Source organism: Lathyrus oleraceus, chromosome 6, assembly GCF_024323335.1.
Source record: "Lathyrus oleraceus cultivar Zhongwan6 chromosome 6, CAAS_Psat_ZW6_1.0, whole genome shotgun sequence".
Lineage (NCBI taxonomy): Eukaryota > Viridiplantae > Streptophyta > Magnoliopsida > Fabales > Fabaceae > Lathyrus > Lathyrus oleraceus.
Window position 1 is genome coordinate 70414884 of NC_066584.1, and position 72089 is coordinate 70486972.

The 72089-nt window shown below is 36.3% G+C and overlaps 2 protein-coding genes across 3 annotated transcripts; both read left to right on the forward strand.

Moving 5' to 3' along the window:
* Positions 1 to 8707: 8707 nt before the first annotated feature.
* LOC127092611 (uncharacterized) lies at positions 8708 to 18819 on the forward strand. Of its 2 annotated transcripts, XM_051031495.1 has the most exons (9): positions 8708 to 8917; positions 9398 to 10150; positions 10223 to 10528; positions 10755 to 10954; positions 11103 to 11453; positions 11552 to 11752; positions 11910 to 11980; positions 17804 to 17943; positions 18167 to 18819. In XM_051031495.1, the coding sequence occupies exons 3-9, from the start codon at positions 10270 to 10272 to the stop codon at positions 18511 to 18513; spliced, it is 1569 nt and encodes a 522-aa protein (XP_050887452.1). In that variant the 5' UTR covers positions 8708 to 8917; positions 9398 to 10150; positions 10223 to 10269; the 3' UTR covers positions 18514 to 18819. The 2 variants fall into 2 exon arrangements, with proteins under 2 accessions (XP_050887452.1, XP_050887451.1); XM_051031494.1 differs by lacking the exon at positions 9398 to 10150 and having other exon boundaries at positions 8712 to 8917.
* Positions 18820 to 29094: 10275 nt separating this feature from the next.
* Positions 29095 to 30366, forward strand: LOC127094076 (uncharacterized). Its single transcript, XM_051032946.1, has one exon. It carries the CDS (start codon positions 29095 to 29097, stop codon positions 30364 to 30366), a length of 1272 nt encoding a protein of 423 aa, XP_050888903.1.
* The last annotated feature ends 41723 nt before the right edge of the window (positions 30367 to 72089 follow it).

Consider the following 72089-nt stretch of genomic DNA (forward strand, 5'->3'; position numbering starts at 1 on the left):
GTATTCATGTTATTTTTGCAGGTATTTAAATCTCCACGCATTAAAGAGCAAAATGAAGAAAAGGAAGAAAAAGAAGAAGAAACAGGTGAAAAAGCACAGAAAAAGCAGAAAAGCAAATTATGCAGATTTTGCTGATGTGACGCCCGTCACAGATTCATGACACTCGTCACGACCCAGACTGTAACGACCGTCACAGGCCCATGAAAAGCGTCACGCGGCCACAATATGCGCTTTGAAACAGTCAGCCACAGACACCCAAACGTGCCTAAATCTCCTCCAACAAACTGATTCCCACAAATTCCTCATTCAAAACCAAGTCTCCCTTGATTTTCTCAACCACCAAGACCTAAAGGACACTATATAAAGGACCAGAATGGAAAAAATTGGGGACGCCTACTTCTACACTTACGCTCTGGAATTCAGTTTTACAGCTTTCTAGCTTTTAGCATTTTTTTCTTTCCAACAACCTTGTTTCCGTTGCCTTATTTTATTTTCCATTCTTTTTAGAGTTTCCCTTTTTCCTTTCGGTTTTCCAGTTAGCCATAGTAGTAGTTTCCTACACTGGGGAACTACTACACTTTATTTAATTTTAGTAGTAATTTGTATTGAAGAAGCAAAGTCTACCGACTTGTGGAGGACTGCTCAAGTACTCCAAGAATCGCTATACTCTATTACTTCGATCTCCAGGTTTTTATTGAATTATTATCATTATTGCCCATTTATTATTATAAGCATGTTTGCCACAATGTTGGTCTGTTTATGCCTTGTGTTTGCCTTATTTAATATGTCCGACAAAACTACCGGTATCGATATGTAGCAACTTAATTTGATGGGATTTAATAATAACAGGTGAAAACCCTTTTTCTCAAACAATCTTTTAGGCTGAAGTTTTTAATTTAAATTTAATTAACTTTATCATAAAAGCGTGAAAAGATATTTAATACGGTTTTGCCACGAGAGTGGGAAATTAACTAAGGTGAGAATCAACAATCGCGAGAGCGTGAGGTTCGAGCTGGATAGTAAAAATTAAGCATTGAGTTTAAAATCAGCGAGAGCACTTTAAAAGCAATTAAAACTTATTTATTTTCAAAAAGTAATTTTGACTTCAAATGGGACAGCGAGAGCGTACATTCTGACTTAAAGTTATAGGCCGAATCAACAACCACGAGAGTGTGAGATAAAGCCTTTTAAATAAATATTTTCTACTGAGAGATATTTGACATTTAAACTATTCACCGGTGACTTATCGAATCCCTAACAATTAATGCACTGCATACTGATTCCTTCCATTAATTCTTTCTTAAAACCAAAATTTCCCCTTAGATTTACTATATTACCCCCGAACTTCTACTAATCAATTCCCTTAGCTAAACATAGTGACGTTAGTAGCACTAGTTTGACCATAGGTCCCTGTGGGATCGATATCTTTTAAAACTAAAGCGACTAGACTGTGCACTTGCAGTCAAGTACCCGACAGACTATATTTTATATATAGCCAGATCAAGCATCATATCTCTATGTACCTTTTCTTTCTTCTCTTATCTCATTTAATTTTTTGTATTCATCATTATATCTATTGCATTATTGTATCGTTTGCATCTTATTTAGGTTAGATATTTTTCTTATATCGATTTAATGTGTAAGCTTAGGTATGCGATGCATCAAACCTATTGGATCATCATAAATCCAATTATGTCTTGAATGAATTTCTATGTAAGTTTTTTTGAATCGCCTTGTTTAAAGCAACTTTGGTTTACTTGCAATTTATTCGCATTAGAAAGAAGCACACCTTTAGTGATGTCTTGTAATGATTTTATTGGATTAATTTATTGAGAGGCTTCCAAGCTCTCCTAGTGTTGTAGTTTGCTTTTGCATATTCTAAAATCTATGATTTCGTTTATGAGACCTAAAATATCTTCAAAATTGTCTATTTGGGGATAGGTCTATTCAACCCCCCTCCCCTTTCTAGACCTCTTTTGTATCCATATTCTTCTCCAACAATTGGTATCAGATTGAGGCTTTTGAATAAAGTCTTGCGACTTTAAAAGTTGAGGATATGGTTATTTTATAATCCTAGACGAGTTTTTCTATTTGTTTGGAAGCTTATGCAATTCAAGAAATTCCAATAATATTATATTGACTTCCTAATATATGATCATTCATTGCATGTATTACATAAACTAATTTAAAATAAAACCTTGCTACTATATTCTTCAATCATCAATTGTATTTAAGATATTCCTTAAGTTTTTATTCATCCAGGATTGAGAAAATTTTGAGATATGTGTAGTGTAACCGAAAATCTGACATTAAGTCTTTAACTTTAAGTTTGTTCTTGATTAATCCTACTTAAAGATATACATGCATTCATATGTGAACATGCTTGAAATTTTTAAGAGATTAATACAAATTTATATTTATAATATTATTTAGTATAATTAATTATTAATAAATAAGTTATATTTGTGAAATAATTGATGAGGCCACGTGTTTCAATAATAATAATTTGCAAAATAACTATTTTGTATCCAATCGAGTTTAAACCCACACCCTAAGATTTTGTTTGGAAGTTTGGAAGGGAGGAGAATAGAGTGTTTCAAAAAACAATTTTAAAAAAAAATAGAGAAAGTCTTTGACATTTTTTTATTTTTGTTTGTTTAGAATGATAAAAGAGTGCTTATTATCAACCTATTTTTTTTAATTTGTGTGATACTATAACAACATAAGTCATATTTAAACAATTTGTCTAAATTCTAAAAGCTCCTTATTCATTACAAATTTTTAGTTCTCCCAAATTAAGGAGATTTTGATTTTTGAATAAAAATAAATTCACAAAACCTTCCCCACCAAAATTATTCTATTCTTTTCACTCAATAGTTATCTTTTTTTCAAAGCCCTCACTTTTTTTCCCTTCAAACCACAAACAAAGGCTAAGGGAAAATTAAGCAAGTCTTTGCCATCATGAGGCATTTATGGCAAATGCTTGCTCTATTTTCTCTTGCGTGAGTTTGAATCCCAGTTACTATTAAATAGTTATTTTATAAAATATTATTATTTAGACATATGATCCAATCAATTATTTCATAAATATTATTTTATTTATTAATTATTAATTATATTATATTATGAATTTAATTTTTTATTTTAACAATATGATTTGACAAAATTGAGTGACATGGTACCACATAGTCCTTGCCACCTCTACAAATTTAAAATAAAAAAAATAAAAAATATTAAATAAAGAGATAAATTTTTTTTTTAAAGAAACTAAAAAATATCAAAGATAAAGGATCAAAATGCATTTAAACCAATAAAAAAAAGTAGAGGATTTCTATATTTACATCAAAAATATAACATCGTATTTTAAAACCATATCAAATACAATATGACCCATGTGTTTGTGATTTTTTTTTAATATAACCACCTATTTCAATTTAATTTCTTAAATAACCATAATTTTAAATTATTTATCAATATAACCATGTTTCATACACACGATTAAAGTATGCGCCAGTTGGATTCGCGCATGCATTTTATCATTGAGGAGAGGCGTCAATAGCATTAGTGTATACATGCTTTGAAGCCAATGCAATTGTCGCATGCTTACTATATATCATGTGCATGCGTCATGACATGTGGCGTAAACTCACTCACTCTCTCTCTCTCTCTCTCTCTCTCTCTCTCTCTCTCTCTCTCTCTATATATATATATATATATATATATATATATATATATATATATATATATATATATATATATATATATATATTAAATTTTAGACTTATAAATAAATAAAATAAATAGATAAATGAAAAATAATTATTAATATTATGATATAAAGTTAAAATACATAACAATTAACAAGAAAATCAATTACTCACCCTATTGATATGCCCCATGTTCCACATCTCAGTGGGTTAGCATGCCTTCGAGGTCTCCCACGAATTTCCTAGGGTGTTTGGGGTCTTTGCGTACTGACATGATGCAATGGTGGCTGGTGTGAGGGTATGGTGGAAGGTCCAACGGTATTTGATAAATTTGTCATCATTTCTCCCTAATAGCTAGGGGTGTTACCACCAACGGCACTGCCGTAATTGAGTTTGGTGTCCATGTTGTCGTAGTTGGGTCGTTGTGGTTGGGTTCCCATGTCAGCATCTTACCGGAAGATGAGTGATTCTTGGGAGATAACTTCTACGGGTCCAGTTCACACATGCTCAATCACAAACCAAATGCAAGACCATCGCAAACTCAACTCTCAGTTAATATGCGATGAAATTTTGTTTGTCATTAGCCACAATCCGTCGTTAAAGATGAGTAGTGCAATAATATCACATATTATTACACAATATAACTATACCCCATCATACAGGAAGACATGAATAACTAGGACTAAGGCAGTTGAAAAAGTGTTTGACAATTGGGAGGAGTCATACAAAGAACTTCCAAAATACTTGGTGGTACTTAAGCATTATGCTCCAGGACTATTGTCATTTTGGAAGCGTTGTCAGCGTATACCCCAAACGAGGCTTGTGTTAGTGATAATGACATATTTCACCGGCTCTTCTGGGCGTATCAACCATGCATCAAATATTTTGTTTTCTGTAAACCTATTACACAAATTGATGGTACATGGTTGTACAGGAAATATAAAGGAACACTACTGATGACAGTGACACAAGATGACAACAACAACATTTTTCCAATCGCCTTTGGACTAGTTGAAGGGGATAATGTTGTGGGATGGAGTTCTTTCCTAAAAAATCTCCGATTGCACGTTACTCCTCAACTTAACTTATGTTTGATATAAGAAAAACACCCTTCAATTGTGAGTGCCTATAAAAATATTGATAATGGCTGGCAGGATCCTCCTGTTGGTGTAAGCCCTAAAGGCCAATACTTTTGGTACTTGTATCGAATTATTTATTAATAATAAAAGGTTTTTTCTTTATTACGTTTGTTTAATAAAGTCCCTAGAATAGCTAGTCCGTTTAATGTATCAAGTGTGACTTGATCATGAGATCACATTAAACATAAGGACACTATTCTTAAAGTATCCGTAGTCGAGCTTTATTGTGAAGTAGGATAACATTAAAGCATTAAGACTATTATGTATATAGACTGATTATCATATCTCATGGATCATGGATAAGGAGTTATCAAGTCTTAAACATAGGTATGAATATTAAGAGTAATATATATACTGGATTGACCCGCTATGAGAATACTATATAGAATGTTATGCAAAATGTCATAAGTTATTCTTATGGTGATAATGGTGTATACCACCCTTCGACCTGAAACCACTATGGACCCTAGATGTAGAGTCGAGTGCTTTATTGCTGATCAAACATTGTACGTAACTGGATGACCATAAAGATAGTTGATGGGTACTCCACGAAGCATGCTAAGGGACATGAGTGACCTAGATGGAATTTGCTCATCCTACGTAACATGATAAATGTCTATGGGCCCAATATTGAACTGGATAAGGATGACACGGTCTATGCCTTGTGTTCAATATAGACATAAGGGCAAAAAAGTAATTATGCACATAAGTATTATCATAGAAGGATTTGTCAGATCACATGACATTTTCGTGTCTTGGGTAGCAGTGATGTGTTGCTAGATACCGCTCACTGTTTATTATGTTAAATACGTGATTTAATATAATTGCCAATGCCGCGAAAACCTACAGGGTCACACACAATGGACGAATTGATGAGAGATAAAGTAACTAAGAAACACCGTAAGGTACGGTGCACTTAAGTGAATCGTAGAACATCGTAAGGTACGATGTACTTAAGTAGAATACGAAATATGGTAAGGTACCACGCGCTTAAGTGAATTTGGCATATTATAAGATATGGGCCACATACACTTAAGTGAGCTTTTTAGCTTGAAGCACACACAAGTGGTTCTATAAATAGAACCCTTGTGCATAAGCATAAAGTGCTGCAGTTGCAATTTCGTTTTCTCTCTCTCTTTCTCTCACTCAAAGCCTTCATTTGTAGCAGCTAGCACTGAGATTGAAGAAATCCGTTCGTGTGGACTGAGTAGAGGCGTTGTCATTGTTCAACGTTTGTGATCGCTCCGTAGATCTGCATCAAAGGTTTCAATTGTCACAAGAGGTAACGATTCTATCACTGATCATGCCCATTCGTAAGGATCACTAAAGGAGAAAATTTTAAATTCCGTTGCGTTTTGGATCGCCCTTCTCCTTCACCTCCTTCAACACATGTCTACTGCATTAGACATATTGCTCAAAATTTCATGTGGGAGATCAAAGACAAAACATTATGGCAGAAGGTTGTCAATGCATGATATGTATTAACAAAACCCTCCTTCAAACACTACTGTGAAGATATCAGTTTGTCAAACACATATGCAGTAAGGTGGATCGACAATATTCTAGTGGAGAAGTGGACTAGGGCATATATGATAACAGTCAATGATGGGGCCACATGACAAAAAATCTTGTGGAATCAATGAACTCTGTCTTCAAAGGCATCAGAAACCTACCAATAACCGCTTTAGTGCAAGCAACCTATTTTAGGCTAGGGCGCTGTTTGAGATCAGACGTTCCAAATGGAGTTCAGTGTTACAATCTAGGCAGTTGTTCAGTGAAGCTTCAATGAAATTTATTAAAGAGGAAGCTGCCAAAGCTAACAGACATGTGTTGCTGAGTCAATGGATCACAATGAAGGCATGCTAAGGGAACACTATCGAGTGGAACTAGATAGACAATGGTGCGATTGTGGAAAGTTCCAACCCCTTTGTATGTCATGTTCCTATGTCATAGCGACATGTTTAAAGGTTCGACATGATCCTTCCAACTTACTATCTGACGTTTACAAAGTCATAAACCTTTGCAATGTTTATAAAATTAGCTTTTCGGTGGTAGAAAAAGAAGATTACTGACTTGCATATCAAAGAGACATTCTCTGGCATAATAAAATATTACGAAGAAAGAAAAAGGGTCGCCCAAACAACACCCGTATTCGAACCGAAATGGATACGACGAATAAAATGGTTAGATTATGTAGTTCATGTTGTCAGTCCGATCATAATCGTACTAACTATCCAGTGTTGGAACAAGCACAACAAGATAATTTTAATTGTAACTCTTTTGTTTTATATTAAAAACAAAACTCATTTCATATGATAAGCAGAATAAATACAATAATTAAACAACAACATAAGAAACTACAACAAATAAAATAACATCACAAACAAAAACAACACATAAACAACACATAAACAACATAACTATACGATTACAGTCATCAAAACAATTTTGTGAGAAGTATACATCATCCTGTGAACGTCTCTGTCAGTTTTAATATTGACCCAGAAATGAACTTCTCCATTTTGATTGAACGTCGTATCAAGTCATTGAATTCTTCTGATCCTTTCACCATCTGCAATGTCTCAATCTAACCAACGGTTCAAGGTCCTGTTAAGATGTTCGAACGTATCTACATTCTAAAGTCGGATCTTCATCGGAGACTGCACTGCTGAAAAGATTAAATCGACATTTCTCTTGTGAATATAAGGACACAACTATAAATATGCATAAATTTTAAAGAAAATTGAAGGAAAATGAAAGGAGAGGGTAAGAAGTTGTGTGGAAAGTTATGGGAGGGTGATGCTGTATTTATAGATGGAGTGGTGGAACAGTTGTTGGTTCATCAACAATCTCTAGCCTTCCTATGAGAGAGTTACTTGCAGGACCAACTACAATGTCCCGGACTTAGTGTTTGAGTGTATGATGTTTTGGTAAGCAATGTCTTTGAAATGTTCAAAAGAAATAAATATAACTCTAGACGAATTAGAAAGATAGTAAAAAGTAATGACAGACGAAAATATATTGAAAGTAACGCAATAAAGTAAAGACAATTTGGTAAGTTTAAATGACTGATGAATGTAAATGGAGGCAAAGGTACATTTTTTGTAGGGAGATAACTCTTTTCTCATAAACGCTTTGGTACTTCAAGTGTACTCCTACTACAAATGCTAAAAATGTCACCTCTAAAATGATCCCTAACACTTGCTTAAATACTAATAAAAAGTAACCGTTAGGGTTACAAACCTATCTTGAGATGACATGTGTCGGTCCACGTCTCCCATGTACGTAGATAACTGCCCACGTTCTTTGACCGTCCACGACCACTCTCGCCATGGAGACCCTTCGACTTTGACTGAAACTCTAGGTGTCGATCCATTAATTGTCCAGCTTCTTGTCGACCTCATATTCCGACGAGCTTCCTAGTCGAGTGAGTTTGCCTTCTTTGATCGATATTTGTCAGCTAAAACAGTAGCCACATGTATTGACACACACATAAAATGCATTATGCATGCGCTATTGTATGTGGAGCCTATACATGCAATCACCATTGCATGTGGCGCCTTCACATGCATGCGCTGCACCAATGAATAACATTTTCATTGGATGCGCCAATACAACTGATGTCTAAGTTAGATGTTTTTTGAAAAGTGATTATTTTGAAATTTTAATTGAAAAAATGATTATTTAAAAAAAATTATGTGTTTAATTTTATTAGAATAAGAAAAAAATAAAGATCAAACATTTGAAAAAAACAAAACCCTATAATAATAGGTGTAGGTGTTATTCACTCTCAAAAATAAATAAATTAAGTAGTATCTATGAAGTATCACACATAAATCCATGTAAAAAGGAATCTGGTAATTTTGTAATAGTAAGAAAAATATAGTTTACCCTTAATAGTTTATTGTTCCTTTTGCAAAATCGTGTGAAAGAAATGTAAAGAAGAAGATGCCAAGTATTTATTCCTCCCTGAGGCGGTGACATGTTTCTGCAACTCAAAGAATAATCTTTTCCTTCAGTTCCTCTTCTCAATGAACACTCGATACGTCAAGCAACTCCTCCGCAATATCTGTAACTTCTTTTCCTCCTCCTTTCACTTCAATATTTCATTATTTTCAATTTGTTCGCTATTTCTTTGTAATTTCATCAATATATTTTTGCAATGCTGCATCTAATGAATTGTCCCAGTTAGAGACTATGCATTTCATGTAAAAAGATAATTGCATGTAGATTTATGTAACAATTACAGTAATCCGTTTATGAAAAATTCAAAATCACTGATCCAGTTTTGTTGTATTACCCTAATTGCAGATAATTAGAAAACAAAAAAATTATGAATTACTGATTATAATTTGTGAAGTTGGATTATTGAAACCACATCAAGGAGAGTAGATGTAGGGTAGTCCAAGAGGATTTTGATTTAAATGATTTTTCATTTTATGTGATTTAGAAGAAGTTATTATGACATTGTTTCATCTTGTAACTAACCTAACCAAATGAAAAAAAAGTGCTTTTGTTGTTGTAATAAGTGTTATCGATTGCGGATGGCAGACCAGGGCGGAGAGCGGAAAATACACCACGGCGGTGCCATTGTTCATTGTAATCCGCCATCCTTCACAAATTGGCTATGATGGTTGTCAAAAAACATTTGCCCTTGTGAGTTGCCATAGCGATGCCATGGCTGATATTTGAGAGCACCGGTTGTAATCCTTGCGACATATTTTGACACATCTTACAAATAATCATTTTGCATAGTCATTGGGAAGCCCTCAAGATCAGTGTAGTCAAGATCGAGTGCTGGATTGTAAGATCGTAAAGGCTTACTTGCTAAGGATCCCTGAGAGTGCTGCGATCAGAGAAAAATCATTTTCGATGCCGGCATGGTCAGGATCAAGCTTTTTGAAGCAAAGTCGTATTATAATTTTGATGTTTTTGTGTATGTGTGCGTATATGTATGTATGAAATTACTATTTATCTCTTCGGTGGGATCTTACGTGCTGTGCTAACGATCCGAGTTTTACGATCCTACTTAAGATCTCGTGTTTGACTACATTGCTCAAGACCCCACAGGAACAGAGAAGGGAATTGGGAAAGAAATAGAGACAGAGTTGTGGGGTTTGAACCCACTCAATCTATTAAATGGGTTTGTTTCCTCAAGAGGTCTATGCAAGGAAACTGATGAATGATGCTCCATGACCTGTCTCCAACAGGAGATTTTTTGCTATAAATCTAGTCATGGTTGATGCTGTATATCTTACTCCAAGGTTCATGAATAACTGATATCACGAAATGTCCAACAGAATGGTATATAATTGTTTTGCTATTGCTAATAAATACTATCTGGATATTTATGTATTTTCTTCATTCTATATGCAGATTGTACCAAATATTTTCTCAACAAAGAAGAACCATATCGGAACTACATGCACAGTGTTTTTAACCGACTTCAATTGCAAAGGTCAAGAGCAGACAAGGTAGAAAAAGATAAACTAAAAGAAGAGCAAAAAGGTTGTCAGTTTTCATTGAAGTCTAAAGTTAAGAAGGTAGATGACAATAACGGGATTAGCAAATACAGTTCTGATGAGGAAGATTCATCAGATAGTAAATGGAAGTTAGAGCTGGCTTGGCTCACTAAGGCAGTTGAACCAGCTCTGCAATTTTGTAGGTGGGCTCTGCCAACAGGTCTGTTAAGTGTTAACTTTATAACATGTTTCATCTGATGGGGTTAGACATCGCCAGCATGACTGCAAATTGCAAGTACCTTTCTATAAAGCATGTTAGAAAGAAGCTGTACAAAACATTTATTTAGATCATTAGCAAGTATTTTCCCTAAAAAAAATGGATCATATAAGCGTTTCAGTTTTCTATATAATAACAAAAGGCTGTCTCTATTTTCCATGTTATGCAGGAGATGGAATTGGAAACAAACCTCCGCCAAATAATCGATCCCTTATGGAAATAGTTTCCTTCATCAAACGAAGCAAGATTGGAATCCAGGATTGGAGTTTGAGTGACCTTACAATTGGCTTGTATCTGATCTATCTTCGTCAAGCTTCCACACATCCATTTGAAGATATCAAAGGCATCCAGATATCGTCAGAATCAATAGTAACTTCTGAAACTGTACTTTTTTTTAAAGGCTTAAGGCACATAATCTCATGCGATATTGAAATCTCATCTGTTATGTAATGTTGGTATATCTCTACAAATTATTGTGTTCCACTATTCTTATCAATTATATCGTACTGGATTTCAGGTTCAAGATCTCATTTATCATATTGAGTTGGCTAAAGGTGCTTATAAGGATAATCCTGCGGTTCTTGCAAGGAACAGCATGCTCCGAGAAAGTAATATCATAAAATTTGTTAATAACTCCAGTGTAATGAGGCCTGCATATTACCTAGGAGTTGACACCCGTAAAAAGCTTGTAATTTTGGGCATTCGTGGCACACATGCTTTGTATGATCTTATAACTGATATTGTTTCTTCAAGTGATGGTGAAGTAACCTTTGAAGGCTATTCAACCCACTTCGGCACTGCTGAATGTGCTCGTTGGTTTCTTCACCATGAGATTGGAAACATAAGAAGATATTTAGCAAAACATGAGGTGGAGATTGTTTTAATTTATCTAATATGAAATGATTTTCATTTTAGTTTAGCTGTTTTATTATCCAATACTGTGAGGTGTTGCTAACCCATTAACAGGGATATAGGTTAAGACTTGTGGGACATTCTCTGGGAGGTGCAATAGCTTCTTTACTGGCAATAATGATCCATAGAAAATCAGCAAAGGAGCTGGGATTTAGCCCTGACATTGTATCTGCTGTTGCATATGGAACCCCACCTTGTGTTTCCAAAGAACTTACCGAAAGCTGCGCTGGATATGTAACAACAGTTGTGATGCAGGTGAGTGACTGCATTTCACAATGCTTGTATGACTTGATCAGGAAAAAGGAATTATAGCTATGCACGTCCTCTGATGTGTGTGATTCTTTTTCCCTAACTTTGTATTTATCTATTATCTGTTATGCAACGTGCTTCCCTTTTGACTTCTTGTACACAGGATGATATTATACCTAGATTAAGTGTAGCTTCACTAACAAGGCTAAGAAATGAAATTCTTCAAACTGATTGGTGAGTAACATTTCGTTTACTTTCTTGAACTGAGAATCTTCCTTATTGTTCCTTAAGAAAATAGATCGTGACGGAAAAAACTAACAAATCAGTTGCAGTTCTTATTAGAAAAAATTGGTAAAAGCTGTTATATTTTATTCATCAGCCTTAGCTGGTTTATATAGTGAAGATACAATAATTACAATTTATTTTATCCTTAATTGAGAATAAAGAAAAATAAAGGTAGTATTAAAGACAATAATAAAATCGGAAATAATATATTTTCCAACACCCCCCTCAAGTTGGTGCATAGATATCTATCATGTCCAACTTGTCTATCAAATACTCAAAAGTAGGCCTTGCCAAGCTTTTTGTCAGGGTATCCGCAGTTTGTTGACTTGAAGTCACGAAGGGTAGACATATGATTCCCGCATCTAACTTCTCCTTTATGAAGTGTCGATCAATCTCGATATGCTTGGTTCTGTCATGTTGAACTGGATTATGAGCTATGCTAATAGCAGCTTTACTGTCAGAGTACAATTTCAATGGAAACTCAATTTTCATCTTAAGTTCTTCTAGGACTCTAAGGATCCATAATCCTTCACAAATACCTTGAGACATATCTCTAAACTCGGCCTCTGCACTACTCCTTGCTACAACTCCTTGTTTCTTGCTCCTCCATGTCACAAGATTACCCCAAACATAGGTACAATATCCAGATGTTGATCTTCTATCTGTGACTGAACCTGTCCAATCGGCATCGGTGAAGATAGACACATTTTTTTCACTAGTCTTCTTAAAAAATAATCCTTTTCCAGGATTTCCCTTCAAATATCTCAGTATCCTATATACTGACTCACTACACTAACTGAGAAAGCAATATCAGGTCGGGTGTGTGACAAATAAATCAATTTCCCAACCAATCTCTGATATCTCCCAGTATCAACAGAAACATTACCTTCTCCCCAAAGTTTAGCATTAGGATCCATAGGGGTATCTGCAGGACGACATCCACTCATTCCTGTTTCTTTCAACAAGTCTATAATGTATTTTTGCTGTGAAACCACAATACCATTTTTTGATCGAGCAACCTCCATATCTAGAAAATATCTCATGAATTCCAGATCCTTGATTTCAAAGTCTACTGCCAATTTCTCTTTTACTCTTGTCATTTCCACTGTATCGTCTCCAGTAAGGACAATATCATCAACATAAACAATCAGGACAACAACTTTCCCATCGTGGGAGAATTTTGTGAACAAGGTGTGGTCAGCCTGTCCTTGGATGTACCCTTGTTTCTTCATGGACTGAGTGAATTTTTCAAACCAAGCTCTAGGGGACTGCTTTAATCCATACAAAGACTTATTTAGTTTGCACACATTTGATCCAAATTTGTTTTCAAAGCCAGGAGGAATGTCCATATATATTTCTTCTTCTAGATCGCCATTAAGAAAGGCATTCTTAACATCTAACTGGTGCAAAGGCCAATCCAGATTAGCAGCAAGAGACAAAAGAATTCTGACAGTGTTCAATTTTGCAACAGGAGCAAATGTCTCTGAGTAATCTATACCATAGGTCTGAGTAAAGCCTTTAGCCACCAAGCGAGCCTTGTACCTTTCAATTGACCCATCTGAATTATACTTCACAGTAAACACCCATTTGCATCCAACTGTCTTCTTGCCATCTGGTAGTGGCGTAACACTCCAAGTTTTGTTCTTTTCTAGAGCTTTCATCTCCTCAAGTACAGCTTCCCTCCACTTTGGAATTTCTAGAGCAACCTGTACACTTTTTGGAATTTCTACACTAGACAATTTTGAAGTGAAGGCAGACATAGATGAAGACAAATTTGAATATGATATAAAATTGGACATGGGATGTTTAGTGCAAGATCTGACAGGTTTTCTAATGGCAACAGGATCATCTATATCAGGATACAAAATACGACTCTCAGAAACAGAGATAGACTTACCTTTTCTTTTGTTAGGAAATTGATCATTCCCCGGTTCAGATTCCTGGCAGTGTTGAGATGTGGACTTGTCCTTTCCTTTATGGTGCTTTTTCACAAAAACCTTTCCTTTCCAAGTCCCATTTCCTAATTCAAATTTGTTTTGTTGAAGTGACTCATTATTTTGTGGCATTTCAATTAGATCATCATTATCATCGTTTTCAGGATTCTCATTATTTTCTACAAGAGAAAATGTAGGCTCGGATTCACAAGGTTCCTTACTCATGACAGGAGTAGGATCAGATAAAGAATCGCGGCCATTTTCTGTTGGTGCAGGTGTAAAAAACTTAGAATTTTGTGATATTGGTAAAGATAAGTTATTTAAAAAACTCATGTCTTCAATTTGAAACGAGTCTTCGTTTATCTCCCCCCTTGAAGATGAGTGTCATGAAAAAAAGGTTTATTTTCAAAGAATGTAACATCCATAGTGACAAACATTTTCTTATTTTTTGGATCAAAACATTTATATCCTTTTTGGGTTGGGGAGTATCCAACAAAGACACATTTTATAGCACGTGGCTCAAGTTTTCCAACATTTTTATGTTCATGAACAAAGGCTGTGCAACCAAAGATTTTTAAAGTCAAATCAGTTAAAATACGAGTACTAGGAAAACATTCTTTGAAGACGTTAATAGGAGTTTGAAAATTGAGAATTTTGGAGGGCATTCTGTTAATTAAATACGCAGCTGTTAAAACAGCTTCGCCCCACAAATAATTTGGTACTTTATTTGAAAAAAGTAGAGCTCTAGCAACCTCTAGTAAATGTCTATTTTTCCTTTCGGCCACTCCATTTTGTTGAGGAGTATTAGGACATGAACTTTGATGAACAATCCCATTTTTTAGAAAAAAATCACCCAGGATAGTGTTAAAATATTCTTTGCCATTATCACTTCTAAAGATTTGGATATTTGTTTGAAATTGGTTTTGCACCATTAAAACAAAATTCTTTACAGCCTGACAAACATCTGATTTTCCCTTTAACAAGTACACCCAACATACTCTTGTATGGTCGTCTATAAATGTGATAAACCATTTTTTGAGAGAGAGTGTACTTGTACGGTTAGGGCCCCAAACATCACTGTGTATAATAGAAAAAGGCTTTGATGGTTTATAAGGTTGTATTGAAAACTGGGAACGACAATGCTTTGCAAATTCACATGCTTCACATTTAAACGAAGAAAAGTTTTTATTGTGAAATATCTTAGGGAACAAGTGTTTTAAGTAACGAAAACTAGGATGACCTAATCTTAAATGCCATACCATAATGTTGTCATCTTTATTATTCAAAACGGAAAAAGACTCAAAGCAGGAACTTATTGTTTTTGAAGGTAGTTGTGATGCAGATCCAATTTCAAGGTAGTAGAGTCCTCCACTCTCCTTAGCACTGCCAATCATCTTCCCCGAGTTCAAATCCTGAAAGACACAGTGAGATCGGAAAAAATTAGTTTGACAATTTATATCTTGGGCTAATTTACTCACGGATATTAAATTACAAGATAAATTTGTAACATGAAGGACATTTTTAAGAGTTAACATTTGAGACAACACAACTGACCCTTTACCTGCAATGGCTGAAAAAGAGCCATCTGCAATTTTTATTTTTTGATTACCTGCACATGGACTATATGAAGAGAACAAAGTAGATTCACCTGTCATGTGATCGGAGGCTCCTGAATCTACTATCCAAGTATGACTGGGACTGACACTAAGAAATGCAGAATTACCTTTTGTTGCTATAGAGCAAGAAGGGGTTGGAGACTCAAGGAGTTTGTACAGTCTGTCTAGTTGCTCCGTAGTGAATGGGAACTGAGACGGAAGAGATTGCTTCCCTTGATCAGAATTACTAGCCTGAAATGCACGACCACTTTTCTTCTTCCAGTTAGGAGGTTTGCCTTTGAGCTTCCAACAAGTTTCATGTGTATGCCATTCGCGCTTGCAGTGATCACACCAAGGAACTTTGTCTGACCTTCTTCCCTCGTCAAGGTTCCTAGTAGCCAGAGCTGAACCTTCAGATTCAGAATTTCGTTGTGTCTTACCCATCATAATTCCTTGTCGTGCCTCTTCCCTTCTTATTTCTGCAAAAATTTCACGAAGAGTTGGCAATGGTACTTTTCCTAAAACTCTACCTCTTACCTCATCAAGGTCTTTATTGAGCCCAGCGAGAAACATAAATACACGATCATTTTCTTGCCTCTTGAGAAACAAAACACTGTCTTCTGTACACCTCCACTTGTCATCATAACAGAGATCTAACTCTTGCCACAGTGTTAGCAGTTCATTGTAATAAGCAGTTACACTCCTGTCACCTTGTTTCGCATGCCATAACTTTGATTTTAAACCAAAAATTTGAGAGGAGTTTTGAATATCAGAGTATGTTTCCTTAACAGCTTCCCAAACATCCTTTGCAGAAGGTAAAAACATGTAAGACTTACCTATTCCAGTTTCCATAGAGCTGACCAGCCACGCAATAATCAAGGAGTTTTCCGACTTCCATTGTTTGTAACGAGGGTCTCCTGTTGCCGGTTCAGCTACTGCTCCTGTTAAGAAATCAATTTTTCCTTTGCTATCCAATACCAATCGAACGGTTTGAGCCCATTCATTGTAGTTATTCCCATTCATTTTAGGGATATTGACCTTGAGGGAGTATGAGGAACCCTCTCGATCATTACCGTCTATGTTGGAATAACCGTCACCAAAAACAATGTTGTTCCTGTTTCCATTGTTGTCGTCATTACTGCCACTGTTTATGACCACCGACGGTTCCTCATGTACACCGTTTCCGCGGCCACCGCCGTTTCCACGGCTGAAGCCCGAATCAGATTGTTGTTGGTCGCCATGGTTGGATCCAGTGTAGGCTTGTGATAGGGGAGGCCACATGTTGTTGTCATTCGCCATAGGAGGTTAATAGAGTATGTGAATTGGGTCAAAAAATACGTACAGAGGAAAGCTTTTACGGTAACCCCTAACCCAGTGCTCTTGATACCATATTAGAAAAAATTGGTAAAAGCTGTTATATTTTATTCATCAGCCTTAGCTGGTTTATATAGTGAAGATACAATAATTACAATTTATTTTATCCTTAATTGAGAATAAAGAAAAATAAAGGTAGTATTAAAGACAATAATAAAATCGAAAATAATATATTTTCCAACTGTTCTGTTATAAAAAGTATTCATATTATTTATTATGAGAAAGGATCAAGTTATTTCAGAACTAACTCTAAGCAGAGTTTATTCACTTAATAACTCAATCTAAACAATGAATATTTACAATCCAACTGTTTAATGCTATGTTACATTAACATTCAAGCACACAAAGTTTCATAAAGACCTGGAATTTGTAGCTATTTAATCTGACAGTCAACATTTTCTTATATTTTAGAAAACTTTCATTTGAAGTTATTTGGTGAAGTACCAAATAGTTTTAAAATTTGTAATTTTATGAAAATAGCCAGAGTTTATCTACTCGATAAGAACATTTAGTTCGATGGTTAGATTGATGAAAATTTATATTATAATGAGTTGTTAAGCAGACGAACTCTGCTGAGTTACGCCACTTGATCCCTCCCTTCACAATTATCTTCATCACACGCGTGAGTTTTGTTTAGTGTAATGAATGGGAAACTCCATTTTCTGGAGGGTGATATTTGCCAAGAGAAATATGAAGGTGAAAATGTGTGAATTGTTACTGAATATTCGAAATAGAGTTTGTACGAACAGTAAAAGCTTAAATATCTAAAATCTAGTAGGTACCAAGGGATTCGAGTCTTCTAAAGCTTTTTATGTATTTGGCAGTTAGCTAGCAAAAGGTTTGACCAAATGATATGATATTTCCTTCAGGACGAGTGTCATTGAGAAAGAAGACTGGAAAAGATTCCTAGATTTAGTTACAAATGCCAAGCAGGCGGTGTCTTCTGTGCAAGATGTAGCTCATAAACTTGCTGATTATGCCAATTTCAGGGGAAACAAAACCCCATCTGGTAAACATTTCTTTTCTGGTCCAGAACATAATTTTCTCTGTAAGATTGATAGTAAATTCTTATTATACAGTGCCACCATCTGCATATAAAAAAATAAACTGTTAATGTTTAATGCTTATTTGTGAATTTAGTTTCCTTTATCTTGCGATCTTTCTATCATGAACTGTTTTGGTGTGTGTCAATAGTTGATCTAATTGGTAACTGTTTTGGTGTGTGTTAATAGTTGATCCAATTGGTAAGGAGTTGCTAGATACAGTAGAAGCACCGTTGCCCCCTAAAGCAGCAAAGGAGAATTCAGTTGTCGTGAAAGTTGAGGAAACTAAACCGGCAGTATCTGAAGAGTTATTTATACCTGGGACTGTTTACTATCTTAAGAGGGACTTGGTATCTCAAAATGATGTTGAAGAGGAAGTTTACACCCTTTTGAAGAGGCAATCAGGTGAGCATTTCCAGAGGATAATCCTTTCAGGCAATTTCCTCACAGACCACAGATGTGATAGTCACTATTTTGCTTTGAGAGATGTTCTCAAAGGTTTGCCATGGAATGGCGAAGAAGGTATTTTCCGGTAACATATTTTAGTTATTAATTTTTTTAACGGTTCTATTTAACTGCAACGAAACAGTACTCTTAATAAATAGTTTTCTGCACTAAGAGGGGGTCTTACAGGTCTTTAGTCTGTTGGAGATGTCAGGAACAGTAGCATAATAGATTAGTAGTCAGGCAATTTATGTAAAATAGAATAGTTGTTCCTATCCTAAAATAGATACTGAATTAATTCTGAAGCCAATACTCAATCATTGTTGGGTTTGTTTTGTATTCTTATATACTCATGTTTTAGATCTCAACGAGTGATTTTTCTGGCTTGTGAGTTTGAATTTGAATTCCTTCATCCTTGTATTTTTATCTAGATTTGTGTGTTAAGTGTTTCATTTTGTTTTAATTTGCTGAACTATTTATACCCGTCCAAGTAAGAGGCATTTTCAGCCTGTAAAAGTAGCTCAAAGAAATGAGAGAAAAATTTAACCTAGATTGTAGTAAATGTTGTGTGCGACTGTTTCTATATTTGATGAGACACGTGTAGCATGGGATACACCAGCAGTTAGTTAGGGATACGTGTTTTGGGGAGTCTAATGAAACATTTGGCTTACCTTCACTTTTTAGAATAGTTGTAATGTGTTTTCAAGTCTTCAAATGGAGGAATGTTCCGGATGTTCAGAACAGCAAATTACCCTTGTCATACAAATATATGAATGTTACGTTGTGGGTGAGGTATGGAACCCTCAATCTCTTTATCATTGGTACTCAACTCCTCCATTACAATGCTGTACAACAATAAATTAAGTTTAATGTTGCGAATATAAGAATGTTATGAAGGATGTGTTAATAAATGGTGAAACCTATCTGGTGATAGGATCCATTATCTATGAGCATGGTACCAACCTATATGCTTCCAATGTGGTATATTTTACTTAACCTCTGAAAGATGTTTACATAAGTATTGGCTGTGCATGTGATGTCAAAGCTTCTATGGTGAAAATAGTTATTTTGCTTTGCTTTATTTTGAGTTTTAGTGGCCATCAAAATCATGTTATATGGTAGCATAGAAAACATGCATATTTCCATTGCTGAACTTAAATAAAAGAGGTAAGAAATTAGAAAACCCTCCATTTTTCTAGAATTCTATGGAACACATGTCTTAATATTATTTTGAAATATCTGTTTAAAATGTCAATTTAAAATAGTAATGGAAATTATCTATCAAAATTTCAATTCAGAATAGTAATGTTCTATTTAAAATGTTAGCTTAGATTACTAATGTTAATGTAAATTATTACATTCATGTTATAATAGCAATTCTAGTCATATAAATACTCAGATTTGGTTTAAGTAAATGTACACATTATTTTAAAAAATATAAGAGATATTATTCCTCTCTTTATTTTCTTAGATTGATATATCCTAATATTTTATATTTTGTAGTATTATATAATTAGAGTAGTATTTTTATATTATCCTATTAGTTCACAAATATTGTAAAAAGAAATATTTAGATATCTATTTTTCTCATTAAGCACGATCGTTAATGAGAAAATTTGATATTAGAATATTTCTTTTAATGATATCTATGAACTAATATGATATATAAGTTACTATTCTAATTATATAATATTATAAAATATATAATATTAAGATATATCAAGCTAAGAAAATAAAGAGAGAGGTACGGTGATATCTCTTATATTTTTCAAAATGGTGTACACTTACATGAATCAATGAGTGAATTAATATTATTACATGAATGTACGTTGAAGTTTTTGATAGATAATTTATATTATTATTTTAAATAGATATTTTAAAATAATAGTAAGACATGTGTTTCATATGATTTTAAAAAATTGAGGGTTTTTTAATTTCAAATAACACCTCCCCATTAAAATATTTGTTAGGATGCTTCATTGAATTCTTATCGAGGAAATCTAATGATAACATATTTTGTTTTAACAAATGGATGATGCATTGACAGAGTAAATTATTTTTATGTTATTAATCAATGACGACCATGTATCCTGTCACATCACGTTTATATTTTAAAAATCTTTTAATAATATGAGAGACTATTGGTTTTTTATTGGATGATAGTATAAAATTATTTTACATTGTTAGTGCATATCCATTAAACTCTTGTTAAAATTTTTTTTATTGAGATAATCAGTTTAATAAGAAAAAAGAGAGTGAGAGTACATCATTATGCTCTCCTTCAACCAAACACATTTAGTTATTCTTTAAAAATCTCAAAGGTGACGCATACTAATACTTAGTACGCGATTCTTGAAAATTGATGTAACAAGTGCCTTTATGAAGAGATATGCCACATTATCACTCGAACAAATATATTGAATATCAACCTCTTTGTTTCTTTCGAGTTCTTGTGTGAATGAGAAGAATATTGGAGGGATATACTTCGTTATATCACTTTTGATGTAACATTCTTTCATCTGGGTAACACATACAATATTGTCTTCATACAAAATTGTTTGATTCTTATTAGTTGGTAAACCAGATGTTCCTTGGATATGTCGAGTCATCGATCTTAAACATCTACACTCTTTATTTGTTTTCTGAAGGGTAATTACTTCAGCATAATTTGAAGAAGTTGTTACAAGTGTTTGCTTTTGAGATCACCATGATGTTGCGGTGTCACCATATGTAAACACATGTCGAGTTTGTGATTTAATATTATGTGGATCTGACAAATATCCTACATCTACATAACCAAGTAAAATTGATTTTGTATTGTTATAATAAAACAAATCAAGATCAGACATACCTCTGAGATATTGAAATATCTATTTTATTTCTTTCCAAACTCTGTATAGGACATGAACTGAATCTTGCTAGTAAATTCACTGAAAAATATTTATTAGGTCTTGTATAGTTAGCAAGGTACATGAGTGTCGTACCTCGAAAAGTGAGAACACGACACTCGCGAAGCCGAATCACACGCTCGCGGAATTTACTTAACAGAGTCGCCACCAAACTTTATTTATTCCCAAAAGGAAAAGGAAAAATATCGATAAAACACCTAAAAGAACGACTAAGATTATGATCGTCACAACCAAATCAGGATTCAGGATTCGATTACGCAAGGGGAAGGTATTAGCACTCCTCACGTCCGTTGTACTCAACGGGAACCGTTTAGTTAGTTGTGCGCGTTAGTGTTTGCTTAGAAATGTTAGGCTCCTTTAGTTATTAAAAAGAAAAGAAGAATATGACAAAAAAATATTTTTTTATTAGGGTGTCTGACGAGACTTTGGATCTCGCTCCTATGTATCTCTGGGTGCGATGGAGAACTCAAGGATACGTAGTTATGAGTAGAAAATGTTTGTTTGTAAGTCGATTTTAGCGAAAGCTATTTTGTTACAATCGACGAAAAACATTATTTACCCAAAACAAGTGAGTAGCGAACGTTTGCATCACATTGAATGGATTTACAAATCAACATTAACGGGAAAATATCACTTATCTCAACTCACACGATTGTGGACGAAGCATTGCCTGACATCGTCTCGAGATGAAATATCTTTCGTTTGTGAAAAGCTTTTTGAGGATCGCACGACGGCGAGAAAGAAAAGTTTCATTGATTGGATATATTTTTGGGTTGAAAGTAGAGTGTTTATGACTTGCAAGCTCTTACAACTTGGGTCCAATACTCAGGAGTATGACTGAACCTTTCACCCAGGTAGTCTTTTCCTTTCTTCAAGTATGAAAATTTGGCATGAGCACCTATGGTGCTCTCACACTGCATCAGGGCATCCATCAGATCAACTTCCAAATAAATGATCATCTTCTCCTAGGCTTCATCGCATTTGATCAGGGAATGATCAAGTAACTTTCCTCTGATGGGAAGGTGTAGAAGGCAAGCAATATCATCTAGTGTAATCTTCATCTCGCCAATGAGGAAGTGGAAATATGATGTTTCTTTATTTCATCTCTCAACAAAAGCTCCATGTATGCCATGACTAATGGTCTTATACCCGAGTAACACAGGTCGACAAGATCGGAGCATCGGATGACACTTTGGAACCAATTATCCTCGGGTTGATAAAGCTGCAAAATCTTTCTGTTATGGTTAATAGACTTCAAACATTCGCGTTAATATTAAAAAACATAACAATATCAATCGCATGGAATTTGTTTAAAACATATTAATAACAACCGTTAACAAATATACCTCTCCGACCCAGACATGCCCAACAATATGATCTGTATAGCATATTAGTAAGGAGGTGTCAGTGGACCCTCTTGGATAAGGGTCTGCAGGTGCAGGGACACCATCATATGCAACATGAGCTTTCCCCCGATCATCGTGAGCAAGGGAGACATACCGTTGGGATGAGGATCCCTGTGACAAGAAGCTCGTAGAAGTCGATTCTTCCCCGTCAAGAGGCTTATGGACGGTTCCACGCCTAGCCCTATCCTTCTCATTCCGAAGTCTAGCCATCTCACGTCGAACAGACGCGTGCTGAATTTCACGATCGAGTCTCAATCTGTCAATGTTGTTTGTAGCCATTTTCCTATAAAAAAACGAGAACATGACATATTAGAACATTTTCGAATATACATATACGAAAACTAGTAAGGAAACAATTTGGAGATGCATCTCCGAATAAGCTCGTATTTTTCAACAATGGCAGAAACTCAGACAAGTCTTGCCCTAACAACCCAAAATGCAACCAAATAAAAGTGCATGTCTCTAACAGCTACCTATTTTGAATGTGACTATTATATAATGCATTTAAAATAACCTATTTTACCTAATGCATTAATCAAAACTCAAAAAATATTAAACGAGAAACTTACTCAAAAAAATGTTTAAGGATGAAAATGTTGAATGGAGTAAGTGGAGTGAGTTGAGATTGCAAAGCTTGAAGTAGAGGTAATGTCGATTCTTGAAAACTCCTCTGGAAGAATGTTGCTCACGAGCTCTAATAGGGTAAAAAAAAAATTAGAAAATGAAGAAGGAGAAGAGGAGGGTATGTCGCGCACGTTATATAATAATTAAACATGTTCGGAGATGCATCTCTGAAAAAACACCTGGATTTAAAAACAGATTAATCCGGAGATGCATCTGCAGACAACCCTTAAAACACATTCGAAGACGCATCTCCGAATTTAATTTTGTTAAAGTGAGGGACGCTCATCAATTTGCGCTTATTTTGTGATAAAATAGTGCGTTCAGATATGTATCTCCAAAAATAAATGGTATTTTTTACTTTTCGCCAAGAGTTAGAAGAATTTTTAGAGTTGAAAAAGTAAATTTCCAAGGCAGAGAGTACTGATCTCATGTAAAAAAAAAAATTGAGATTTCATCTTTGATATATGAAGAATTTTATTCTTCTAAATCTTCTTAGAAATAAATTTTGTGTTTTTGCTAGTGATTTTGATCATTGTTAAGATTTAAAATAATTAAAAAGTAAATATTACGTAAAATTTAAAATGATTCAAAATTAAAAAATAATGTCATTATAATATCATAATAAACATTAAAATAATAAAAAACAAAAAGTTCTCAATTAGTATTTTTCATTAGATTTAAAGCAAAAGAATTTCCATACGATAAAGTTGAAATATGATTTTTTTTACAAAATAAAATAGAAGTGTCTATATATTAGGAAACAAAAATGGTAGTATTAATCTTGAAAGATATTTTGTTTGTCTTTGAAACGTTACAGTAATAGTACATTGTACAAAACCTATGCTAGACCTGATCTATTACTCACTGGTGTCTATATTATAAAATATATTTTTCATATTTATTTACTATTTATTGAAATTATATATGGATGAAATATATTAATTTGTTCACAAATTTCAAAAAATAAGCTTTCTACATATGATAGAGATAAAAAAAAAATATTATCATGTAAATTTCCAAGTTTATTACTAGCCAGGACTCTTAGAGAATTTGTATGTGATATTTTTTGAGGGTCTCAATATCATATATCAAAATATTAAAATATTTTTGCTTAGATGATTTATAAGTTGTGATTTAACGATAAATTTTGAGATATTCGGGTGTATATATACAAATTTCTATGCATACATAAACATACGCAAAAAATAAAATAAAATAAAATATTTAAAAATAAAATTTATAAATTGATTATTCAATTTCTAATCTTTTTTAACAGAATTATAAACTCTCCTTAAATTATAATTTTTAATAAATTATAAATTTTTAATAGAAAAATTACAAAATCTCTCTCGATTATAATTTTTAAACAGAAAAATTATAAAATTTATCTCAATTATAATTCACACAGGTCGACAAGATCGGAGCATCGGATGACACTTTGGAACCAATTATCCTCAGGTTGATAAAGCTGCAAAATCTTTCTGTTAAGGTTAATAGACTTCAAACATTCACGTTAATATTGAAAAAAAAAACAATATCAATCGCATGGAATTTGTTTAAAACATATTAATAACAACAGTTAACAAATATACCTCTCTGACCCAGACATGTCCAACAATATGATCTCTATAGCATATTAGTAAGGAGATATCAGTGGATCCTCTTTGACAAGGGTCTGCAAGTGCAGGGACACCATCATATGCAACATGAGCTTTCCCCCGATCTTTGTGAGCAAGGGAGACATACCGTTGGGATGAGGATCCCTGTGACAAGAAGCTCGTAGAAGTCGATATTTCCCCATCAAGAGGCATATGGACGGTTCCACACCTAGCCCTATCCTTCTCATTTTGAAGTCTAGCCCTCTCGCGTCGAACAAACGCGTGCTGAATTTCACGACCGAGTTTCAATCTGTCAATGTTGTTTGTAGCCATTTTTCCTATAAAAAAACAAGAACATGACATATTAGAACATTTTCAGATATGCATATCCGAAAACTAGTAAGGAAACAATTTGGATATGCATCTCCGAATAAACTCGTGTTTTTCAACAATGGCAGAAACTCAGACAAGTCTTGCCCTAACAACCCAAAATGCAACCAAATAAAAGTGCATGTCTCTAAGAGCTACCTATTTTGAATGTGACTATTACATAATGCATTTAAAATAATCTATTTTACCTAATGTATTAATCAAAACTCAAAAAATATTAAATGAGAAACTTACTCAACAAAATGTTTAAGGATGAAAATGTTGAATGTAGTAAGTGGAGTGAGTTGAGATTGTAAAGCTTGAAGTAGAGGTAATGTTGATTCTTGAAAACTCCTATGGAAGAATGTTGCTCACGAGCTCTGATACAGTATCTAATTTTTTTTAGAAAATAAAGGAAAAATATGAAATTCTCTCTACAAATTATTTTTGAACGAAAAATAAAAAACCATCTCTAAACACACAACTATCCAAATTCTCAATACACCCAAAAAATTATATTTTTTATTGTGTGTAAAACTAAAACTACTATCTATATTTATATTAATACTCAAATTATATTTTACTTAATATTCAACGTAAAACTTAAAATATATATATATATATATATATATATATATATATATATATATTATATATATATATATTATATATATATATATATATAATATATATATATATATATATATATATATATATATATATATATATATATATATATATATATATTAGGATTATTCTTTTTTTTTTCCAGTCGTACATCATCCCCATTTACTTTTATTTTCTAAGAATTTTTTTTAAATTTGAATAGGAAAAAAACAAGGGATATAAATGATGAGGAATCTCTCTCTCTCTCCATATATATATATATATATATATATATATATATATATATATATATATATATATATATATATATATATATATATATATATATATATATATATTAAAAGAATATTGACTTGATACATGTTTTAGTATTTTAATTTAATTTAGTCTTCCACTTTAGTCTTTTAACAAAAAAACATTACACGTTAGTCCCTTAGCTTCATTTTTGTTATCCTATTTGGTCCTTTCCGTCAATTTTTGACAAAAAATGTTAAATTTTAGTGACGTGGTGTGACAGTAAGGTCATTAATATGAGTCCGTATATGTAGTTAAAAACTGATACGTTGTTAAAGTGTGAGGGTTTTGTTTTAACCTCTGAAAGCAAAACCATCGTAGTTTAAACAATGTATCGGTTTTTAAACAATAATGACAGTATCACTTCGACTCTGATACGTTGTTTTAACTTCGACTCTGGTTCGGAGGATTCCTTAGACATTTTAGTCGGAGTAGTATTCGTAATGCCCAGAGTCGATCGGATCACTGAAGTCGATGATAATGCCAGTATCATCGAGAAGGAAATGGCCGCTCACAAGCCGGTCTGTTACTATGTAATGAACAATGGCTATGTCGAGGAGCAAAATACTTTTTTCGAGAGACCCAGTGAAACCATGAAGAGCTACCTGAAACCCCTCTTCATCACTGGAAAAGTCAAAAACATCCCAGTTAACAAAATACTGGTAGATTGTGGAGCGACTGTGAATTTGATGCCCCATCGCATGTTGGCGAAAATTGGCAAATATGATACTGATGCCAAACCTCATAATATGGTGTTAACCAATTATGAAGGCAAAGTAGGTTCCACCCTGGGGGCTATCCAAGTCGAATTGACTGTGGGAACGGTCACTAGGTCCACAATTATCATGATTGTGAAAACGAAAGCAAACTACAATTTGTTGCTGGGAAGAGAATGGATCCATGGAGTTGGAGCCGTCCCATCTTCGATGCACCAGAGGATTATAATTTGTCACCCAGATGGCATCGTCAAAAATATAGAAGCGGATCAGGGGTACTCTAAAACCCCTATCAATCATGTCAACAGGCGCCAATTTGACAAGCACTTACCCACTATAGCTCCTTGTGATTTGGCTGAGTTTGCGTTTACTCCTGACGACAACGCCTATTGTTCCTTGTCACTACACCCTCACTTTGGTTTCCGGTGGGACAAAGAGGTAGTGGGCGAAGACAACTTCGGATATTTAGGAGTATCTGGAATTGACCCCACAGGGTGGGGAAGTGAATTCAGTGATGATGACTGAGTTTGCAGCTTTAAAGAGGATTTCGACTTACATAGCCGAAAGCAAGCAACAATTGGCCTTAGAGGCCGAAGTAAGAAGTATGACTGTTGAAACCAGTGAAGTTTCTCCATCAATAGGTCCTTGGAAAGACTTTGACCCGAGGCCACTTGATGAAGGTCAAGACCAGAGGCTTGATGCGATCTACGACGACGAGCCTTTAGGTTTTGAGAAGGATCCACTAGAAACAAACATTAAGATGCTGGCTCAGGATCCCCTCGAAGAAGTAGACTTGGGAGAAGGGGTACTAAAAAGGCCAACTTACATCAGCACCAACCTTCATCCTTAACTCAAGATCGAAGTGGTCTAGTTGCTAAAAGAGTTTAAAGACTATTTCACATGAGACTATGAAGAAATGCCTGGTTTAAACAGAGAGCTAGTCGAATTGAAACTACCGATCAAACCTGGAAAAAAGCCGGTGAAGCAGAATCCCAGACGATTTTCTCCAGCAATACTGTCGAAGATCAAGGAGGAGGTTGAAAGGATCCTCCGTTGTAAAAAAGAATGGTACTTTGAGGGTTTGCATAGATTTTAGATATTTGAATACTGCAACCCCAAAAGATGAATATTTGATGCCAGTGGCGGAAATGTTGGTCGATTCTGCCGCATGCTATGAATATCTAAGCATGCATGACGGGTATTTTGGGTATAATCAAATATTCATTGCTGAAGAGGGTGTCCCAAAAACGGTATTTCGTTTCCCCGGAGCCTTAGGCACCTACGAATGGGTAGTGATGCCTTTCGGTTTGAAGAATACTGGGGCGACCTACCAAAGGGCGATGAATTCGATCTTCCATGATTTCACAGAAATTTTTATACAAATCTATATAGATGACATTGTTGTTAAGTCTATTTCAGGAAAAAATCATATAGACCACCTTTGAATATCTTTCGAGAGAATGAGAAAATATGGTCTAAAAATGAACCCCTTAAAATGTGCTTTTTGTGTGCAGGCTGGGGATTTTCTAGGTTTTGTGGTCCATAAAAAAGGGATCGAAATAAACCAGAATAAGACCAAAGCCATCATGGAAGCGAAAGCTCCATCAACGAAGAAAGGCTTGTAGTCGCTGCTGGGCAAGATCAACTTCTTAAGGAGATTCATCTCTAACCTTAGTGGGAATACGCAAGCATTTTCACCTTTGCTTCGACTCGATAAGGAAGTGTTCGAATGGGGGCAAGCTCAGCAAGAGGCGTTCGATAAGATTAAAGTGTACTTGATCCACCCACCAATCTTAGCGCCACCTTGCAGAAATAAAAGTATGAGAGTGTACATATCTGCATCTGACAAAATCTTAGGGAACATGTTAGCACAGGAGGATGATAATGGTGTCGAAAGAGTCATTTACTACCTCAGTATGGTTTAAACGATGCAGAAACTAGGTATAGCATGATCGAAAAATTATGTTTATGCTTATATTTCTCCTGTACAAAATTGAAGCATTATATCGAACCTGTTGACGTGTATGTTTCATCTCATTATGATATTATTAAACATATGTTATCTAAACGAATTTGCATAGTCGAATTGGGAAATGGGCATTAGCATTAACTGAGTTTTCTTTAAGATACATGCCATTAAAAGCTGTTAAAGGACAAGTGGTAGCAAACTTCATAGTCGACCACTCCATTGACGCCAACGCATTGAACTACGTTGAATTAGGGTCGTGGAAGTTGTACTTCGACGGATCTAGTCATAAAAATGGCACAAGTGTCGGGATTGTAATTATTTCTCCTAATAAAATTCCAACAAAATTCCAGTACAAAGTAGAAGGGACTTGTTCAAATAAAGAGGCTAAATATGAAGCCCTCATAACAGGACTTGAAATGTTGTTGGAATTGGGGGCAACTCGAGTTGAGATAATGGGAGACTCAGAGTTAGTCATAAAACAGATCACAAAAGAATATAGATGTGTTAAGGAGAATTTGATCATGTATTTCATAATCGCCAGTCGATTGTTAAAAAAGTTCGAAATGGTTTACATTCGACATATACCACGAATAGAAAACATGATAGCTAATAATTTAGCTCAAATTGCATCTGGGTACAAAATTTCAAAGGAAAAGTTGCACGAAGCCATAGAAGTCAGAGGAAAGGTAGTGGCAACCAGATTAATTCCTTTAGATTTGGAAAAGACTAAGTTAGGATGTGCTGATGAAGGAAATTTTGAAATATTGGAGATAGACAGTTTGACGAATGGAGACTGGAGAAGGCCAATAGTGGTATACCTGCAGAATCCCACAACGTCTACCGATCAAAAAACCAGGTATCGAGCATTAAGTTATGTTCTTTTGGGTTCAAAGTTGTTTAAGAAATCTCCTGAGGGAATTCTACTGAAATGCCTTAGTGAGTCAGAGGTGTACTTTGCCCTTTCGACTGTGCATAGTGGAGCGTGTGGAGCACACCAAGTCGGTCATAAGATGAAATGGCTCTTATTCCGTCAAGGGGTGTATTGGCCCAGCATGTTGAAAGACTGTGTTGAATTCGGAAAGGGTTGCCAAGAGTGTCAGGTGCATGCAGGCATACAACATGTCCCTGCAAGTGAATTACATTCTACCATAAAACCTTGGCCATTTAGAGGTTCGGCTTTAGACTTGATTGGAGAGATTCGACCTCCATCATCCAAAAGTCAAAGATATATATTGGTAGGAGTCGATTATTTTACAAAGTGGATTGAAGCCATACCCTTACCAAATGTGAGCCAAGAGGATGTGATCGGATTTATCCAAAAATATATTATCTATAGATTTGGAATTCCAGAGACAATCACAACAGATCAAGGATCAATATTCACTGGTCGGAAAATGCAGGAATTCTCCAAGAAATGGGTTTCAAATTACTAACGTCAACACCCTATTATGCTCAGGCCAATGGACAAGTTGAAGCTTCCAATAAGGTGATCATTGGTTTGATTAAAAAACATGTAGGGAAGAAGCCTAGGAATTGGCACAAAACTCTGGACCAAATTTTATGGGCATGTCGTACGTCCCCTAAAGAGGCTACTAAGTCGACCCCTTTTCGCCTAACCTTTGGCCATGATGTTATTTTGCCAGCAGAAATTCACTTTAAATCCCTAAGGATTCAAAGGCAACATGAACTCCCAACGGAATCATATTGGAGCATGATGTTGGATGAATTGGTTGATCTAGACAAGGAAAGGTTAAATTCCTTAGAATTACTAAGGCAATAAAAGAAGAGGATAGATGTCTCATATAATAAGAAAGTGAAAGGTAAAAGTTTTACATCCGAAGATTTATTATGGAAAGTGATCCTTCCAATGGATCAAAAAGATAGAGCCTTGGGGAAATGGTCCGCAAAATGGGAAGGCCCTTTCCGAATTCTGCAGATATTTTCTAATGGTGCTTATGAAATCGAAGAGCTTAGTGAAGATAGAAGGATCCTAAGAGTAAACGGGAAATATTTGAAAAAATATAAACCGACAATCCAAGAAGTAAAAATAAGAGATGAATAATCACATGAATTAAGCAAAGCCAAAATGGTAAGAATGCCAAAATGGTAACATTGAAGTCATAGGGCCAGAAGACAAATATTCATTACAGAGAGAAGTTTCGTTACATCGCCAAACGTATAAAGATAACACTAAAAGGGAAGGTTAACCTTAATATGAAGATACTTGACTTTAAGAAGCTCCAGCCGCTTTTCGCACAAAGATCTCTTTGATCGTAGGAGTTTAACATCCGACTCAAGTTGTCGAGCTTTTTCGACAAATTCCATGCCGAATGATAGCTCCTGAGCCATCGAAGCTTCGTCAAACTCCAATAGTTGATGTTTGTCTTTTTCGACATCAGAGATCTTTTCCTGAAGTTCTGCTATTTGTTGTCTCTAAGAAGCGATGTTGCGTTCGTGAGCTTCAACCTTTTCCTTATTCTTCTGTTTGGTATGTTCCAACTACATTGCCTTATTGGTGGATTCGGTAGCAGCATCCCAGCCTGCAGCCTCAGAACCAGAGTTTTTCTCTATTTCCCCTGTAAGTTGAGGCAGCAACTTATGATCTGCAATAGCTTGGTCGATCGTGGTTCCTATCTCCAAAATAACGTTGGCCACTTCGGGGGAAGCCTCTAGGAGGCCTACTTGGCTGAGAAGAGCTTTCAGAGTCAAAGGGGCAGAAGGATCAGCCAGTAGCAACAGAAAAAAGTCACCCTTAAAAACTTTGTCCTTGATCTTAGAGAGGATTTCACCGCCAGGGGTGCTCGAAGGTTGATCTTCAGACACTGAAGTATTGTGGCTTTGGTCAGAAGAACTCTCTCTGCATTTTAGCATAGCCTTCAAATACTGAAGTGGATGACTTAGCTTCAAGATAGCCAGTTGTTCTGCGGAAAAGTAACCAATGCTACTCGACGAAACTCCAATCGTTCGGATTGTCAGCCGTAATAGGGGTTTGAGTTCGAGCATGTTCTTCACCTGCACTGACCTTTCCTTCTTTTTGGCCTTCAACGTTATCAGGGTTAGTGGCAAGATCTCCTTCATCTGCTTCCTCTACAACCATGTCTTCGACGCCCTATCCTTCTCCCTGGGGATCATTCATTCCTTCAGCCATATGTAAATCATCCTTAGGGGTTTCCTCACCTCCAACTAGCTCATCCTCTTCCATAGGGTCTAGATCACCTTTTGCCCCATCTTCTTCGCTCGAATCGGTTTCATGACCAGAGTCACTAGTATGAGAATGTTGAGTAGCAGTTTTTGGTAGCAAAGCATCGAGGTAACCAGGTGGAGGTTGATTAACTTCACTTATAGACCCCTTTTCAGAGGATGGTCGATAAGTAGGTTCGCCAGCACTATTCAAAACGTCAGGCGCAAAGACAGACATGGAGGAAGCCGTTTTCTTGGGCAGAATGACAGTGCTCACGTCACCCTAAAATCAATACAATCAGAAGGTATTAATGGGTAAATGGATAAAAGAGGCAAACAAGTTAAAATAAAGTAAGGAGAAATGTGTCATACCTTACCACCTTCGACCCCAGGGCTAGAATTATCGCTCTCACTTTGGGCCGCTGCTACTCTTGCCATTCCCTTAGGAGTAGGTTCTTGGATAATAAGTACGACGGGTCTTTTCCTTGGAAGTTTGATCGGTGGTTGATCCGAAACATAGGTGGCCTTCAACTGTGACTTCCTTTTCCTAGAAGTGAGGTCGAGAACAGGCGACATGTCATCTTCGTCAGAGTCTACGATGATGGGGGAAGTGACAGGTTTTTGGATTCTTATGGGACTCACCAGAGGTTTTCGAGCAACCTGAGCCAAAAATGAAATATTATACCATCAATGTATAACACAGATAAAAGAACAAGAAAAAAAAGAGGTACCTTTGCAGGATTGCTGCTTCCTTCAGCCTTCGATTCGATGGGTCTTTTGCTGGTGTGTTTCTTGGGGGGATCTTGATAGCTAAACAAGAACAATATGAAAACGATCAGTGTTAGATAAAAGAAAATAGCCTGTCAAAGGGAATATACTTCGAGGGAAGCCCTCTGTGTCACACCTTCATATATGTCCGATTCAATTTGGACATCTTCGATTCCTATATGAAGATGCTCTTTGAAACTTCCTAAAGTGTGGTTAGTTGCAACCACCCACTGAGCCTTTTTCTGAGATTGTTGTCGGAGTATTTTAATAGAGTCTCCACAAATGAACCAATCTGGAAATGGGGGGGCAAGAGCCACTCCGAAGTCAGTATTTGGCAGTGGAGGAAACTTTGGGGGAAATAGTTCAAGAGCCATTTCATAGCGTTTCTCGTGAGGAACGTATGAGGGAATATTTAAGGTTTCTATTTTCTTTGAAAATTTCTCTTTGAGCGTAACAGCTGCTTCGCGGATGGTTCGACTGAGATCATCAGGTCGATAGGTAGTTTCAAAGTAGTTTTGAAAAGCTTGAATTTCTTTTATAAGCGTATAAGTACCTTTCCCGGTCTTTTCCTGCACAAGAAGAAAAGCTTTGTCAAACAGTTGAATAAAGGAAGTGACGTTGCAAAATTCCTCGATGTCATACTTAGCCCACTACTTCCAAAATTCTCGACTGCAAAGGAAGCTGGGCTCGAAATTGAACGGAGTCAACTGGGTTCTGCCAGTATACCTGGATATTTGTTTGAGAGCGGAGGTTTCAGTATGGATTGCATTATGAAGGATGAGGTTACTCTTCTTGTCATATAGGCGCTTTGGGAGGACCTGAGCCAACCCAAATTGTCAAGCAACGAGATTGTGCTGGTAAGTTATCAACGTAACCTGGACCTTCGAAGGGTTAAATCAAAGAGTTATAATCCCGGGTGTCAAGAAGGCTTCCTAAATTAGCAAAGATTTTGTCTCCTGTTTTTTAGATGGAGAGGGGAAGGTCCTAGTAAACCACTTAGGACCAACTTTCCTGAAAGAGAATGGAGCCATACTCGAAGTAAAGGTATGACGCTTAGAAAACATCATGATATAACTCATGAAAGTTGGTTGAAGAGCTTGACCTTCGTCCCTAGGAGTTAGTTGAGCTAAAATTGGTCTTTCGACCCTCTTATGCCGGATTCCTTCAGCATCCTCGTCGACGAGACCCTTGTTTGGCAGGTTGGCCTCGAAGGTGGCGTTAAGCCAAAGTTGTAATAACCAAAAGGGGCCAGACAACAGAAGGTTCCCTTTGTCCCCCAAATTCTTCAGTTGAGCCACTCCGCCGCTCAATGATTCATAAAGGCTTGCCAAAATCATCTCACTTAGGCAGACATCGTGCCCCGCGCGCAGTTGGTTGGCCAGGGTAAGATATTTCTTGGCAACTTGTAGGGATTTTGAGCAGAATACGGAGTGTGACAGCCACAAAGCCAAAAAAGCTATTTGCTCCACGTCGGAGGCAGTTTTAGTGTCTTTATCATGGTAGTGTGCTATGTGTGTTGAATACACCGCTCTGGTAGTCCAAAAAGGAAATAGTATCCATAGAATTAATATCAGGATCATAGGTATATCCGGTAGGTTTCAGCCCAGTGATAATGGCCATGTCGAAGAGAGTTGGTGTGACCATTCCGCAAGGAAGATGGAAGGTATAGTGTGTGTTGTCCCAGAAGTACAGTGAAGAAATTAACATAGGGTTGTTGTAATCTAAATCCAATTTCAACAGCATAATGAGGTCATATATCCCTATATCTTTCCAAGCCCGGGCTTTTGTTTCTCTATCTTGGTTAACCAATTTGAGTAATCAGTGGGGTCTTTAAAAGTTGGGGTGGCACGGAAGGCTCTAAAACCATTGTTCATAAACCTCAAATCTATAGTATCCCCAGCCTGAGTGTCTTCGGTAGAAGTAGTCCTAGGGTTTCTAGCTTGCCCTATGGGTTTGCATTTATGGTAAGAAGGAAAAAATTCTCTAAGTTTGCCGGTATCAGCGTCTAACTCAGCTAAAGGTCCAGATAAGGCATGCGCTTTATCAGAAACAGAAACATGAATGAGTACCTGAGAAGCGTAAATCCTGCGTTGTTCCTCTGTCTGAGGTTCTGGGACGTGCTGGCGATTGCCGACTGCGAGTGGAGCAGGTAGCGTAGAAAATGGAGAAAGTTTAGAGATCTTCTTCGGAGCTTTAGACCTGTTGGCGGTGGTTTTGAAAGAGACTCTTTTTCCCTTGAGAGCCTTGTTTGAAGCGTCCATTGTTAGGGTTTGAAGACAAAATTTGGGTTCAGTTTGAAGATATTTGAAGAGATGAGAGTTTGAATGCTTGAAGAGGGTAAGTAAGTGGGTTTTTATAGGCCTGCGTGGAAGACGTTTCAAATCAACATTAATGGGGGACAAGTTAAAGGGACACATGTATCCCTTGGGCAGTTTAGTAAAGACGACATTTAATGTTGTAGCCCATGATTTCCTAGAAGCTAGGAAACGTGATGAGCAAAAAAGATTCTGTTGTGGGCTGAAAAGACGTGGATAGGAAAAGCAATGATGACCCTGACGTCACCAGTTAAGTGGAAAAAACTGAATAGTTTTTGCCAACATTGAGACACCTGGCACAATGTCAGTCATTAAGGCGTCGAAGTAAGGTCTCAAAAAATGTCTTTTTCTCTTGTGTGTCGAAAATGACATTTTCTGAGGGAAATTTGTTAGCTCATATTTTCGACGCCCACCTTAAATTACCAAAATTGAAAAATATGCACAACTGGTTTCGACTAAAAAGGGATATTCGACCAGTTGGAGGTGAATCGGCTTGGATAGTTGGATAAAGATCAAACTCATAGCTGAAATTTCGGAGCAGTTTTTTAGAGAAGCGGTTAAAAAGCGGTTTTCGATCAAAGATTCAAAATTTAAATAAAGGAGGGAATTTCACCTTCGTTAGAAACCGCAAGAGCACACGTGGAGCAGGATGAACAAATGCGCGCATGCAGGGCGCCATGTGTATCGACGTGATTGAAGGACCATCAAAGCGGTTATTTCGATCTAGTATAAATATAGGATCTTAGTGTTAGAAAAATGTGTGTCAAATTGTGTACAAAATCTGCAAATTTACTAAGTCTACACCATTGTTATTTATTTCAAAGCAATCTAAATTTGTCTTTACTTTCTTTCCAGAAACATTCTTCCTTGCTTCTTCCTTTCAAACACTTTATTTTTACTTTGTCATTTGCAATTTTAAGATCCTTTTGTTCTTTTCCCTACATTCAATGTTTACTTTACAATCTTAAGATTCCAGTACTTGCAAACTTTACTTTACCATTTTAAATCCTTTATAATTCCTGTCGCTTACTTCATTTTTCTTTACTAGTCATAAATGCCAGTTCAAGACCTTTCTTTCCGGTTAAGTCACCCTTCATCCTTAATTTTCTTTAAAACTCTGATCTGATGTCCTAAGATCAATCTGATCGATTCCGCGAGTAACCAAATTTAGAAATTTGGAAGATTAGCGATTGTTTACCAATTTTCAAGGTAAACACATTCATAATCAGACTTTAATAGTAATTGTTATTAATATCAATTGTTGTGAAAATAACAAAAAATAATTTTATACGCACGCGGAATCATACCTTAACTTTTCCGCTTTAATCTCTTAACAAAAAATAATTTTATACGCATGCGGAATCATAATTTTTCCGCTTTAATCTCTTAACAAAAAAACATTACACGTTAGTCCCTTAACTTGACTTTTGTTATCCTATTTGGTCTCATCCATCAATTCTTGGAAAAAAATATTAAGTTCTTGTGACGTGGTATGTCAGCAAGGTCATTAGTACAAATGTGAGTCTGCATATGTAGTTAAAAACTGATACATTGTTAAATTGTGAGGGTTTTGTTTTAACCTCCAAAAGCAAAACCATCGTAGTTTAAACAGTGTATCAGTTTTTAACTACATATGTTGATTCCGATTTGTACCAATTGTCTTGCAGTCATGCCACAAAATCAGAACTTAACGTTTTTTTCTTCTAAAAAATGACGGAAGAGACCAAATAGAGTAACAAAAATGAAGTTAAGAGACTGATTTGTAACATTTTTTAATTAAGGAACTAAAACGGAATATTAAATTAAATTAAGGGACTTATTGATTAATTATACCAAAAATATTTTATAGAAAATAATAAATAAATATTTATTAGTAATTTTAAAAGTATTATAACAAGATAATTAAATTAATTAATTTTGAAGAATTTATGTAAAATTTTCAAAAAGTTTTTTAATACAGTCACCAATTTTTTTTCAAAATAAAGATATAATTAAGGAGGGTTTAAATAAAAATTTCAATTTTAACTATTTTAAAAATTAAAAATATATTAATATTTATTTATTTATTATTTTCTAAAAATTTATTTTTTTAGAAAATAATAAATTTATCTACTTTTTCTTTGTTTCTTCAAATCTATCTATTTCTTTCTTCTCCTAAATAGATACAAGTCTAAAACTATATTTGTATTAATATCAGAAGAAATAAAATAATAAATAAATAAATTTTATCATTTGAATTTGTATATTATAAATGAAGTGAAACAATTTAACCGATTCCATTTTTTGTTTTTTTTTGTTTTCTTATTCTACTTAATTTAAAATGTATGTAATGGAAAAATATAATTAAATTATTTAAACAAATAACATTGAATGTATGTTATATTCTGCTTTATTCTATTTCATCTCTTTTTGTTTGATATTATGGGGGAGGAAAAGTATAAGACTTTGGAGTTAAAAAAATTTAAGGATGTAAGTATTCCTCAATTCATGATTGTTATACATAAAATAAACACAATGATTTAGTCCATAGTCATAGATAATTAGACTATGAATCATCGAAAATTTTATCGAATATCATAATTATTAGAGAATTTTTTCTTTCCACCCTTATGTGTACCACACCCCTAAAAACTTAAAAATATCCTACATACTCTCGAAGATACATCTCCGAACGCATTAAAAATCACATCATCATTCGTTTTTATGAAATCCACCCCATCTTATAAAAAATATTGTCTGAAAATGTATCTTCGTATAATATGATGTTTCATCCACCATTCCTTGCATTAATTTGATGTTTAAGCTGAAAAAAAGAATGTTGAGTCCGAATATGTATCTTTGGAAAAAGGTTGGTGTGATTCAGAGATGCATATCTAGATTTGTCTGATACTTGAGTTTTATAGTTGTTTTCTGTTTTTGGTGTCATTAGATATGGTGCATCCGAATATATTTCCCAAAGCTATTGTGAGTGTGGATGTTAAATCGGTTGAAGTGAAACATGGTGTTAAACTGGATGAAGCTAATGATGATGTTAAACAGGGTTCTCGACCGGTTGTTAAGGTAGATGTTTGTGAATAATTTACGACTAAACAAAAGTTTATTGTTCATGAACATATGCTACAATGAGTCCGCATGGACGCTGGGAAATTGGGGTTCAAAGTTGTAATCGAAAGGTCCGACAATGGTTTGGATCAAAAACAAACATTTGTAACAATGAGGTGTGAAAGAAATGACATGTACTAACCGCAAATTAGGAGAGGACGACTACCAGTTTGTCTGCCGTCATTTTATACAAGAGATGAAGATGCATTTGGAGTCATACACAAAGTTATATGGGAACAAAGAAAATTATGATACAATTCTCAATGCTCTTGTTCCTTGTCTTAGTGGTCTGACACCGTTTAAAAAATGGATGCGCTTTCCAGAAATGAGACACCTGATAGAAATTGCTTATGATAAGGTATGTATTGATTTACTACGATATGATTTCTCGAAAACATTCTTTCCACTTCAGAGTAAGCCACCTGAAAGTCCATTGGAATGAATCATATGTATTGGTTAGCTATCAAAAGAACAACATTTTGTTCAGGTTTATTTAAAAATGGGATGTCCTATACCAAAGACATCACCGTAGTGGACGATACATTTCATACAAGACGCCGAATCTTGGTCGGATGACTTTCTAGAAAGGATGGAATAGTTCACCAAGTTGAGCGACATTGAAAGAGACAGGACCGACCCAATCATCTCGGAGGCCCCGTTCTAATTTTAAAAATGGATCCAAATTTTTTAAAAAATACAATTATAATAATTTAAAAAAAGATCAAAAATACAATTTTGTATTAATAAAAAAATAATTTAATTATAACTATTTTGAATTTTGATCAACCTTAATTTTTATATGTATTGAGTTTTTATCATAATTTATTTTAATTATTGAATCTTTTAAATAACATTTTATTTATTTTTATTAATATTTATAAAAAAAAATTAATTTTAAATTTTGGAGGCCCCTTAAAACTTGGGCCCCTGTGCTGCAGCACTTGCTGCACTTGCACAGGGCCGGGCCTGGAAAGAGATACAAATAAATAAAGGTCAAAGAAGGAATCACCCGTAGATTTAGGTAGTGACATATCTTTTAATGCATTTTATTTTTAATCTAACAATGTAACTCATTTTTTGTATGTAACACACCATATAATGTTATAAAATTAGGTGATACTTTTTGGATAATTTTAGTGTTTCTGAAATTATGTACCACATAATACACTTGTTTTGTATGAACAATGGTTTGAGTGTATTCGGAGAGGCATCCACGGACACACCTTTTACTTATAAAAAAAACAATACAATGGCGTATCCAGAGATGCATCTCGAGACACACCTTTAAATTATTAAAAAACAAATAAGGGTCTATACGGATGTGCATATTTGTAAAACCCCCCTGATGATATGATGGAGTTTGCAAGGTCCTTATTGATCTACAAGTTCTATAAATAAGGTCTTTCAATTTTCTTTACACAAACATGAATGACTATATAACCCAATATTTCATTTGTATATTTCAATGGTACAAAACCCCCACTTCAATTTCGGTTATGCGAGGACATACTTCTCGTCGATCTGAAAACTAAAATGAATACTCTCTTGTGATATCCAGACAATCGTAGAGTTGTCAAGCTCAAGTACCGTTCACCCTCGATTGATAACAAAGAGAAGATACACTTCACCATGCTTAAACTGAATACGTATGATGGTTTAAAGGTTATGTGGAGTACCTTTTCCCATTACTCAACAAATGATATGATTGAAGTGGATGATGCGATTACAAGATTGACTAAAGATATTCTAAGGATGTTGCAATGTCCTAAACCACCAGTTTATAAATAAATGTAATGTTAAAGTCATGTTAACGTTAACTTTTATCTATGTAATGTTTATTTTGAAGTTAAGTTATGTCGTTTTTACATTATGCTGCCTTTGTTCTTGGTTGTTTCTGGTTTGAAATAACAAAGCATTTTCCGGAGATGCATCTCCAAAAATCTCACTAAAATGGAGATGCATCTCCGAATAAACCCTTTATGCATACAAGGATGCATCTCCGGACCAATTTTTATCAGAATAAGGGTTTCTCACCAAAGTTAGTTGAGGTGTGTGTGAAAAGGTGCGTCCAGGGATGCATCTCCGGACGCTAGGGGAATTTCTGAGTTTTCACGGTGGTATGGGAACACCTATAAGAATCGAAAAAACATTTCCCTAATTACTAAACTTGACATCCCTCAATGGCCTACAATTTTATTAAACTATTTCTAAATCAATAAAATCAACATTTTTTACACTTATAAAAATAATTTAGTTTTTGTTCGGATATTTGGTTCAACATACCAAATTTTTACAAAATTTCTTGTTTGTTGGTCTTTTTTTTGAATTTTTATCGGATTTTTATCTAATATACTATTTTTTGGATAATTCATGATGTTTTATCGAATTTACTAAAATGCGGTACCAAAATTATGTGTTTTTATCAATTTTTAAAGAAAAACCTAGTATAAACTAAGTGTTTGAAACTTTTTACCAGAATTTTTAGAAGTTCGATATAGAGATGTACTAGGTATTTAAGAAATCTGGTAATACTTCCAATTTGGGTACCAAATATATTAAAATGTTCGGTATGCGCAAGTTTTTACCGAGTTTTTAAAAAATAATCTGGTAGGCAGTAAAGTGTTTTTTGTGTGTGTCTTTTTTAACTATGTTTTTGACATTACTAACATAATAATACTAAAATATAAACACAAATTAACATAACTTATCATGAACCCAAGTTTCATAGCATGACTTAACATACAAAAGTGTCGGTATGTGATAATTTATCGGCAAGTGTACTGATAGTATCGTAGTAATATAATACTGAATCCACATGGACTGCTGTTTAACAAGACAAAAAATGTGCAATGCGTAGAAAATAGTAAATGAGGGGGTGGGGTGGGGTGGGGTGAGGGGGTTCAGATTTCAAAGTGAAAATAAACAAAGTGTTCAGACAAAATTATGGAAGTGGTCAAGTTGTGTATAGAATCCCCTATTTCTCTATTATAGATGTTTGATGTCTTACATGAATAATCTCATCACTATAATACCACAACGAATTAACAATGGTCAATATTCCCTATGTGCCCAAAATTAGATTAAAAGAGTATCTTACATAAAAAAATTATGAAAAAGAAACAATTAAATAGAATTATAGATCAAAGAATTCATGCAAATTCAAATCAGCATATTGCCCAACAATATTGAAATAGGTTCATCAAAACACAACCTAACTTAGAGAAATTTAGCTACTCATAATTCAAAATACAATACCAAAAACAATTAAGAATAATTACATATGAGACTCCTTGAAGGATTGACCTCCAATGACTTCAAATGCTCTAAAAATCACATATGATGTTGTAAAAATCGTACTTTAGGTGCCAATTTCCGTAACCCTTGAAAAAGTGACAATATCCTCTTTAAAAAGCCTTCAGAATGGACTAAAACGCATCAGAAAAGTCCAGAAAAAGGGGTCATCGCGCCCGTGAAGAACCGCATCGCGCGCGCGATGCAGTTGATATATCCTATTGTGCGTGTGATGTTGGACTTAATTTTTCCAGTAGCTGCACAGTTTCGCTCTCTCTTTTCACTTGATTTTTCACTAAGTCTTATTTCTTCATACTTAGTTATTTTTTCCTCATTCTTTGGTCTTTCATCTTCATTTTTGCTTCTCCTTAACTTGTTTTGATCAGTTTCTTCAACCAAATCCATGCAATGATGGACTGTCATCACAACCTCAAACTTGAATTGTTGATTGTCCTCAAGTAATTCGCCTGCAACTGCACATTTCAATAGAAAATAAGTTGCACAATAAAAATTAAACATCACCATATAATTTTTTTCTTTACCTGACCATCATTCTCGCTTCCAACTTCCATCCGGAAAATCCGGAAAATAACCTTAAACTTTGATGAATACTCAACTTGTCTGTCATCTCACCTTGACTCACTCAATGGATAAGGTAATCTCTCAATCACATGCAAAATAGTTAATGCTTAGCTTGATCATATTCTAATATAATTCATCAAAGAAATAAAAACACACACATTTGTGGACTTTTTAGGTTGTATCTTGGCTTATGTTCGGGTAGGATATTGTTGGGAAATTAGCTTTAAACCTTTGTAGTTAGGTGACTAGTTTTCCTTCTACCATCATACCCATTTATTCCTTCTTGATGGTACTCGAGATGTTTCGATTATGGTCCTTATTATGCTTAGCATTCTTTTACATTTTTTTTAATAAGTGTCTTTGCCAACTTCTTATTGTCTCACAATTTTTGAATTTTGACCAATTTTCTCTAGTACCCCAACCCCAAACTTAAAAATTTGTTCACTTCCAAGAGCAACTTCAAACTTAATGTTTTTCATAACTTAATAACTACAATTCTACCTAACTCCAAAGAGAGGGTGAAAATTTCAAGTCATACGGCTAAAATTAAGGCTAAGTCACCGATAGAAAGGCCAAACTCAAAATGGTTAGTAACAAATATATCTATTACTACATAGTGGTTTAAAAAGGCTCAAAATCATAGACAAACAACTGTCTCGGTGTGTGTTAATCAATCAAGACAAATTTAATTAGAAATATTCAAACCAGATAAAACAATAATGCTTGGATACACTTAATAAGAAATAATAGTGAAAATGGAATTTATTTGGATCAAACCTTAGTAGTTGAGGTATCTGAAGATTGAGGACAAGTCCTTTGATTTTTTCTCATCCTTTTCCTTCAAGTTGTAAGTTTCTTTCTTGATGATCAAGTTGTAAGTTTCTTTCTTGATATAGCAGCAATAACTTGTTTATTAAAGACAAACATAAATTTATTGGTACAAAAGGGAACCAAGTATTGTAGGTAATACTCTAGATTGACTTGAGATATTGACTTGTTGGACGTAAAAGGGAATCCCATAAATTAATACAAATTCAAAAAATTCCAAATTAACATATCATTGGAGTAGACAAAGTCTTGCACATCTTGCATGGTGTTGTTGAAGTCTTGGTTCTGTTTGATCCACTCTTCCCTCGTCTGATTGATGATGATGCTTAAGAGGAACAACTTCGCTTTGGACCCGTTGCCCGAAACAACAACAACAACATTAGAAAGTGAAAAGAGATTAAAAATTAATAATAGGATTATCGAGAGTTTTTAGTCTCTCTTTCTTCTTTCAATCCCTTTCTCAAGTCTTTGTCCTACTGCTCCTAAATGTGACATGCTACAAAACAAAAACAATTAATTGAAATTAACTGAAATTTAAATTTTGCAAATTAAATAAAAACTTATCTGATGGGTTGCCTCCCATTAAGCGCTTCTTTAAGGTCATAAACTTGATTTTTGTGTTAGGGCGACATATATGACACGAAAAACACATCATCATTCTTCTTCCTTTTGTTTGGTAGGAATTCTATCACTTTCAGAAATTGAAGGTTTTTCTTCCATATTATCTTCATTTTGATAGTATTGAACAAGACATAAATCTCATCCAATACTTCATCTATTTCTCCTCTTTTATCAGCCTTGTTGGTAGGTGTAAGACTATTCTTACGTCTAAACAAATTATTGAAATTGAAGTTTCACCCAAAAGGAGACCACTTTCATCTTGCATTATGGATCTTTTCCCACATATATTTTTCACCTTTGTTGCTCCTATTCTTGCTTCTATTTATTTATTAGGTGTTATGCATTTTTCTTCTTCTTTCTCTTTTTCAACTTCTCCTTCATCGACTACCTCACATTCATGTTTGAATTATCACTCAGTTTCCTTATCTCTAGGACTATCTAAATTATTTCCATTGAAATCCCCACTATAACTCAAGTTTAATGCTAATTGGCTAGATACTAGACCAAGTTGCATAGCTAATCGAAGGATTATTCCATGTCTCTTTGTAAGGCTTCTTATTTCCTATTGATTTTATGGAAATTAAGTTGAGTAATCTTTATGAACTGGGTCAAGGTTTCTTCAATTGAGATGATGACTCCTCCTCCCATAATTGCTCAGTGTTGATGTAAGGTTCTAGTTCGGAATAATTTCCCGCAAGCTTTTGAATTAGGGTTTATGCTCCACGTTCCTTTGTATAAGCTACAAACTTTCCTAAAGAAGTAGCTATGTCCTCTTGCATGATTGTCTTGACCTTGCATCCAAACAAAAAGAAAAAAATCTTAGTAGTACTACATTAGATAAAAAAATAAAACTAAAAAGAGACAAAATAGGAAATAAAATTTAAGAAGAAACAAAAATATTAATTAGAAAAAAAAATAATTTACAAATGAAAACAAATATACCAACAAAAAAACAAAATTAAACGTTACACAAGCGTCCCCTTGTTGAAATATCAACAATCCTCGGCAATAGAGCCAAAAACTTAATGACTTCTCGGAAAGTGTACCAATAATGTGGTAGTAATAAAATATCGAATCCAAAGGGATTATTTTTTGACCATACACAAAGTGTGAAATGCATAAAAAATAGTAAATGCATGTGTGTGTGTGTGTGTGGGGGGGGGGGGGGTCAGATTTCAAAGCAAAGATAAACAAAATGTTCAGACAGAGTTATGGAAGCGGCCAGGTTGTGTATAGAATCCCCTATTTCTCTATTGTTGATATTTGATACCTTACATGAATAATCTCATCACTATAATCCCACAATGAATTAACAAAATCCCTATAATCAATCCCTTGCGATATAGTTACTAATCACTACTCAGAGCTTCATATCCATAATCCACTAGCATAAGCAGGATTAGGCGATGCAATAAAGCGTTAATTAACTAGCCACTACTCTGGGTTTCCTATCCCTAGTCAACCAGCGTAAGCATGACAATTACCCTAGGTCCAACATATAAACTAATGGTTAGTATTCCTTATGTGCCCAAAGTCAGATTAAAAGAGTATCTCACATAAAAACATTATGAACAAGAAACAATTGAATAAAATTATAGATCAAAGAATTCATGCAAAGTCAAATCAACATATTGCCCAACAATATTGAAACAGGTTCATCAAAACACAATCTAACCTAGAAGAGTTTAGCTACTCATAATTCAAAATACAATACCAAAAACAATTAAGAAGAATTGCATATGAGACTCCTTGAGGGATTGACCTCATATGGCTTCAAATGCTCTCAAAATCACATCTGATGCTGTAGAAATCGTACTTCTGGTGCCAATTTTCGTAACCCTTGAAAAAGTGACAAAATCCCCTTTAAAAAGCCTTCAAAATGGACCTGAACGCGCCAGAAAATCCCCCAAAAAAGGGTCATCGCGCGCGTGATGACCAATATAGCGCGTGTGAAACAGTTAATACATCCTTGTCGCACGCGCGATACTGCGTGATGTTGAACGTAATTATTCCAGTATCTGCACGCTTTTTCTCCCATTTTCACCTGTTTTTTCACTAAGTCATATTTCTTCATACTTAGCTATTTTTTCCTCATTCTTTGGTCTTTCTTCTTCATTTTTGGTTCTCTTTAAATTTTTTTGATCTGTTTCTTCGACCGAATTCATGCACTAAGGGACTGTCATCAGTACGATTATAACATGCCAAAATATATACATATAATCGCAACTATACAACAATATCAATACAAAAAAATATATTGACTTCCTAACTTCTTCTTTCAAATGCTTTATATGTCTTGCATATGCTCTTGCACATTCACTATAGTTTTGTCTCCAATGGTTAGTGACGGGAGGCAATGGACAATCAGGTTTCAACTTTATATGAACCCAATGACTGTTAACAAAACCAATTGCAATCATTTTGTGTCTACTCTTAGACATATATGGAGAAACCAATGATGTTAAGGTTACTAGACAACGAGACCAATATCACACTATATCTAGAAGTAATAGGGAAACCCATATCATAAATCGTCATTCATTTATAATGATCTTGAACTCTCAATCTAGACATTCATAATGAACTGCTAACTTTTGAGATTTTATCATAGAACACACTAGAATACAACTGACTGTATAGATAAACTTCGCCATCTGACTGCGTCTGAACCAATGACCATAACTCTTCACCCATCCAAGTAAAGCTTCAATAACACAGAAATCACAATTTACATCAGACTCCACATCTATAATATCTTCAATGTTGCCATGTAGGAAAATAGGAAACTGAAACAAATAAAAATGTATTGAAAACTTGCTAGACGGTTGATTAATTGAGCTTTACTAGATGATCTCTTCGACACCTGACTTCCCTATAAGGCATCAACATACTCCCAATATGAAGGATTGTGATGCACATCACTCTCTTGCCCTTTTTTACTCTTCTTAACTCCTTTTTTAGCTCATACTTCACTGGTTGTAGACACATGGAAGTTGTGCATGGATATGTAAGTTCACACACTTTTTTCTTCATCGTCATTTGACCAACAATATCTAAGGTGCTAAAATACCTCGTCAAATCTTCAAATTCTTCTTCTAAGTCCAATTGTGTCACATTATATTCTTTAGTAACATTATGTTTTTTAATGTTTAATTTATTCCAAAACACATGAATCGATTCTAATGGAACATGGTAACCTTGTATTTGAAGATATGCAAGTTCACACGCACAAGGTAACCCATGTATTTTCCTAATGAAGCAACCACATGCCAATTTATCATAACCAACTATTTTTACCCTTTCCAACTTCTTTGAAATGTGTTGTATACACTGTCTTGATACAAATCCGTGCAATCTCGAGTAAAAGGGAGTGTTATACTGATGCTCAATGTTGACAACACTTTTTTAAACGATTTTTCGATTGCACCTACTTGCAACTTCAAAATGGTGTTCACAGCTTCCCAACATCTGCACAAATCTCCTCAACTAGTACTCAATATGTTTTTGAGTCTCCAATGAACAAACTTAACCCTATAAAATATATAATAGAGAAAGATGTAATAAATAAATTGATAACTAATCGCATAATAAATTCAAACTTACAAGGACATACATGTTTGTTTTTGTGTTCCCTAAATGAGTGACTCGATTAATCTATGTAGCAACAAACTTTTCTTTATAGGGTGTCAACCATGTTTGGTGCATATACTCAACAAATGAAGGGATATCAACATATACTGCCTCAAAATGGTGGATGTGTTTTTCAAACTCAGACTCACTGTTTGAATACATGACTTTATTCCATATATCCATAGCATGCTATTGTCTATTAAATTCGACGTACTCCTTGGACTTCGAACTAACATTTTTTGAAATATAGAACACACAAAACAAATGAAATGATGATGGGAATACAACTTCCATGGCATTCATCATAGAAAGTTCCCGATTTGTCGCCATGACCTTGAGAAACATCTTTTCGGATGTGAACAACTCCTTCAGCTTCTCAAGTGCCTATATGAACTTTTTCTCCCTTTCATGTTCCAAGTAGGAAAACCCAACCGAAAAAGTCAACTTCGTTGACGTAACACTGACGATATTATTTAGTGGGAGCCGATACTTGTTTGCTTTATATGTACAGTCACAGATCAACACCAAATAAAACATGTTCAACAACTTCACAAACTCAGGACGTGTCTAGAGTATATCAACAATAACATTTGTTTCCTCCCTATTTCTGATCCAACATATGTACTTCTCATCCTGAATTAGGATAAACAAATGTTGTATTTTTCATGTATGTACTCAAACTCACACTCAATGAATGATTTGTGTCAGAGATACCATAACTTAATTAAAAATTTCAAAAGATAAAAAAAATATAAGTAAAACAATCAAAGAAAATTGTGAAGAATTGAGTAAAATCTGCAGAAGAACCATCCACCTCATGCGCACATAAGAAAAACATGTTGAATTGAACTATCTATTTATTTTTTATAGAGGTGGGCTAAAAAAAACCTGTATATCATATTTTCAAAATACCTAGAAAATCTTTGGATGCTTTATAATATCCGGGACTTTTCCATTTTTCTGATGTTTTAAAAAATTCGGTAAAAAATCATACCGATATTTTACAAATTCGATAAAAAGTTGTTAAATTTTTAAAAATTCAGTAAAAATGCAAAGTTAATAAAAAAATATATCGAATTTTTAAAATAGACTATTGAATTTTTTATTTTTTTACTAGTTCTTTGATAGTGCTTTTTTCTTTCTTTCTGCCAACCTTATATCTGAGATGGATAAATAATGGAAATGACATTTTTTCAATAAAATGAGGGTAGCAAGATTAAATATTAAGGTGCCAAGTTAAATGCTATAAAACATCAACGATACAATGTTAAACATTAATAACACTTTAAGGTGCCAAGTTAAATGCTATAAAACATCAACAATACAATGTTAAACATTAATAACACTTTACATTGGACATGTCTAACACTTTTTCAAAGATAAAATCCCTAAATTTTTTACCTCACCCTCGTGAAGAGAATTATACTTAACATCCTTACCTTTATACTTGACACTCCTACATTTTATATAGGATTATATATTTTCTTAAAAATTATAATTTTACACAGGATTATTTTTAAAACAATATGATATAAAATGCATTTTTTTTAAAAAAAATTTTAATTTTTTTTTTACTTAAAGAGCAAAATAAGAATTCAGATAAATTGTAGGAGTATCATATTCAAGTACAGAATGCCAGGTAAAATCCTCTCTCATAAAGAGTGGCCTAAAGAGACTTCATATTCTTTTAAAACTTTGTCAACATTCGAAGTAGTTATTTTTCTTATCACACAAATATCTATACTCATCCCCCTAATCACCAAGAGAAATACTTCATTTTATTTCCTCTTATTTTGTTTCGGTTCAATTAATTTTCTCTATTTCTATAATAATTTCCTATAAATATTCTCCACTAAAGATAACCTTTTCAATTTTTCCTCTCTTTCCTACCATTACGAAACAAGACACTACTATGTGTTAGCATGCTTAATGCACATACATTCCTTCATATATTATCAAAACGTTGTTGTTTTCAACACGGTTGCGGCTGTATGTTGGGTTTGTCTTGAAATAAGGACATGGTTTAGTTTATTAATGTGAAAGTCTTTGCTTATGAAACTTTATAACATAAAAATAAACTATAAAAAGACATGAAACTATATGAACGAATAATAACGTTCGTGCATGAGTAGGCTCCACGTGTCATTGAACTCGAGGATGAAAAGCTTGGGAAAGGCATGTAGTAGTAGTTAGGTGAGGTGGAAGGTTAAAAGGCAATAAAGTAACAAGGCAAAATTGGGATTAGGGACATAATTTGATGTGACATTTTTGGCCTATTCATATTTCATAGGTGGTAACTAACACTTCACTCCCTACCGTTTTTAATATTGCCACCACGTTACTAAATCAAGGAAATATTGTCTTCCATCTTTAACAAGATTAAGTTTAAAATCTAAATAATAATTACTTTATTTGAATTGTAGGTGGTCGACACCAATAGTTTAGATACGTAACTTGTTTGCAACCGGGCCTAAAATTTGTTGGACGGTTGGTTTTTTATCATGCCCTACTCACTCATGTCTTCTGTTTTTTCCTTTATATATATATATATATATATATATATATATATATATATATATATATATATATATATATATATATATATATATATATATATATATATATATATATATATATATATATATATATATATATTAAGACTTGAAGAATGAAAATATAATATTCTTGGAAAAGAAAGTTTAATGAATTATAATTTTTAGTATCACTCATATTTATTAATAGTTTTTCAAATTTAAAAACTAAATAAATTTTAAAAAAGATTTAAATTATCACCAAGTATACAAGTAGAAATACAATTCTCGAACATAATAATTTTAAAAATAATATTTCAAAAAATATAATTTTAAACCTTAAAATAAACACACCATTATAAAAACAAACAAATTGAGATTTGTTATAAAGAAAACAATAATGTTCAATAGTGTCTTGACTTAAACTACCTTATGTAATTCGTTTTTTACATATAGACAATGCTTAAGACCAACTACATTCACATTAAATTTATATGAATTACAAACCGCCATGCCCGGTCTAAAATAATAAGCGTGTAATATTTAAGATTTTAAATTGAATATTTTATTTAAATATTCTAGTTTATCAAAAAATTCTCAAAATAACTCACTTTTCAGATTAATTTCCAAACTATCCCACTTTAAAGAACTGATGTCAGATGAATTGACGTTTGCTCGCTAAGTTAAAGAGGTGACACCAATTGGATTGATTTATGCACTTAGTACTGTCAATCCAATTGGCTCCTGTGTGTTAGGTTTAAGAGGAGACGCCAATTGGTCTGACACCTATGTGTGTTGTGTAATTTTTTATAAAAACAACCTACATTTTAGATAAAAGTCGAAATCTGACCAATTGTTATTAGTATTAATATGTGTTTACATACAAATACCAAAAAGACTAATGTCGTTGACGGGGACGACCTAATCGACCTCCGATACCAGATCTCCTAGCTACCCAAACGTGTGGCCTTAATCCACGTTGATGATTCACCCTATGTGTTTGAGGATTTAAGGGCCTATGAACATCTCACCATCACCTGCAGGAGATTGCCTAAGATATTCAGACAAATCTGCATAGTCTTGTGTATGCAATGAAGCGTTACCGCCATAGCTGAGTTCGTAATCCATGCCAGAGCAGTTGGGTTGTATTTGGGTTATTGGAGGGCGACCAGGACAATTGAAGGGCGACATTGGTGTGACTGATGCGTCGAGGAAAGGTTGAAATGATTGATGTGGTGTTTGGTAGCCATATGGTTGTTACATGTTTTGGTTTTGTGATATTTGGGCTTCTTGGCTATAGTAGGAGGAGGGACAATTGGTGTTAAATGATCGCTGAGTGTTTTGGCTAAGAAGGCTATGGTAGGATGATATGTTGGGTGCATAACGATGTTGGATGTCTTGATGATGATATTCTTGTTGGTGGTGGTACAAAATTCCAAAGCAGATGCCAAATGGATTGACGCTAGGTCTTGCATGCATGGTCATGTCACGCTCTTCTACTAATACTCTTCCTCATACCAACACAAATTCATACTCTTACTCAAATCAACATAACTTTATTGTCAAACCTACACAACTTCATTGTCATACTATGTCATCTGCACCCGAATATATTGTCCGCCTCAACATATGACAAACATGGACTTGCATGACGATGACACATCCGACAGTGTTTTTTACAACCCGTATCCACGATTAGAGGGTGAGTTAAAAGTGAGAGACATGTTCCGCACTAAAGAAGAATGTATGCGAGCTATCAAAAAATTTCACATGGATAACTCTACTGATTTCACCGTGAAACACACTGATTCGAGAAGGTATGTTCTCTAATGTCGTAACATCCTTTTCAAGTTTTGGTTGGCTGCGTCTCACAGGAAGATAAGTGATTCTTTGGAGATAGATTCTATAGACCCACGTCACAATTGCATTGCCACTAATGTTATACACGATCACCGAAAATTAAGCGCTGAATTGATATGTCAAGACATTTTGCCACTTGTTAACAAAAACCCATAAGTGAATGTGAGTATAATAATATCTCATATCTTCACACGATATAATTATACTCCCTCTTACAATAAAGTGTGGATTGCAAGGACAAAGACTGTTGAACAGGTATTCGACAACTGGGAGGATTCATACAAAGAATTGCCACAGTTTTTATAGGCACTTAAAATATACGCACCGGGGCCGTTGTAATTATGGAGACATTACCAGCATTTACGCCAGAAGGAAATTGTGTTGGTGGAAATAGAAATTTTCATCGCCTTTTTTGGGCATTTCAACCATGCATCAAAGGGTTTGCATTTTGCAAACCTATTATTTAAATTGATGGAACATGGTTATACGGAAAATATAAGGGCACTTTGCTTATGGCTGTTACAGATGATGACAACAATAATGTCTTTCCCATTTCCTTTGCTCTGGTTGAAGGTGAAACCGATGGTGGTTAGGGTTTCTTCCTTAGTTATCTCAGAACACATGTCGCTCCACAAGTCAATCTCTGTTTGATTTTAGATAGACATGCTGCTATTGAGAGTGCTTATAATAACCATGATAACAGATGGCATAATCCTCCTTTTACCCATGTCTATTGCATTAGACATATCGCACAAGATTTCATGCGTGCAATCAAAGACAAGAAACTTCACAAAAAAAGGGTGAATGCAGGGTATGCTCTAACTCAACCGTCATTTCAATATTACCGTGACAAAATTAGATTGTCAAATGCAGATGCAGGAAGGTGGGTGAATAACATACCATTAAAGCAGTGGACAAGGGCATTTGACAGAGGATGTCAATGGGGCCAGATGACAACAAACCTTGTGGAATGCATGGACAACATCTTCAAATGCATTAGAAATCTATCAATAACCGCATTGGTCATAATAACATATTTTAGGTTGGCATCGACCTTCTCAACCAGAGGCGAAAGATGCAGTGCAATGTTAATTTCAGGTCAACTATTCAGTGAATGTTGTATGAAAGTGATGAAAGAGGAAACTATTAAAGCTAGTACGCATGCGGTTATAATCTTTGACCGTCATAGGAAAAATTTCAGTGTACAGGAAACAATGGGCCACAATGAGGGGAGGCAAAATTTATCCTATGATGTTAGACTAAACAGAAGTTGGTGCGATTGTGGCAAGTTTTAGGCCTTTTGTATTCCTGCTCCCATGTCATTACAGCATGCGCACATACTCACCGAGACACTTACAATCATCTATCTGATGTTTATAAGGCTCTTACCGTCATGAATGTCTATAACGAAAGCTTCTCAGTGCTAGCAATGGAGGAATATTTGCCTCCATATCAAGGGGACATAGTTTGGCACAACGATGAAATACAAAAAATAAAAAAGGACGACCAAACAACACGCGTATTAGAACAAAAATGGATAGGCTGATAAAATGATAAGATTATATAGTATATATCGTCAACCCGGACACAATAAGAAAAAATGTCCCAATCTCGGAGCAACCCCTGCATCATAATTTAGTACCTCCTTTCAATTTTTGTAACCTTTGATTTTGATATATTAATAACTTTTTGTTACAATAAGGTTAACAACAAACATCACTCCAACTTAAACACACTTAAAACTGGACAGGTCTGAATAAACAACACAAACAACATATATCAAAACAAATAAAAATACTTAACCATAACATTTAAAAACAACATTTCTAACTGATTACAACAATCAAACTAATATCATTTGGTCCAAACATCACTTCCCTAGCATCCTTATCATTTTTTACTCGCAGCCATCCACGTACGGCATCGAGTCTTTAATACTTCTAATTTTTTCACCTTCAGGTATGTTTCCGTCAAACCAACAAACCAACTTCCTCTGTAGTTGCTCAAAATGATAAATGTACCAGAAGAGCATCTCCATCGGAGGCTTGTCTCTCGAATAAATCATTTTTCCATAGCGGTGACGAAGACGAACCATGTTTGCAATATAATAAAAAGAGATGTGGAAAAATGATAAAACAGGTTGTGGTCCTTATTGTAATTAATCAGTCTTTAATTGCCTTGTCAGGTAGTGGATAATAGGGATGATAAAACAGGTTGTGGTCCGTAGAGTCGGCCCACAACGTACCAAAAAATGACAGGTTGGGTTGAGATTTTGTGTCTGCCTATCCGATTAGTCTGCCACGTCTTAAGCCCGTCCCACCAAAAAAAGAAACTGATTGCCTCTCTAATCCGCCAGCCTAGTTATCAAACACTCAAAATATTTATTTTGGTTGGTTGAAGGTTAACTCTTATTGATGGTTCTATTTTATACATTTATTTGTGAATATATGCAATATTTTTAAAATAAAATTTGTCAAAAGAATGCTTTTTAATTTTAAAAAAAAGTGAAAAATCTAATTGAAATGTAAAAATAAGTCTATTAGTCTATTAGAAAAATGAAAATAAATAAATAAATAAAAAGACAGGCAAGCCCACCGTGCGTCAACCTATCACCTTGATAGAGCGAGCTTGATTTTTAATCAAGCTTCACTTGACAGACCTGCTCACCCCACCCTTTTTTTCGTGGGAATGCTCGTCGCACCTCCTTTTTGGCGGGTTTAAGACGGGACGGAGAAGGGCAGGGAAGACACCCCTAGTGTGTAACATAAAGGAATGTGTACAACCCATATCTAATCACAAACAACCTTCTCGCGCTTAAAGTGAATTTTCATTTAAAAGTATTTGGTAACACTAAAAAAAACTTTTAGCTTGTAGCTCATATTAATAAAAAAGTCTTTATTTGCTAAGTGTCATTTCGTTTTTAATTTGTACTTTTTTCTAATAGCTTTTGGTTTTTTCTCAAAAGCTATTTAAAGTAGCTTTTGAACTTGTAACTTTTTCTTTCATTTATTCTCTTATTATTTAAATAAAAAATTATTCTTACCATTCAATGTCATATATATATATATATATATATATATATATATATATATATATATATATATATATATATATATATATATATATATATATATATATATATATATATATATATATATATATATATATATATATATATATATATATTGTGAATTTTGAATCGGATAATTATATTCGTGTCAACTCATAAGATGCAATGTTTAATTTTTTGAGCAACATTTAATTTATATAATGAATTTCGAAATACTATTGATAATTCTCAAGTTAGTAAAATGGCAAAGAAAAATCACTGAGATCAACCAAGACGAAGAAAATTTAAAATATTATTTCAATTTTATGGTACAATATTAGAAAATAAACTTATTTTTATTATTATTATTTTATATTAATATAATTGAATTCAAAATTATAATCCTATTATTTTATGTATCTTGTTAGATTTAATTAATATATAAAATAATAGTGTTATATTTGCCCATGGATTATTTTCTTTTTTTTATTTTCCAACTCCTATATTGTAGTGTTATATTTGCAAACAACCTTGCCCCTAGGGTGATAACTTGAGACCGTCCTAGGAAACGGCGACGACACGAGCTCGCCTGAAGGGAGGTATCGTCTCGCCCTTAAGGTTTCCTCGCCTCTGAGAGGAAAAACATGGGATAATATGTGTCTTGAATAAAGATAAACTCACATTCGTTATTGACCCACGTCTCCCTAGGTAATAGGGATTCAACTGTCCACCTTTTCACTAGTTGGGCAATGATCTTTTACAAGAAAATTCTAGGTATCGGGAACTCCTATAAATACGTTACCCCTTAAAGGAAAAGAGGAAATATTCTCAAGTCATACACACTTACTACTACCCAATACTACTTAGAGAGCACTCACCCCATGTAGTCTTAACAACATTAATCTAATTGTCCGCCTGCAACCTAGCAACACCGACCACCAACAAGGTCTCTCACCTAACGCGAGTTGGTCCCTCAAATAGCCTCAAAAACCATCATAAATGGATACTCTCCACCGTGAGCTAGTCCTCACCATCCCAACTTGTAATATACCTACAAGGGCTTTTGAGTTCATGCCCTCTCAGGGGGAACACACACACACTCATGTACTTTTTGGACAATATAGTGGCGCCCACTAAAACTAACATGGGCCACACCTTTCACTCTAACCCTATCATCCTTTTTTTTACTTCTGAGGAGATGACTGACATGGTCTTGTATTATGCAACAAGCACCATTGCTAAAGGTATCTCTGGGAGGGGCCTCTCTAGGGCCGCTCAACGAAGATACGTGAGGGAAGTGCTCACTACAAACATAATATCCTCAAGTATTCATAAAGACACCACATGAGCAACCTAGGTCAACATCATTTTCTCATAAGAAGGTGATCTGGGCATCAAACCTCATGACATTGATCAATTAGTCATCACCGTCCAACATGGAAACCGTGATATCAAGCGCGTTCTGATAGACCCCAGTAGCTCAATAAATGTCTTATTCTGGGATGTTTTCCAGAAGTTACAACTGAATCTGGGTGATGTACAGGGTTTCACAAGCTTGCTGATAAGATTATCGGGGTAACAGATATAGATGATAGGCTATGTGACCCTGGAAACCACCTGCGGCGAGGGTGCTTATGCCAAAACCATCAATTTTAGCTACCTCATCGTGGACACCAGGTCACCTTACAACATTATCCTAGTGAGCCCAACCATCAATTTTATAGGAGTGGTAGTATCCATTAAATATCTAACCTTGAAATATCCGCTCCTAGATGGATGAGTGGGCACCGTCTGAGGAGATCAACAAGTGGCTCGTGAATGTTATATGAGAAGCCTGGAGATAGCCAGAGAAGAGCTTTCCCTTGTTGATCCCATCCTTCTAAAGTTCCAAATACTGAACTTAAGGGTTAGGATCCCAGATTAGGCGCAGAGGAAGAATGATTCATGCCCATAGAAGACCTGTAGGAAGTCCAAATAGGACCTCACGCCCATCAAGTCACAAAGATAGGCACCTTCTTTTCTGCAGGGGAGGAGCGAAAGCTAGTCAACCGACTCAGAATAAACGTCAACCTATTTTCTTGAGCCCCCTCATACATTCCATATATAGACACCAAATTCGTGAGCCATCGCCTTGCCATCCATCCATCCGCCAGACTAGTGGTGCAAAGTAAGCGGAAGGTGGGTAAATAGAAGAGGGTTGCCATTAATGAAGAGGTGGAAAAGTTATCCAGCATCGAATTCATCACTGAGACGTAGTACCCCACCTTGTTGGCCAATGTTTTCTTGGTACAGAAGAACAACAACAAATGGTGCATGTGCATAAACTTCATGAATCTCAATTCCACATGCCCCTAGGACCCATACTCGTTATCGGATATCAACCACCTAATCAAAGAATCCTCATGATATTGTATGTTGAGTTTCATGGACGCCTACTAAGGATACAACCAAATTAAGATGGATCCCCTGGATGCCCCCAAAACTGCCTTTATGTCAAACCAGGGCAACTACTACTACAATGTCATGCCCTTCAGCCTCAAAAATTTCAGCGCCACATACCAGTGACTCATGAACGCTGTCTTTACCCATCAGATTGGGTGAAACCTTGAGGTATATGTCAACAACATGATTATCAAGACGACATATGGGCACAGCCATGCTGACGCCCTGGAGAACATCCTGTAATTAGAAATTATGACATGCGCCTAAATCCTGCCAAATGCTCATTTGGAGTACAAGCGGGTAAATTCATGAGATTCATGTTGACAAGGAGGGGGATCGAATCTGATTCATACAAATTTCAGGCGGTCATCAATATGAGGAGCCCGACTAATGTGAAGGAAGTTCAACAACTTACTGGACACCTAACCGCCCTTTCTCACTTCCTCTCCTGCATGGGCGATAAAGCTTTCCTCTTCTTCTTCGCCCTAAGGAAAATGGATAAGTTTGAATGGACACCCGAGTGTGAGGAAGCTTTCACTAAGATCAAGGAGTTTCTCATGTTGTTCCCGATCCTCACTCGCTCGAGGGAAGATTCACCCCTGCTCTTTTACCTGTCGATCACAGAGCGATCGATGATCTCAGTCCTGGTCCAAGAAATAGACAAAGCAGAAAAACCTGTGTATTTTATAAGCAAAATGTTCAAGGGCGATGAGACACACTATCATAAGATTGAGAAGCTCGTGTTTAGTCGTTGTCACTACAACGAGAAAACTCTGACCATATTTCCAGGGGCATGCCATCCTGGTGAAAACTAACTATCCCATCCGTGAAGTGTTGAAGAAACTCGACCTGGCGGGAATAATGGTATCATGGTCGATAAAATTCTTAGAATACGACATCTAGTATTTTCCGAGGGGGATCATCAAGTTTCAAACCCTATCCGACTCAGTAGCCGAACTCAGCTCACTCATCGAAGAAATCCACCTTCAGAATAGGAGTTACTCATAGATGGCACCTCGAACGTAAAAGAAAGCGGTGCCAAAATAATGCTCGAAGGACCGAGTGATATGATTATTGAGCAGACGTTGAAATTAGAGTTCACCGCTAGTAACAACCAAGCAGAATATGAGACACTCATTTTCAGTGTGATCCTCGCCCTGGAAATGGGAGCTACCATATTAAAGGTCAAAAGTGACTCTCAACTGGTAGCCAACCAGGTCTCGGGACCATATCAAGCCAAGGAGCCCATGTTGATAAAATATCTGTAGAAGGTACAAAGTTTGTCCTCACATTTCCTTTCATTCAAAGTATAGCATGTCCCCCGCGAATAGAACTTCAGGGTAGACCTCTTGTCAAAGCTATTCACTTCGAAGGTTGTGGTGTTCAATAGAATAGCCATACAGGAGACTCTCTCCTCCCCTACCATCGAGGAGGATGAATCATACTCTATGGAATTCGTCCTCGAGTCTAGTTGGATGTCACCCATACTGCACTATCTTTAGTCTGGAGAACTCCTACCCGACGAGGGAGAAGCGAGGAATATCAGAAGAAAAGCTGCCAAGTACAACCTAATTTAAAGGAAGATTTACATAATGGGGAAGGCTACTCCCATGTTTAGATGTCTGGATGAGAGTCACATTGCCTTAGTTCTCATGAAAGTCCATAAGGGAGTTTATGGCAGTCATATCGGTGAGAAGGCTCTCACCCATAAGCTATTAAAAGTAAGTTATTAATGGCCCATATTAATGAAATATAACAACACCTTCATCAAGAAATTCCATCAATTCTAGACACATGTTAACCTTCCTTTCGCCTTGCCAGAGTTCCTCCAATCGATGACCTTACCCTGTCCATTCACCAGTTGGGCATGGATATCATGGGCTCGTTCCATTTGGCTCAAGAACAATTGAAATTCTTGATAGTAGGAGTGAATATTTATTCGCGAGATTTTGAGTCTATCAGAATAACTAACTGCAAGTGTACAGTCCATCGCGTAGTTTTAAAAGATATCGATCTCACAGAGACCAATAGTCAAATCTATTGTTTCTAATTGTTATGGTGTTTATCTACGGCGAATGAATTAAGAGTGGGATAAGAAAATAATAAACTTTAATAAATTAGAGCAATAAATTAACAATACTCTTGATTGTCTCTAATAGGATTACTGTACGGGGCAATATTTTCTACCTTGAAAAGAATTCAATTAACAGGAACTGTCGCTTTCACGTATTCAGAACCGGATTTTACTCTTTAATTTATACCGTCCATTGTCACATATGACCGACGCTAATTGTATCAAAGTAGTAAATCCTATTTTAAGGAATTAGATTCTTTACTTAGTTGAAAAGTGATTTTGATTGGTAAGTTTAAATAAATATGGTCCCTAGCTTCCGCTCAAGTGACCGGGTCCTAACCTTATAAGCGCGCGCGTTCGTAAATAGTTTTAAAACCTTCCTCTAGAAATATTAAACCTCCTAAGTAATTAATAAAGTGCTTTCGCGGTATTTACTAACCAAAAATAACCAATATAAATCCTTAGTGTCAGATGGCTTTTGATCTTACCTAACGTTATCACTGTCCTACATTCGTAGTAACATATTTGATTAATTTAAAAAAAATTGCATTAAAACCAAAACAACCAAAAATTGTAATCCTAAAGAAATAGCGGACAGAGTACCATCAAATGACTGGTCCTCATATTCTAGTACGAATAAATTAGCTAGACATAATTACGATAAGTAAAAAGGCATTTGGTTTAGATTTAGAATTAAACATAACGACGGTCTTAAATAAAGCAATTTAAAGGAAAAGGCGAGGAAATAAAATGCGATAAATAAAGTGCGGGAAAATAAAGCAAAGATAGATAAATCAATTAATGCATAAATAAACCCGAATAAAATAAGAACTTGCTCCAATCAGAGACTTGAATCTGATAAAATGCGGGTAGACGGGAATAAACTTCGATGGAATGTAAATGCGGGAAGATAAATAACTTCAAAATAAAAATGCTCCAAGCTTGATACACGAACAAAATGAGATAACCTTTGATGTAAGGGATTAAAGCTCTAATGATAATGGATTTATGGCTTATGTTGGTACTAAGCTTGGACGATGAAAACAATGAACTTTATGGCCTATTTATACTAATACTAGACCTAGGGAAGCATGTAACTCCTTCAGTATTCGTGTGAGGAAAAAATGGTGGTCATGGGGGTGAATCTCCAACTGCCTTTGACTAGAGTGTTGTTATCAAAGATGGTGACCACCATGTAGGGATGGCGAATGCCATGTTCCCAAAATGGTCAGACCCAAACTTTGTGATCGTTGGAACGTGGGACACGTCATCTTCCCCATGGCTACCTCTATGGTGAATTCCATGTTGAACGCCATGTGTACATTTTACTCATTTTTCTCCGTTTTTCCTCCGTTTTGCTTCGTTTAATCGAGTAAGGCCTTTTCTAGGCCATGTACCTGAAAACAAGGAAAAGTACCAGCATAACAATAGAAATGATAATAAAAGGATGGTAAAACATGTGCAACCCGAGTAAAATATATAGTGTGTTTTGGTGCTATCAAAATCTCCCACATTTAAACCTTTGCTTCTCTTCAAGCAAAACTTGTTCTAAGCATAAAAACAATAACTCTCGGATAATTATTTTAGGCTATAGATTATGCTTTGGTTATAATTGTGTCGAAAGGTACGACCTCGCAAACTAAGGATATCGTAACAACACATTCCGCATTTGCGGTCATAAGTCTCCTTCCTTTACAAACCAATCTATATTATGTTATTATGCCTAGGCCTTACTTAATCATCCCATTTTTCTTCCTTTTTTATTTAGGCGCAATCACATTAAGCCTGTTATCTGTACACACACAATGAGGAGATCTGTTTGTAATTGTGATTTATTTTTGCCAACGGGGCTCTAGTATCAAAGCGATTCGCCCTTTTTCCAAATTGCACCTGCGGAGGATCAAATTGTAATTTGCCCTACCAAGTTCAGAACCAGATACCTCTGAACCAACCAACAATAGGAACTTATTTTATTTTCACTACCAATTGGTGTTTATGCTTTAGCATTTATTCATTTTTGCTCAAAATCACTCACTTATTTGCATCAACCTTCATACTTAGTGTGTGCTTAAGATGGTGGTGACTGCTAAAGTAAACAACTTAAGGACTTATTTATGGGTGAGAGTTCAATGCCATGACATAACAAGTATCCAGATTGAACTCTATAACTAGGAGACTTACAGTGTTAAGACGATACAACTTTCCCAAGTCTTTACAACCTATCCTTAGCTTGTTTAATAGCCTAAAATTCCAAAAATAAACACTGTTTTCTTCTTCAAAAAATTTGTTTTTGGTATGGCTCAAGAAATGAAAGAATTAATAAACAACATAAAACTACACATAAAGACTCGACAACACATGCAATGATAAAATCTTAACTTAATGCATAAAATAATAAATCTAACTAGAAAGTGATAAAAATGGTAAAGATCCCCTCCCACACTTAAACCGAGCAGTATCCTCAATGTTTCGATGTAAGGTGAAAAAGGAGAGAAAGAACCTATATCCCATCTCAAAAACGGCCTCGGCCTCTACCCCAACCATCATGCCTGCCTCGCCCATACTGAGGGTGCAAAGCTCCAACATGCTTCACATACTCACGTAATCCATCCACCCTTTGTAATACCCCAAAATTTACCCTTCATTTTTCCTCTAACCCTTTGTCGAGTTTTGTGAGGGCTCACATGGCTTTCGCAGAGACACTCGCGTGGTTTCCCACTTTATTTGTGGGATACCCCCTGGAGTTTTATTCTGATTATTCGTGTTGACTGATTTCCTTTGACGGTCCAGCTGGAGACATTTCAGGGTTTCTTGCCCCTTTAACTGCTATAGCTTCGGATCTTTATCCGTGTGGTAATTTTTTCCCTTTCTCATACTTTATCGCTTTCTTAGCTGGAAGACCTCGATAGGAGGCAATGTTTGAGCCCCTTGGTGGCATTTTACTTTGATATACATGTTTTGTGTTTTGTAATCATATCCCTACAGGTAGCGCGGTTCCTTCGTCAAGGACTGCCTTTTTTCCCTCGAGCATCCCAAACCCTAAAACCCAAAGCAACACGTTTACTCCTTCTACTACAGGCGAGTAAGTCTCCAAAGGTCGAGCATCCGGTAGATTGCGTAGTAACGTTGTTCGTCCAAAACCCAATCCATAACCCCGTAGTTAGCCGAACTACGGCTTGCTCTGATTCTCATTCCAGATGAGATACGTAGGCATAAGACGCGATGTCTTAGCGAGCACAATTACGCCCAACCCATAGGTCAGCCGAGCTACGAAGACTCTGATTCTCATATTCAGATGAGATACGTATGCAGTGGATGCGACATCCGCGCGAGTCATTTCTCTTAACCTTTTTAGTAAATAAACACATTAGGTAAACCCACACCCTTTAGACGAAAACCACAAAAGTGGATCCCGTAGAGTACTACAGATGCGTAGGGTGCTAATACCTTCCCTTCGCATAACCGACTCCCGAACCCAAGATTTGGTTGCGAGACCCCGTCTTGTCCTTTCCTTTTTCAGGTTTACTTCGAGCGTTTCCTTTCCCGCCTTTGGGATGAATAACGCACGGTGACGACTCTTCTGTCTTTTTCTTTCGCCGGTTGTTTTTTCGCGCACTGTATTTTTCAGGTTGCACCAGCTGGCGACTCTGCTGGGGACAACAAAGAAGTTGACCTCTTGCTGGTCCACCTTCCCTAAGCGAGTCCCTCCTAGATTTTGTAGTTTGTTTGTTTATTGGGTGTTCATGCTTTTGTACAGTTATTTATTTACCTGCTTTACCTTATTGCATGGTGTACATATCATTGTTGTATCTATTGGCTGGCTATGGCTGCTTGGTGATCTTTGTGAGATGAGTTCTATACCCGAACTCGAGTGCACTTAAGATAGGAGAATGGCATAGTCCTGTCAACTTGTGTGGAGTTATTCCTTAGCGAGTTGACTTGCAAGCCCATTCACTTGGTGGAGGTCATGTTGAGATCAATAATGTCACATAAGTAAGTTGTGGTTAGACATTACTTGTTCCAATATAGACCTAAGAAGCCAAGGACCTTAGTTTACCTAACCCATCTTGGCCTATTCGTAGGACGTAGTGCGAAAGTCGTTCAAATGTAAGATTTGATACGATTGTTACGCGATACTACACTCATAAGAGTCTCTCTTGAGAATATTGTTGGAATACGAGTAGTCGTTCCTCTGATAATATCCGAAAGATGGGATTATGACTATGGGAACCTTTTGTAGAACATGTTTGGCAGGTTTAAACCTTAGTACACTCCTTTTGGGTGGTTCTTAACCTAAACTCCATGCTCGTGACTTGCGACAAACCCTTGATTCATGGTTAATCCGATCAGGTATCCTTAATATCAATGGAACTCGGGTGTTGATAAGATGTAAACCATAATCCACCAAAATGGGTGGTTGATATTAAGGATAACATGATCCATCCCATGACCTTTGTTTGGTGTGCTCTTAATTTCTCTCCAGACAGTGCAACCTGACAGATGTTCAAGCAGATACAGCAATCCTGATTGACATGCCACTGCATTGCATTCACATTGTTGCATCACATCATTTGCATTCATATCATGTAACACATGTTTATCCATTTTTGTGGGGTTTATATCTTCTACTTGATTCTAGTCGGAATTTTCTTGGTTCTCATCAACGACTTAGTCTTTTTTTTTACACTGTTTATCAAATGTGAGACTGGAATCAAGGGGGTAGAATACTTTTGGAATTGATAAACATGTCATTGCATTTGCATAGTGTAAGAACAAAAATTGTTCTACAACAGATTCCTTGATTTTGATGATAACAAAGGATGAAACCAAAAATGGCACCCTAACGAAAAGTTTCTAAGTGTGCAGGATTCTAAAGAAAGAAGGAAGAAATCTGATGATGTCATCAGATACAAAACCAGATCAGATACAAATTATCAGAAGATAAGAAGCATCTGAAGTAGAAACATGTTCAAGAAAGTCTAACTCTGAGCATAACAGCAAAGTATCAGAAGCATCTGAACAAGAAGTAAGCTCTAGAAGTTCTGACTCTGATCAACGCCATCTCTAAACTCCAGAACTTATCAGCGCTATCTGAAGAATCTATCAGAATCCAAAAGAGATCAACATCAGAAGTAAGACTCCAAGATTCTCAGATACACAAAGACTCTGATCATGGATTTGCTAATTATAAAAGAGTAACGTTAAAGTCAAGTAAAGATTTGCAAATGGATTTCCTAATACAGAGAGAGACGTTAATCTTCAATTTTAATAAAGAAGATACTATATGTGGTAAGTAGTCACTTCAAAGAGAGAAAGTTATCCTGCAGAAGCTATTTATGTGATGGCGTAAATTCATTTTAATATCCACCAGTTTCAACTACTACCTCACTGCTATATAAAATGGGCTGCAATCTACATTGAAGATACACAACACATACAAGCAGAAATTATACTGAAACATCAACGCACAAGAAAACATTCTTGCTCTCTAAATCTTCACGAAGCTTTTGCTTATAACGTGAATCACTTTGTTCTTACTATTGTAATATTAGCTTATCTTAGAAGCACTCTAGATTACATAAATCTTTCATCTATTGATTGTTGATTTCCTCAAGTGACTCTGTGTAGTCTGTATACTTGAGAGGACTAAGAGATTTTTCTCTTAGACGTTGTTTGTAATCTTTCAAGATTAGTGGATTAAGTCCTTGTTGAAGGCGAAATCACCTCGGCCGGGTGGACTGGAGTAGCTTTGTGTTATAAGCGAACCAGTATAAAATCCTTGTGTGATTTTCTTTTTGAAAAGCGCTTATTTTTCAAAACAATTCAAACCCCCCCTTTCTTGTTTTTCTCACCTTCACATAGTCATCCGCATGTCTTGCATAACAGGTACCGCCACAATGTTCTCAGTTTGTTTGGTGTTCCATCAGCAGGATAGCTGACTCAAGCATTCACCGATACGGTACCCGCAGGAATCAACAGAGAGTAATGGAAAGCCTACAGGCAGAGCTCACCGAGATGAAGATTCGCATGAATCAATTCATGGATTCGGTTCAAGGGGTGGCTCAAGGACAGCAGGAGCTTAGATTGTTGGTACAGAGGGATCCCCCTATTGCTCAACCGGAGACGTTGGCTGATCCTCCAGCTGGAGAGGCTAATGGACCCGATGGACCGGGGCCTATCCCAATCCTACATGTCACCTCCGGTCAACAACCCATTCAGGATGGTCAGGATGATCAGTTCCCCTTGCTTCAGGAAGACTTTGGCATGGACCCCATGTTTAGAAGATTGGGAGAAAGGTTGAAGGCAGTGGAAGGACATAATCCTCTGGGAGTAGATGTTGCTGACTTGGGGCTGGTCCCAGGTGTGAGAGTGCCACCGAAATTCAAGGTCCCGATATTTGACAAATACAATGGCAGCTCTTGCCCCAAAACTCACGTGCAAGCCTATTTCCGTAAAATGGTTGCATACTCTGATGACGAGAAGCTACTTATGTACTTCTTCCAGGATAGCCTAGCTGGGGCATCCTTGGAATGGTATATGAGGCTGGACAGAGCCCACATCCGTTGCTGGAGGGATTTGGCAGAGGCTTTCGTGAAGCAGTATCAGTATAATGCAGACATGGCTCCGGACAGAACTCAACTTCAGAATCTGTCTCTTAAAAGCAATGAGTGCTTCAGGGAATACGCTCAACGCTGGAGGGATACAGCTTCCCGTGTTCAGCCTCCTATGTTGGAAAAGGAAATGGCCAACATGTTCATGAATACGCTGCCTGGACCTTATCTGGAGCGTCTGGTGGGGTGCAATGCTTCCAACTTTGCTGATGTGGTCTCTACTGGAGAAAGGGTGGAGAATTACCTAAAGACATACAAGATCCAGAGTGGAGGTGGATCCTCATCAGGGGTGAAGAAGCCGTTCATTCAGGGACAGAAGAGGAGAGAAGGGGATGCAAGTGCCATATCTTCTTATCAGAATAGGGATAACCGGAGGAATAATTTTTAGAATTATCATCAGCAACCGTATGTTGCGGCTGTGACCATTCCAGCTGCAGCACCACTACAACAACAACAATCACAACGTCAACCAGCTCAGTATCAACAGCAGCAACAACCGGGTAACAGACCCGCTTATCAACAGAGGCAAAGGATGATGGACCGGCGTTTCGACACCCTTCCAATGTCGTACGCTCAGATGCTTTCTAGTCTTCAACAACTACAACTTGTGCAACTGCGCACTCTGGCTCCTCCTGTTGGTAGACTTCCGGTGGGTTACGACGCCAACGCTAGGTGTAGCTTCCACTCTGGGGCACCTGGCCATGACATTGAGAACTGCAAAGCTTTTAAGCACGTAGTTCAAGACCTCATAGATTCAAAGGCCATCGACCTTGCACCGGCTCCGAATGTCGTCAACAATCCCATGCCCCAGCATGGTGGTGCGAACGTTAATTTGGTAGAGGGAGAAGCCAAGTCCATTAAGGATGTGTTGAAGTTGAAGACTCCATTGTTGGATATCAAAGGATGCTTGCTGAAGGCCGATGTTTTCCCCGGTTGTGGGAAGGGTTGTTTGGATTGTGCCACTCAGAGTGGAGGTTGTTCGAAGCTACAACAGGGTATCCAGGCCTTGCTCGACAAAGGTATCCTCCAGGTTGAAGATTTGTCTGTCCAAGAGTCCGTGGAAGGGGTTGAGGAAGAAGTGTTCGCAGATGTTGTTCCTGTTAATTTTGTGATTCCTAGTGAGGTCTCTGCGGTCAACAATGAAGATGGGGATAGTGATTGTGACATCGACAACTGGGTGCGTCCGAGGATCCCGGGTGAAGTCATCAACAATTGGTCTTCTGAAGAGATTATCCAAGTCACTCTTCTTGAAGAGTAATTTTCTTTGTTTATTCATGCATATCCAAGTCTTACGTTCCGCCCAGGGCATAATGACTCATTGTAGGGCCCGTCTATGTGACACTTGCATTTTTATCATAAATAAAGGACGTCTTTTTGCATTCAAATATTTCGTTCACTGTCTTTCTATTTTTGCAGTTTTTCAAAATAAAAAAATGGCAATGTTTTGTTTAGTTTTCACTTCTTGTTCACACTCATAAGCACATACCATCACTCATGCAGATGCACATCACCGGATCCTATTGATAACGTTTCTGCTACGGCTCGTTTCGACTTTGAAAATCCAATCTTTCAAGCTGAAGAAGAGGGTGATGAAGACTGTGAACTCCCTGAAGAGCTTACCAGGTTATTAAAACAAGAGGAAAGGGTTATTCAACCGCATCGAGAGTCTGTTGAAGTGATTAATCTCGGCACCGAGGACGCCAAGAGAGAAATCAAGATAGGGGCTGTTTTGAGAGATGATGTGAAGAAAGGGTTGATTGAATTGCTGCAAGAATATGTTGACATCTTTGCCTGGTCTTATCAGGACATGCCCGGGATGGACACAAACATCGTGGTACACTGCTTGCCTCTCAAAGAAGGTTGTCCTCCGTTCAAGCAGAAACTCAGAAGAACAAGACCAGAGATGGTTGTCAAGATAAAGGAAGAAGTACAAAAGCAGTTGGATGCAGGGTTTCTAGCAGTCACCAATTATCCGCCATGGGTTGCAAACATCGTCCCAGTACCTAAGAAGGATGGAAAGGTACGGATGTGTGTCGACTACCGGGATCTGAACAGAGCTAGCCCTAAAGATGATTTCCCATTACCTCACATCGACGTTTTGGTGGATAATACAGCTCAGTTCTCGGTATTCTCCTTCATGGATGGCTTTTCTGGCTATAACCAAATCAAGATGGCACCAGAAGACATGGAAAAGACAACTTTCATAACCCCATGGGGCACCTTCTGCTACAAGGTGATGTCGTTTGGTCTGAAAAATGCCGGAGCAACATATCAGCGAGCGATGGTGACTTTGTTCCATGATATGATTCATCATGAAATCGAGGTTTATGTGGATGATATGATTGCCAAATCTCAGACAGAAGAAGAACATTTGGTGAATTTGCAGAAACTGTTTGAGCATTTGAGGAAATTCAAACTGAGACTTAACCCGAACAAGTGCACTTTCGGGGTGAGATCGGGAAAATTGCTGGGTTTTATTGTTAGCGGAAAAGGGATTGAGGTGGATCCCCACAAAGTAAAAGCGATACAGGAAATGCCAGAGCCAAGAACAGAGAAGCAAGTCCGTAGTTTCTTAGGGAGGTTGAACTACATCGCAAGGTTCATCTCTCACCTAACAACCACGTGTGAGCCAATTTTCAAATTGCTGAGGAAAGATCAGGCTATCAGGTGGAATGAAGATTGTCAAAGGGCTTTCGAGAAGATAAAAGAGTATCTACAGAAACCTCCGATCCTTATACCTCCAGTTCCTGGGAGACCTCTGATAATGTACCTATCAGTGACTGAGAACTCGATGGGGTGTGTATTGGGACAACATGACGAGTCTGGTCGAAAAGAGCATGCCATATACTACCTTAGCAAAAAGTTTACCGACTGTGAAGTTAAATATTCGCAGCTTGAGAAAACTTGCTGTGCTTTGGCCTGGGCTGCTCGCCGACTGAGGCAGTATATGTTGAACCATACTACCTTGTTGATTTCTAAGATGGATCTAGTGAAATACATATTCGAGAAGCCAGCTCTCACCGGAAGGGTCGCTCGTTGGCAAATGATTTTAACAGAGTATGATATTCAGTGCACGTCACAGAAGGCCATCATAGGGAGTATTCTGTCAGACTATCTTGCTCAGCAGCCGATTGATGATTATGAGCCGATGAAGTTTGATTTTCCAGATGAAGACATCATGTTCCTCAAGATGAAAGACTGTGAAGAGCCAGTTGTTGAGGAGGGACCTGATCCAAACGAAAAATGGACTTTGTTGTTTGATGGGGCTGTCAATGCTAGAGGAAGTGGAATTGGCGTTGTCATCACAACTCCGAAAGGTGCCCACATGCCTTTCACCGCTCGTCTGACTTTCGAGTGCACCAATAATGAAGCTGAGTACGAGGCCTGTATCTTGGGCATTGAGCAAGCCATTGATCTGAGAATCAAGACTCTGGACATCTTCAGAGATTCAGCTCTGGTGATTAATCAAGTGAGTGGTGATTGGAATACTCTCCAGCCCACTCTGGTCCCCTACAGAGATTACACGAGAAGACTGTTGACTTTCTTCACAACAGTAAAATTGTATCATATACCTCGTGATGAGAACCAGATGGCAGACGCACTTGCTACTCTATCCTCCATGATCAAGGTAATTCGTTGGAACCATGCTCCCAGGATCGATGTGATGCGCCTTGACAGGGCCGCCTATGTGTTTGCTGTTGAACTGGTAGTCGATGACAAGCCCTGGTATCACGATATCAAATGCTTTCTGAAGAATCAAGAGTACCCTGCAGGGGCATCCAACAATGACAGAAAGACTTTGAGAAGATTGGCAGGCAGTTTCTTCTTGAACAAAGACGATGTGTTGTATAAGAGGAACTTCGACATGGTTTTGCTCAGATGCGTGGACAGACACGAGGCGGACATGTTAATGCAGGAAGTTCATGAAGGTTCCTTCGGTACTCATGCCGGCGGACATGCAATGGCTAAGAAATTGTTGAGAGCGGGTTATTATTGGATGACCATGGAGTCAGATTGCTTCAAATATGCTCGGAAGTGTCATAAATGCCAGATTTATGCTGATAAGGTGCATGTACCGCCGAATCCTCTGAATGTGATGTCTTCGCCGTGGCCGTTTGCTATGTGGGGCATTGACATGATTGGAAAGATTGAGCCGACTGCTTCCAATGGGCATCGCTTCATCCTTGTTGCCATCGACTATTTCACCAAGTGGGTCGAAGCAGCGTCGTTCGCGAATGTCACCAGGCATGTGATTGCCCGTTTTATCAAGAAAGAAATCATTTGTCGCTATGGGATTCCCGAAAGAATCATTACTGCCCTAAGATGAAGGAGTTGTGTCAGAACTTCAACATTCAGCATCACAATTCTTCCCCTTACCGCCCTAAGATGAACGGCGCTGTTGAGGCGGCAAATAAGAACATAAAGAAGATTGTGCAGAAGATGGTCGTCACGTACAGAGATTGGCAACCCCTTACTCCCTGGTGTATGGTATGGAAGCAGTCCTACCTGTTGAAGTGGAGATTCCTTCCCTAAGAGTCTTGTTGGATGTCAAGCTAGATGAAGCTGAATGGATTCGGACAAGGTTCAATGAGTTGAGTCTTATCGAAGAGAAGCGAATGGCAGCCATTTGTCATGGGCAGTTGTATCAGAGTCGGATGAAGAGAGCTTTTGATCAGAAGGTGCGTCCTCGTTGTTTCCAAGTCGGAGATTTAGTGTTGAAAAGGATCCTTCCTCCTCAGACAGATCACAAGGGCAAGTGGACTCCTAACTATGATGGACCGTATATTGTCACCAAGGTTTTTGATGGTGGGGCTTTAATGCTTGCAACTATGGATGGTGAAAACTTCACTTCCCCTGTGAACTCAGACGCAGTTAAAAAATACTTCGCATAAAATAGACCCGCTGGACAGTAAAAAAGAGTAGTCCAGGCAAAAAATGGGCATCCCGGCGAACCAAGAAAATGAAAAGGTTCGGGCAAAAATTAGGGACAAAAATAAAAAAAGATGGTACACCCGGTAAGTTGAAAACCTGAAAAGGCAACTTAGGCAAAAATGGGTATCCCGGTGGATTGAAAACCCGAAAAGGGCGATCCAGGCAAAAGTTAGGGATTAAGCGAATGACTGCGTTCTGAGTAGTTTTGAATCTCATCTCGTGCCAATGACTGGAAATTTTTGAAGGATAGGAAACAGTCCAATCACTCTTTCAGAAAGCTGATCATCTGGAGGATCTTGAAGACGGACAAGTCATAGCAGAATTGGAACCCAATAGAAATCCATTTCACATTGCCATTTCTGTTTTTATCTATTGTGCGATTACCTCTTTCCAGGGATTGCTTCTTAATGTAAATGCCTATTCATAGGCCATTCAATCAATAAAATCATGTTATTCAGTATATCTCTGTTTTCATTTTCATTTTACTGTTTTGTTTGCAAAAATGACGTCCGAATTTTTGATAAACATTGCATCATGACACATAAGGGCTTTACAGGTACATGCTTAATAAACATTTAAAATTGCTGTAAATTTTAAGTGCTTTGGACCGTCTATTCAGAACAGATACCCTCGGGGCATTTCCTTAAAATTCCCTGCAGATGATCGTGAATATCTTCCCCAGTGAAGTCGCCAACAGACGAATCTGGTGTCTTATCCATGCAGAGCTGATCAGAGTGTTGGATTCTTCAATCCCCAGCAGGTTCTCACCACTGTACTTCCCCAAGCGTTTGTTTCAGGACATACACTCCCCAGTAGAGTTGACAGTGCCAGACTATATATCCCCAGCGGAGTTGACAGTGCCAGACTGTATCTTCCCAGCAGAAATGGCTACTCCTTAGTGTTCGATGCCAAATCGATAATCCCAATGCCAGATCCATGGTTTCTTTCCTTGAAGCAGAACCTCGGTACCGTATCAGTGTTTGCTCCCCCTACTGAGTCATCTCTCGCAAACCGTGGTTGCCAGAATCATTGTAGCTCTCCTCAGCAGCAGGCTTCCAATGTCATTCTTTCCCCGATCAGAGTCTCGGTATGGCCAGAACACCGCATGGCTAGTCATCTCCCCACAGAGTTCATTATGGTGTGTATCTCCAGCAGCCTGGCCAGAGCCCAGAGGATGGTAATCATTTCCCCAGCAGATCCCCTTGCCTCGGCTTGGCATTCTACCCAGCATTTCGCATCCCTGCATGTAGAATCATATTGCATTGCATTCTTCCAAATCGCGTAGCATTTCCATTTTCATGGAGCATTACGCCATTGAAAAATTCAAACATACGCATGTA

What these genes read in the sequence shown, in the direction of transcription:
- LOC127092611 (XM_051031494.1), top strand. Translation starts at nt 8,878, where the DNA reads ATGAACACTCGATACGTCAAGCAACTCCTCCGCAATATCT. An exon ending in TAGGTGGGCTCTGCCAACAG is followed by an intron (nt 10,529 to 10,754) that starts GTCTGTTAAGTG and finishes CATGTTATGCAG; the next exon opens with GAGATGGAATTGGAAACAAA. An exon ending in GGGAAACAAAACCCCATCTG is followed by an intron (nt 17,944 to 18,166) that starts GTAAACATTTCT and finishes GTGTGTTAATAG; the next exon opens with TTGATCCAATTGGTAAGGAG.
- LOC127094076 (XM_051032946.1), top strand. Translation starts at nt 29,095, where the DNA reads ATGCCATTAAAAGCTGTTAAAGGACAAGTGGTAGCAAACTTCATAGTC.